This window comes from Hypomesus nipponensis, chromosome 25 (genome assembly GCF_054491055.1).
Source record: "Hypomesus nipponensis isolate SF chromosome 25, ASM5449105v1, whole genome shotgun sequence".
Classification (NCBI taxonomy): domain Eukaryota; kingdom Metazoa; phylum Chordata; class Actinopteri; order Osmeriformes; family Osmeridae; genus Hypomesus; species Hypomesus nipponensis.
The window spans coordinates 3,879,983-3,950,368 of record NC_140385.1 but is presented as its reverse complement, the minus strand read 5'-3'; the positions used below and the strand labels follow the sequence as shown (position 1 = coordinate 3,950,368).

The window sequence follows — 70,386 nt, the reverse complement described above, 5'->3', positions numbered from 1 at the left end:
TCTCCTCATCAACTGACCCATTGTTCTGTTGTCACCAACTCCCTCCGTCCCGTTCTCTCTCCTTCTCTCGTGCCCACTCTCCCTCCCCTTCCCGTGTGTGCTGTCGTCCAGCTGCACACGGTTCGAGGGACCGGGGTCCTGCAGCAGTACGTAGACAAGCAGCAGCTGACCAATCAGATGGACGGAGATTTCCAGCACTGTCACTCTGACTGGCTGTCCTTCCGGCTGGTGAGACACCAGGGGAGGGAGGGAGGGGGGGGGAGGGAGGGAGACGCACAGCGGTAAGTCCTGGCACTGGGAGCACTCTTTCACCTCCCCTCTCATCCTGCCCTCTGCCTCTTCCCCTCCCACCAGAGCCTGGAGAGTCTGACTGAATGCTGCGAGAGCGCCCTCTCTCTGTTGGGAGACGCACTGCAGACCATGGAAGCGGAACCCCTGCCCGACTGCATCAAGGTAGGTCTCGCTTCATCACATCACGGCCAGTCTGAAAACAGCAGACTGGCCCTTTAGCTGTCCCGCCTCTCCTCCAGGCTGTGCCCGCGAGCGTGGACAAACACAAGCAGCTCATGACGAGCGTCCTGGCCGACCAACGGCTGACTGAGCTGCAGCAGAGGGGCGGGGCTTGGCTGGCGGGACTGACCAATGGAACGTCAGGATTGGCTCGGAAGTCTCCAGACTGCAGGTACATAATTAAATACGTGGGTAAAATAGTGATCGTGCACACCGATAGACATGCAGATCAAAGTGCTTGTAATAAGCCTCATGTTTGACCTTTAAACTCTGCTTTAAACTCCCAGGGCTGCACTGGCAGCGACCTCTGACCTTTACGACAGCGTGGACGACGCCCTCCATCGCCTGGTCCGCCTGTCCAATCAGAGAGGTCGTGACCTGGAAGCCCTCGGTCGCCTGGCAGCCATGGTGGACACACTGGAGAGGGTGAGCGGAGGAAGACGAAAGATTTTTTTCAAGCAAAACAAAGACAGAAACAAATGCCTTCACTGATTCCTTCCTCTCTCTCTCTCTCTCTCTCTCTCTCTCTCTCTCTCTCTCTCTCTCTCTCTCTCCCTATCTCTCTCTCTCCCTATCTCTCTCTCTCCCTCCCTCTCTCTCGCCCTCCCCTCCTCAGTGTGAGAGAGAGATAGAGCAGGTCCAGGAGCAGCTGGAGGACTATAAGGACCCTCCTCTGTCTCTCAGCAGACTCTCTCTCAAACAGCAGCGCTTCAAGACCTTCAGAGAGGGGGCCAACGTGAGTGTGTGTGTCCGGGATCTTGCTTAATAACTATCCTTGTAGGGACAAAACTAGGGCTCCACAACTTCCAAGTTATATTTTAGGGTTAACGTTTTACGGTCAGGGCAGAGGTTAGGCCTAACACTGTTCTGAATGGGAGTGATATGTCGGTCCTCACTAGGATAGTAAAACAAACCTGTGTCTGTGTGTGTGTGTGCTGTAGGAGCTGCAGAGCGAGGCGCTGGCGGTGCTGGGAGGGCTGGAGGCCTGGGGGGAGCTGGACTGGGGGGGTCTGGGGGAGGTGCAGCTCAGACTGCCCCCGGTCAGGGAGAAGCTCAGAGACATGGTCCACTGTCTGTCCGACTGCTGGAGCACCCTGGACAACACTCAGAGACTGCTGTCCACACTGACCGAGGTGACGCATGCTCTGCATGCATGGACACACACAAAGGCATAGGGACACACAAGATGCACTGTAACAAAGGCTAACATCTCTCCTTTTCTCCTGTTTTCCCTCCCCTCCCTCCCCCTCCCTTCTCCCTCCATCCTCCTCTTCTACATTCTCCCCCTCTTTCCTCCCTCCATCCTCCACTCCTCCTCCATTCCCCCTCTCTCCTTCCCCTTCCTTTCTCCCTCCCTCCCTCCTCCTCTCCGCCTCCCAGGCCGCCCAGTGGTGCGACGCCGTCTCCTCCACCTCCCCCTCCTCCTTCCCCTCCTCCCCGCTGTCCTCCCTGCCCCCCATCCCCCCGTCCCGCTTCCAGGACGCCCGGGCCCTGGCCATGGAGCTGGGCGGAGGGGCCCTGCTGGAGCTCTGGTCCCAGACCGTGGAGCGCTACCAGCGGACCGTGGCCCAGGTGAAGCCCAGGCTCCTCCAGGCCGAGAGGGGCCAGGGCCAGGGCCGGCCCAAGACCCCCTCGTCCTCCAGCCTGTGGGAGCTGATGGGCCCCGAGGGGGAGGGGGACTGGGGGGTGGGGGCGGGCGGCGGCGAGGGGGGGGCGCTGCAGTCCTGGGGGTCGCTGGCCTCGCTGTTCCGACCCCAGACGTGCTCCACGCTGAAGATAGGGGAGGAGAGGGTGAACAGGAAGGACGGAGGCGGGGGAGGAGGGGGGTCGGGCGGAGGAGGAGGGAAGTTCCTGCAGAATCTGTTGAATCCGGCGAAGAAGAGTGTAAGTGAAAGGGGACTGAGGGGTTTGTGTGTGTGTGTGTGTGTGTGTGTGCATGGCTGAGTGTGAGAGAGGTTAACATTGCGTTGGAGTGGCTGTTTAGTAAAGCACTCTTTCTGTGTCTTGGCCTTTGTCAAGTGGTTCTGCAGACTTTGCTTGAACACCACTTCCTGTGGAGGGCTCACAGCCCCGCCTCCCCTCATAGCCCCGCCTCCCCTCATAGCCCCGCCTTCCCCGTTCTCCAGTGTGTCATAGTTAGATATTCAAAGTTATTGAATGTTTGAGACGAGATGTTGGCGTTATGGAACCCCACAGTCCTTGCATCTAATTTCACCTCTTTCTCCTTCTCCCTCCCCCCGTCTCTCATCAGCCCACCGAGGCCCCCCTCCCCCAAGCCCCCCCGGAGGCGCCACCCCAGCTTCGACCTCCAGGCCCTCCTGGCCCCCCGTCGTGGCGGCGGCGGCCCCTCCCCCAGGCCCGTGGAGCCCTCGTCGGGCGCGGCCAGCCGCAGCTCCCCCTCTCCTGGCTGGGTCGGAGACCCCTGGTCGACCCTGTCGTCACCGCGGGCTTGGCGGCCGCTGTCCCCGGCTGGAGGGAGGGAGGAGGAGGAGGAGGGGAAGGAGGGGGAGGAGGGGGGGGTGTCCGCGGGGCAGGGAGAGTGCTCATCAGGGGGGTGGAGGTCAGCAGCAAGGAGGTAGTGGACCACACGGGGTCGCCGCGGCAACACGTGCTGCTGAGCCGGGCCGACAGGGAGACGGGAGGGGAGAGGCCGGGCGCCACCGCGCAAAGGTGAGAGAGAGAGAGAGAGAGAGAGAGAGAGAGAGAGAGAGAGAGAGAGAGAGAGAGAGAGAGAGAGAGAGAGAGAGAGAGAGAGAGAGAGAGAGAGAGAGAGAGAGAGAGAGAGAGAGAGAGAGAGACAGAGAGAGAGATGGATCAAGGGCTGCTCAAACCGATTTCCCGATCGTTTATTCACTACCACTCTCTTTCTTATTCTTCTACCTAATATTCTCTCTCTCTCTCTCTCTCTCTCTCTCTCTCTCTCTCTCTCTCTCTCTCTCTCTCTCTCTCTCTCTCTCTCTCTCTCCCTTCTCTCTCCCTCTCTCCCCCGCTCCTCCCACAGTAAGCTCTACCTGTCCTGGTGCAGGATGCTGAGTACTGAGCGTCAGTACGTGGCCCTGCTGAGGGGCGTGGAGGAGACCTACCTGCCCCTCCTCGACGGCCCAGACACCCCCGCCCCCCTCCGGGGCAAATCCCACGCCCTCTTCCCCAACTGGGCCAGTCTGAGCAGCTTCCACTCGCAGTACCTCCTCCCTGCCATGGAGGGCGCCCTCCTGCACAGTCTGCTGCAGCAGGACTGCTTCAGTAAATACGTGAGTTGGGGTGGGGGGAGTCTTTGAAAGGGAGGATTGATGTGTTCAAGTTGGATGACTTCTATTGGATGTTTGAGAATTGTTTTGATTGTTTCTTCCCTCCGTACCACTCTTATCTCCCCCTTTATTCTTCTTTCTTTCCCTCCATCTGTTTCTTTCTCTCTCCCCCTCTCTCGCTTCCTCCCTTTTCCCACTCTCAATCTACCTCGGTCTCTTCCTCTCTCTATCTGCCTCTCTCTACCCCCTCTCTTTCTTTCTTTCTCTCTCTCTTTGTATCTCCGTCTCTCTCTATCTACCCCCCACCCCACCGCCCCTCACACACACACACACACACACACACACACACACAGAGAGAACAGTTTCTCCAATACTCTCACTACATCCGGACCAAACCCGACCTGGACTGTCCTGTGGTCCTCCAGGCAGCAGACTTCTTCAAGGTGAGACGAGCCCCTCAGCTTCCCTTCATCCATGTGCAGCTATGTAAAACGTTGATAAATATAAGGATGCATCTTATACTCTAAACACACTGAACATAAAAATGTTATGTGACATGAATATGGATTTGTTGCTGAGGTAGCGAGCCTCATAATGATGGTCTATATTGGAACTCACATATATATATATATATATATATATATATATATATATAAAATCCCAACATCATTCCATTGTGAAGCTAATTACAAGCAAGCTGGAGTGGTTTTAAATTGCAGGCAATTAAAATAGTTAATAGTTAAGCCAATTACATGTTGAATGTATATAGACATATAGCTAATTACAGTCTCACCACTAAGTCATTACATTGGCCGAGGTGTAAGTGTTTGCACAAAATAGGACTGTAGCTGGTTATTGAGAAACACATTAAGTAGATGAGATTGTCTCAGATCTCTGACGCCAGGCTGGTTTGGAGCTAGAGCGACAGGGTTAAGATTGGCCACAAGGTGGCAGTGCAAGTTACCAAATCAATGAGCTGGATCCTTCTCCCTGAGGTATTCCTTGAAATCATGAAGATGATTATGACAATAATGATGATGATCGCAGCATACGTCCCTCTATTTTTTTCCTCCTTCTATCATCCTCCTCCCCCGTCCACCTCTCCCTCTCTCCCTTTCTTCCTCTCCCATCCACCTTTGTCTTCTTTTATCCTCCTCCTCCTCCTCCTCCTCTCTCTCTCTCTCTCTCTCTCTCTCTCTCTCTCTCTCTCTCTCTCTCTCTCTCTCTCTCTCTCTCTCTCTCTGTCTCTCTCTCTCTCCCTGCCCCAGGTGACACTCCCCCCCACCTCGCCCCTCTCCCCCTCTCCTTCCCCCACTGCCTCCTGGCCCCTACGCAGAGACTGGAGCAGTACTGCGAGGCCCTGGAGGAGCTGGGGGCCCTCAACCCCGCCTCCGACTCTGCCCTCTCCATCCTCAGACACGCCCAGAGGCACGGCGAGGACCTCCGGGCCAGCGACCTCATCACCGGGTGTCCGGTGAGAACTTGACCACCAACTTGTCCCTCCCTCCCTCCCTCCCTCCCTCCCTCCCTCCCTCCCTCCCTCCCTCCCTCCCTCCCTCCCTCCCTCCCTCCCTCCCTCCCTCCCTCCCTCCCTCCCTCCCTCCCTCCCTCCCTCCCTCCCTCCACCTCCAGCTGAGGACATCAGATCCCTCTCTCACAGTTGGAAAGTGAGGGAGGAGGAAAGATGCAAAGAAGCAAAAAACCCACATGTTCTCAAAAGAACTGGAATCGCTCGAGTTATGTGGGTGCCACACGAGTCCAGCAGTCCGTGTGCAGTTGGCACTGTGGTCATGTCCTGGGGCCTGGTGTAGAAAAGCTGGGGTGTTACAGGCTACACTGTGGCATCCACAGGGCAAGGAGAATTCACAAATGTATAACCAGTTTGTGTCCTACACACAGATGCCTGTTTAGGATTGTAAATCAGGACTAATCCTAAAATCATTCGCACGTGAACGAGCTCGGTGCTCTGCCCCTACCGTCTCCGATAAGCCATAAATGGCGGTAATCAACGCCCTGAACGGTAGTAACCGTTTACTGGCCGCTTACTTTGAACCGGCACTGGCGCGTGTGATACCCCCGGAAAAAATGTAGCGTAGTTCTCAGTAACTGTCGTCTAACGTTGTATTTCAGAACAGTGTAGATCATGTCTTAATTCATCCAACAAATGTTGGTTCATAATATGGACAAAGCGCTTCAGGATGGATGGATGGTTGGATGGAGGGAGGGAGGGGGGAAGGCGGGGAGGGAGGTGTTCCTGTCCCCCATGCACCCTTGGCCCCCCCAGAGCCTGGTGTCCAGTCTCGGTGGGGGCATTTAGTCAGGACAGTTTGTGAATCACATGACCAGTCACATTAATGAACCTAAAGTTCACCGTCATCCGCCTTGTGCCTGTGCAAGGCAGAGCTTTGTAAACGCCAAACCGGGTGTTTGTGTTGCTTGGTAAAAGCCTCCCCTCCTGGTGAGTGCTCCTCCAGCTGAACTGAGGGTCTCTATCAGTCACAGAGACTGCTGACAGGACCCGGAGTCATACACAATGGCAGCAGCATCGCCATCGCACATCCCTCCCTCCCCCCCCCCCCTCCCTCCCCCCCCCCCTCCCTCCCCCCCCCCTCCCTCCCTCCCTCCCTCCGTCCCTCCCTCCCTCCCTCCCTCGTCCCTCCCTCGTCCCTCCCTCCCTCCCTCCCTCCAGCTCCCTTTTCACTCCATCTCTCTGCATCCATCCTCCCTCCAGCTCTCCTCCCTCCCTTCCTCAAACCCTCTCTTCATTCATCCCTCCCTCCCTCCATCCCTCCCTCTATCCATCCATCCTCCCATGTCTCCCTCCCTCCATCCCTCCCTCTATCCATCCATCCTCCCATGTCTCCCTCCCTATCTCTCTCCATCCCTCCCTCCGGTCCTTTCCCACTTAGCCACTTCACTCAGCTCTCCAACATACACAACAGCACTACAGGGACCTGAGTAGTAAAGGTTTGGTGTGTGTGTGTGTGTGTGTGGCGTAACACACTATGGTCCCGACCCTCACATCAGTAGAGGTGTATAAATAGGGAGCCATCCTCGGGAGGCTGGTTAAGTGTGATGGGGGCCTGACTGCAGGTCACCTGCTCCACACAGAGAGGAACTCAGAGGTCCTCCTCACTGGGGCTGCAACCTGCTCTTTACTAACGTGTGTGTGAGTGTGTGTGTGTGTGTGTGTGTGTGACACTACCTGCCTGTGTGTGTGTGTGCTCACTGCTCTTGGTGAAATGTTTATGTTGTGATGTTTCCCTGCTTCTATGTTCTCTGTGTGTGTGTGTGTGTCAGGTTCCGGTGGCGGAGCGTGGAGAGCTGGTGCGCCAGGGGGAGTTGGTGGTGTGTGGGGGGGCTCGCAGGAAGAGGTCAGGGGTGAGGAGTGTGTTCCTCTACCAGCACGTCATTATCTTCACCAAACACAAAACCCCCAGTCCTGGACGCACAGCCTACTGCTACAAACACAGCATCAAGGTACTGCCTCACGCACACACACACACACACACACACACACACACACAGACTGTAGTACTCAGTCTACCTATGCACTCCCCTTTCCCCTTCCCCTCTCCCCTCTCCCCTCTCCCCTCTCCCCTCTCCCCTCTCCCCTCTCCCCTCTCCCTTCTCCCCTCTCCCCTCTCCCCTCTCCCCTCTCCCCTCTCCCCTCTCCCCTCTCCCCTCTCCCCCCTCCCCCCTCCCCTCCAGGCTGGGGAGATGGGTCTGACCCAGAGTGTGGGTGAGGAGGGCGTTCGTTTCGAGCTTTGGGTTCGCCAGGCTCCACGTACCCGGGACTGTCTCACCTTGCAGGCCCACAATGCAGAGGACAAGGTGGCCTGGACCCGAGACATCGCCAAGCTGCTCTGGACCCACGCCATCAACAACACAGGTAACGGCTGCATCGACGCCACCCGCATCATCCACAACATCAACAACACCCACTCCACACATCTCTCATCTGTTTCCTCTCTCCCTTCTTCCCCTTCCCCCTCCTCCTCCTCCTTCCCCCTTACCCCCTAACGCTTCTCCTCCCCCTCAACTCCCCCACCACCGCCCTCCTCTACCCCAAACCTCCTTCTTCTCCTCCCCCTCCCTCCCCCTTACCCCTCCCTCCCTCTCCTCGCCCCTCCTCCACCGTAACCCTCCCTCTCCTCCCCTCTCCCCTCCTCCCCCTCCCTCCCCCTTACCCCTCCCTCTCCTCGCCCCTCCTCCACCGTAACCCTCCCTCTCCTCCCCTCTCCCCTCCTCCCCCTCCCTCCCCCTCCCTCCCCCTTACCCCTCCCTCTCCCCTCCTCTCCCTCTCTCAGAGCTGTGTCTGAAGGAGTCTCTCTGTATGGGCGTGTCCAGTAAGCTGCTGCTGGACGTGACAGGTGCTCAGGGGGCGGAGCTTGACTCCATGTACTCCCTCAATGACAGAGGTGGGTGGATCAATCCTACACACACACACACACACACACACATACACACACACACACACACACACACACACACACACACACACACACACTGACTGGGACAGATGTTCATTCCTATGGGATGTCCAGTGGTGTAATACTGACCTTGTCCACCAAGGGTCTCCCTGGGGCCAGAACGGTTATCAATTTGGAATGAGACTGTTCACAGTTCGAATGAGATTTAAATTAAAAGCCTTTTATTGACCACCCATTGACCCTTATTTCCTCACCCCCATCCCCTTTCTTTCTCTCTTGCTTGCTTCCCCTCTCTCTCTCTCCCTCTCTCTTCCTCTCTCTCTCTCTCTTTATTCATCTCCCTCACTCTTTCTTTCCCTCCCATTTCCACTCTTTCCCATTTCCCCCTACCGCTCCCCCTCTCTCTCTCCCTCTCTCTCTCTCTCTCTCTCTCTCTCTCTCTCTCTCTCTCTCTCTCTCTCTCTCTCTCTCTCTCTCTCTCTCTCTCTCTCTCTCTCTCTCTCTCTCTCTCTCTCTCTCTCTCTCTCTCTCTCTCTCTCTCTCTCTCTCTCTCTCTCTCTCTCTCTCTGTCTCTCCCTCCCTCAGTTCACAGTAGCTGCTCTGACTCCTCCTCCGTGGGCAGTCAGAAGGAGGGGGGTTCCCCTGCTTCCGGACGGGAACCCCAGAAAGGCTCAGGACTTTCTCAGGTGGGTGTACACACACACAACCCCCACACACACACAACCCCCACACACACACAACCCCCACACACACACAACCCCCACACACACACAACCCCCACACACACACTTACACACACACTTACCACTTACACACACCACTTATAACAAAGCAGACTGAAACAGGCTTACATGCTAATTGACTCTATAGTCGAGTAGACCACCATTTGCACACACATACACAGGCAGACGCACTCACACACACACAGTACCACCAGTAGAGATGAGACAGTGTGTGTGTGTGTGTCCGCAGCACCAGTCTCCTTCCACAGCTGTGTAGCCTTCATCTCAGCAACGTGAGTAAGAGACACAAAACACTCCTCTCATCTCTCTCTCTCCATCTCTCTCCATATCTCCATCTCTCTCTCTCTTTCTCTCATCTCTCTCTCTTGATCTCACTCTCATCTCTCTCTCCATCTCTCTCTCTCTCCCTCCATCCTCCTGTCCTGCCTGTGTTTGGAAGATAATGCCTGCTCTCGAGCCCACGTTCATCCTGTCTCCCTCTCCTCCGTCAACGCCCTCTTTCTCTCCCTCTGGGGTTTTTCTCTCTCTCCAGAAACTGGACCAAAGGAACATATCGTCTACTGGATGATCAACTGGACAGCAACTGAAGAAGAACTGAAGATGCAGGACACACGAGACAGAGAGAGAAAGAGAGAGACAAAGAGAGACAGAATTGGAGAGACAGAATTAGAGAGAAAGAAACAGAATTGGAGAGAAAGAGAGAAAGAGACAGAATTGGAGAGAGAGATTTAGAGAGAGAGAGAGGACATATGTAATGACCCTGAGACACTGCCCAACCAGCAGAATGTTGATTACAGCGACGGCCATTTTGGATCTGCTGAACTCAGTTGCGCATGGAGTCATTGACACCAGAGACACTCTGGACGCACAGAGACTCCATTGTCTGCTTTGCATGGCTCCCCTGCTAGACCAAACCACTTGGTCTCAACCACTGACTATCTGGCTGGCTGAAACAATATCTCATAAACACTTGGTTGGAATGAGGACAATTTGCTGTCGGTTACTCAGCAAGAAGTTATTTGGTATTTCTACGGTGTGTTTAACTGGTGTACTTTTCTTATTGTCAGATCGGGAGTGAAAATGATTCAGTTTCTGTCCCTGTGAGTGTGGGGCTTAGGTGTGATTGCATCTATGTAGATGAGTGTGTGTGTGTGTGTGTGTGAGGCAGTGATTGTTTGGCCGTGCATGCATTCACACACACACACACACACACACACACCGTCTCACGTCCACCCAGGCAGATATCAGACGGTCTTATTGTGGCACAGACAGAGCGGCAGTGTTCGTGCCACAGTGAGGTGGATGGAGTAGAGACAGGCACAGGACAGAGCAAACAGCATAATCACCCTCATGCCGCACGCTTCCCCGGAACCGAGGGTGTTGGTTCGCTGGTCAGAGAACGAGCCGTTTGCGCTTGAAAGCCATCGAATGGTAACGACGCATGATGATTGGTTCCGTGCTTCAGAACTGATCACTCCGGACGCGTTTTTTTTTTTTTACGATTGAGTCTTCGTGCTTTTTTATTCCAAAGAGACGGAGACGCGCTACCGTTGTCTTGGATACGGGTGCGCTCAAGGGTGAAGGTTGGGTTCGAACATGGGTGAGGGCAGACAAGGTTTGATCACTCCGTATCCAACCAGGGGCACAGGTTTCACATGGGCCATGTTCCACCCACCTTCTGAAACGGCAATCTCCCCCCCCTCCCCCCATCCCCCCCTCCCCCCATCCCCCCCTCCCCCCCACACTTTTTAGTAAGAAAATGATACCTAACGACCGCATCCTTGGTTATTAAATATGCGCTCCCACCCACATTTAAAAACACCTACTCCCATGATGCTCTCGCTACCCCAGCTAGGCCTCCTGCTATTGGTGGAGATGTTTCAACGTTCTCCTGACATCGGTATGGACACGTCCCTTACCGCCTGCTCTCAAGCCCACACCTTCGCCTGCTCCCTAAAAGAAACCCTATATGCTAACCAACTTATGTACCTTAAAGACGCTACTGTTACGTGTCCATTGCACGCAGTACAGTCACGACCTAAGAGACGAAAGGTTATGCCAGATGTCTTGTTTACAAAAATCGTTTACTAAAATGTCTGTACAGCACAGGAAGCTTGAGCGAACCATGAAATACACAGTACACTACCTGCCATGGAACGGGATCTTGGAAGAGTTTCGTAACAGAACGGAAAAGTACGGAATGTGTAGGCTACTCTGGATGTCGACCGTGCGCTCCATCGTTGGTTTCCTCGCGAATTTACCCGAGATTTCAGAAGCTTTGCTTGTGTTTTCTAACTGATTGGGGACCAACACCATCCGTCGGGTACCTGAATATCTCTATACTAGCTGTAGAAAGTCAGGAGAGGCAGAGACAGGAGAGGCAGAGACAGGAGAGGCAGAGTCGGGAGAGGCAGAGTCAGGAGAGGCAGAGTCGGGAGAGGCAGAGTCGGGAGAGGCAGATTCGGGAGAGGCAGAGTCGGGAGAGGCAGAGTCGGGAGAGGCAGAGTCGGGAGAGGCAGAGTCGGGAGAGGCAGAGTCGGGAGAGGCAGAGTCGGGAGAGGCAGAGTCGGGAGAGGCAGAGTCGGGAGAGGCAGAGTCGGGAGAGGCAGAGTCGGGAGAGGGAGTGTCGGGAGAGAGAGAGACGGGAGAGGGAGAGTCGGGAGAGAGAGAGACGGGAGAGGGAGAGTCGGGAGAGGGAGAGGCAGGAGAGAGAGAGGCAGGAGAGGCAGAGAGGGAGAGGCAGAGAGGGAGAGTCGGGAGAGGCAGAGTCGAGAGAGGCAGAGTCGGGAGAGGCAGGAGAGGGAGACTGCAGTGAGTGAGTTCTGAACAAACCAGTGATGACTTCACACCCAGGGCGTAGCCACAGCTAGGCCTGTTTAGGCACAGGCTTACCCAATGTGTTCCAAGGCCTACCCAAAAACGAAAATATCTCCCAAAAAATATGCACCGGGTGCACATCGCAAAGTAAATAAGTTAAAAAAAAAAACCCTGAAAAGATGCCTATTCATATTTTTCTAGGCCTACCCCAAAATATTTTTCTGGCTACGCCCCTGCTTCACACACCTTACTATGGATCTGAAGTATGTATATGTATCACAGTGAGAGAGCCTACCCAAATTCCCAAAGTGCAAATGGATATTGAACCCAGTGAATCAATATCTAATTTGTGGGTCTGCAGTTGCTGCAACATATCATGGTAGCTTGCATTGCCTTGTGGCTACATACTGTACCATAGCATATCCAAGGATAATGAAATACTTTGTCATCTGTTCACCACCATAGCTGGTGGTGTACTTGTGCCTTTCATTGCACTTCAAAACAGTATTCATGTAAATAGGACTTTTTTTTTTTTTTTTGTGCAGTTTTGTGACTATCTATCCCGAACAGATGTTTATATATTTGTCTTTGAAGGAAGTGTGGAATGTTTAGAGCGGGGCTTCTGACAGGCCTGTGGTCACAATGTACTTTGTATGTTTGTCTTCTATTCTTTTTCATACTTGTTCTTATCAAAATTAAAACTGGACGAAAGCGATTCAAAATCCCAGATTTTGATCAGTCTCTGTGTGGTATCTTCCGAAAGGGAGGGGAAGAGAGGGGAGGAGGGAGATTGAAGAGGGAATACATCAATGACCCCCTCCATCTCCTCCTCCTTCAAAATGGCCTTCTGCACTGTTTTGTCAGTGTTAGTCAGGTCTTCTCTGACGGGTTTTGCCATCAAACTCAAGCCAAAGAGAAGCTTGTTCTCTCTAACATAGCTGCGTGGGGAGAGAGAGAGAGATAGAGGAGAGGGAAGGGAGAAGGGAGGGAGACGAGGAATGGAAAGAGAGAGAGATCGCCGGAAGGAGAGAAAAGGAGGGGAAAGGAGGACACGTTCGACCAAGCTTTTACACGAAAGGTCGATTGGTAGGACTGGGTGGCTGAGAGAGAGAGAGAGAGAGAGAGAGAGAGAGAGAGAGAGAGAGAGAGGAATGAGAGATAAAAAAAAAAAGAAAGTGTGGAGGGAGGGAGGGAAACAGGAAGGGGTAGAGAAAGGGAGCGACAGAGAAGCAGGACTGAAGACAGTGGCTGGGAGTGATGGTAAACGGGAGAGGGCGAAGGGGCAGACAGACAGAGAGGCACAGTCAGGGGAGAGAGCGGCAGGCAGGGCGGGCGGGGGGAGAGAGAGGGGGACACGGGAGAATAGAGGGGGCTTATAGAAAGAGCGGGGGGAGAAAAGGATAGGGGGGAGACACAAAAGAAGCAGGGTGGTATGGCGAGCGAGGAAGAAAGTGAAGAGTTAGAGAGAAGTTTTCTTTTTTTTTTCGCTCGATAGAATGGAGAGACTTAGAGAGCGGAGGGGGGGGGGGTGAAGAGAGAGAGAGAGGTAAAGGGAGTTACAGAATGAACAGTGGGGAGAGTGAAAAAAAATGAGGGGCTAAAGAGAGAGGAAGGGAGAGCAGAGAAAAGTAAAGGGAGAGAGAGAGAAAAGAGAGAGAGAGGGGTAAAGGGGGATGTTGACAAAGCAGAGAGACTGTGGTGAACAAAGAGAACGTGAAGAGAATGAGCCGGGTGAAACATCAAAGGGATTTTTCGGGCCTGGTTACCGGGACAACAGACATTTGCATGCGATTAGCTTTTTACATCATATTAAGAAGGGTTAGGGGAAGGGAGGGGGTGAGCAGAGCGCTATAGATCATACACACACACTCATAGTGTACCAGACAGTAGTTTAGTGGCAGAGTGTGTATGTTTGTGTGTTTGTGTGTATATTAGAGAGAATATGTATGTGTGTGTGTGTGTGTAATAGAGAGAGAGAGAGAGAGAGAGAGAGAGAGAGAGAGAGAGAGAGGTAGACATTGGTCATCCCACATGGACCTGACTTATGGGCAAGCAGCCAAGCGCTGCCATCCTAAATGAATATGCATGTTAGAGTCGAGACAGTACACACATACACACACACACACACAGATATCTAAAAGATGTGGGCCAGTGCAGTGATAGTTAGGATACCTTCTCAGACTCAAATTCCCTGTCTGTAAGACGATTAAAATCTCCCAATTATGAGAAGTGAGACAGTTGACGGTGAATAATATGACGTTAGAAGGTCTGGCCAACGTGAACTGAACGCGGTGCAAATATCTGACCCTGGCAAGTGGCATACTGTTTATTCCCTTCCCATACGCATGACCACATACTGCATGTAACATGGGCATTAGAAACCCGTCAACCCTGTATAACCCGTCATCACACCCATCCAGACAGAGTACATCATGTGCTACACACCCCCCCCCCGGTATCCACACACTGGAGCGTCAGGCTGACAGAGATGGCACGTAATCCTTCTTCATCCATCTCTCCTTCTCCCTCCTTTTCCCTCCTTCTCCCTCCCTCCATCTCTGCCTCTCTGTTTCCCACGTGTCCCCTCCCTTGTTCTCTCATCTCACCTCTCCATCATCTCTCTCTCTCTCTCTCTCTCTCTCTCTCTCTCTCTCTCCATCATCTCTCTCTCTCTCTCTCTCTCTCTCTCTGTCTCTCTCTCTCTCTCTCTCTCTCTCTCTCTCTGTCTCTCTCTCTCTCTCTCTCCCTTCCACATCTCTCCCCACCCCTTTATCACTTGTTTTCCCCAATCTCCTTCCTTCTGTCTCCCTCCTCCTCTCTCTCTCTCTCTCTCTCGCTCTCTCTCTCTCTCTCTCTCTCTCTGTCTTTACCTCCTTTCATCTTTCTCCCTTCATCCTCCCTCCTTCTCTCTCTACCTCTGTTTCCTCTCGACCCCCTTCTCTCTGTCTTTACCTCCTTGCATCTTCCTCCCTCCTTCTCTCCTTCCCTTCCGCCATCCCTCCCATGCCCTGCAGTGGTCTGTGTGATATGCTTCAGTGCCCTCAGTATTGTGGCTGCATAGTGCCAGTAGGCGTCGCCGCGACGGCCGTTGTCACGGCAGCATTGTGATGGGGTGTGTGTGTGCGTGTGGGGAGAGAGGGGTGGCGGTGTTACAGTATCAATACCCTGACACTGCGACAAAAGGACAGCAGCCGTAGCCACATATCACTCCACCTCTACACTCCTCCTTCCCTCATCCCTCGTTCCGTCTGCCTCCCCTGCCCTCCCCACTCGCGCCTCTCCTCTCCCCCCCCCCATTCTCTCTCACCCCCTGTGTTCTCTACACCCCTTCCCCTCCCCTTCTCAATTGATTTCCCTCCATCTCTCACTAAATATGTACATATTGATCCCCCGACCCCTCTCGCCCATCTTTTTCGCCTTCTCTCTCTTCTTGCTTTTTTTTTTTCCCCCTCCAACATCTATCAGATTTCCTTCTCTCCATCCCAAAGCTGAAACAGCCCCCTCCTCTCCCTCTCTCACCCCCTCCCTTCTTATCTCACTTCATCTCCCTGTCTTTCTCTCTCCCTCTCTCACCCTCTCTCTCCCTTGTCCCCCCCACCCCTTTTTCCTCATCTTTCATTTTATCTCCTCCATTCTCTCCCACTCTCTGTGCCACCCCCCCCCCCACCCTCCAAACCCCTCTCACCCCTCCCTCCTCTGCCTGTTTTTTTGTTTGTCTCTGTCTCACTCACTCTCTGCATATTAATTGGTGCATTTCTGCTGCGGCGCAGAAAACAATCAAAGCGTCAGAGGCGGGTGATGATGCCATTGTGGCAGACACAAACACGTACACATATGCCACGGAACGTACACACACACACACACACACCCACAGACACACACCCACAGACACACACGCACGCACAGCGGCTTATAGCCTTCAAGTACACAGACAGACAAATGTATGCACACATGGGTGCCCTCCCCCCCTCCCCCACCACACACACACACACACACACACACACACTCACAGTGAATACATCAATACATTCAGTATGCATACACAGATGCAGGCGTGTACTGTGCATATGCCTCTGTGGCACAATAGGTGGGTTAATGACTGATCCTGTTGATATCGTCTTCACCACCCCTGCAAGAGCCCTTTTAATTCCGTATTAATGTACATCACATTTAAATTCACCACAGGCCCCTTGAAGTAGAGTAGCATGGTGACTAATGGAAAGCTTTCATATGATAACCTTATGTGACACAAGATAGGCTTGCCGGTAGTGGTAATGAGTCTATATATTATTATATGACATTATTGTATTATGGTTAATGACAGTGTCATACTTCATGTGTAGTAGGCTACAGAAAATATAGCTTTCTTTCCATCTTGTGTGTAGGTGCGCGTGTGTGTTGGAACCCCCTTGGATTAGCAGGATAAAAATAACCTCACGCGGACCAGCAATCAGCACTTAATGGTTTTCTGTTTTGGAGATCTATTGCATCATATCAAACAAACGGGCAAAAGTTTTTTTTTTTGTTATTCACCTTGTGCGGGCAGCCCCCCGAAAGAGAAGCGTAGGGGTGGAGGAGAGGAGCGTGGGCTGGTTAAAAGCAGTACACCTGCGCTTGTACGCACGCGGGCCCACGTGGGGATGAATCGCTTGGCCAGGTTTGTGCGCGCGGCGGGTATGCAAATGCTTTCTAAGAGGAGCCGATAGAGAGAATTGTGCTTTGAACTTGAAACTTCCGATCTAAAAGCAAGTGTATACAAATATAGTATTACTAACCGCAAACCAGGAACAAACATTTTTTTCCCTGTTGTCACATTTTTGAAGGCTTCACTAACTTGTTACACTCAAGATGGATGGCTAAGATATGGCTATAAACAGAAACAGCAGCAATGACAAGATATTCAAACGACTTTAAATCGTCCATTATCAGCTGCAGGTTACAGTATGTCATCATGCCCTTCCGGGGTGGATAATCAAAGTAACATTTCGACACCTTCCCTTAAACTGGTAGTCTACTTGAGTCACTTTTTAAACAGTTCGACGGACCAAAACTTTTTCTATACGAGATCCAATATGAATATCAGAGTGAGACTACTGAGCGGTTTGTATTTTGGGATTCGGCTGTTCGGAGGACGCCCGTGCGAAGAGTTGTTGCCCCGCGTGTCAGTGTTCTAAAATGGTGCTCGTGAGATTATAATTACATTTGCAACCTACATCAGTCTCCCTCCCACTCTCATCGCTCTCTCTCTCTCTCTTTTCCCCCTTATTCGCTCACTCAATGCTGCACAATAAATGGATCTTTGAAAAAATGCAAGAGGAGGGAGAGAGAGAGAGACGTTCGGAAGAAAAAGGGAGGAGGAGAAGAAGAGAGTGAGCAGGGGAGGGGAAACGGCGTATGCTTGTATACAACAACGCCTGTTTTCCATTTTTTTCCCCAACTCGTAATGTATTTAATTCAAGTGAAACGTAATGATGACGTGGTGTGTCATTAATCTCTTCGCCGCCTCTCCCGTAAGTACATTGAGTCTTACTTTCACAATACATATCTAGTTAATTTGAAATAATGTACCAATACGTTTGCATATGCACTTTTACATAGGACGGTATGGAACGGCGGCGCGTGGCTATCCGGTAAAAACATCTAAATTTTTTAAACATTTATTAGGATTGTTGTTGCGTTCATGGACAACAAATATCTGACGACGACTTTTTCTCTCTCTACAAATCCGCCTGATAGTCTAGTTGTAGTGATTGATAAAGTGTTCATTTTAAATCTGTCAATCTTTACACCTTGCAGTTTTGATGTGTTGTAGGTTATCTTTGGCCGAATGATTGGCGGGTCTCGCTACAGTGGCGTGTGTGAGGGTAACAGGAGAGGGGGGGGGGGGGGTGCATGTAGACTATGCAGCGCATGTATGTAGCTTGTGTGTGTGGATACTTCAACACTTTCGTGTGTGTCATGTATGGAACAGCCGGTGTATGTGCGCGCGCGGCCGACGGATGTGCATGCTAGGACTGTAGGATGACACGGAGAAAAGTGCACGCATCAATTTTAACGTATAGTTTATGTTGTTGAGGGCTGTTAAGGCCTTAACAAATACTTGCAAAGCCTCATAACAAACGTTGGTATTGGTTTGTAGTCTCCGCTGTATCGTGATTGTGAAAGTGCAAAAGAAGTCCTTTGAAGTTAACGTATAGGCCTATTGCATTTGTACCTTGCATAACTTTATTCAAGTTTTGTGATGTAGCTAACTATAGGCCCGTGGCTGGTAATCGTTATCACTATTTACAATCATCGTGTAAACGAAGTGCTGATACTGGCATGTAGACGAGCCAATTATTGTATTTCAGTTATAGTTATATTTATATATTAAAAGTTGTAATATTTGCATTAAAAGCTACGTTTGTTCTGCTGGAGACCTGTGATTTGGTACTACAGATGTATTACACTCGCCTACTATGAGGTTTCCAAATCAGCCATGCCAGGTAGATGCGATTAGCTCGACTAATTCTTTTGTTGGAGACGCATTTGGCTCGGTACAGCATTGTTTTCGAGATTAGCCTACCACTTTCACTAGACGTGCGCGCAAAAGCCAATCCAACTGAAACGTGGTTTTATTTTTTTATTTTTAAACACACATTTGTTACTATTATCAGGGCTACTACTTCACCCGATATAGTTGTCCTAACATCACCTCCAACGAAATGCCTAACACCGTGCTCTTTTCAGGCAACAGTGATTTCGCAACAAAGTACTAAGTGTGCATCCAGCATAGCATCTGTAACTGTAAACGTTAACTTGTTTCACACGGTTTGGCGTTTAAGTTGTAGTTTTCTTTCTGCTTGTCTACGTGTGCAGGACAATGCGATACGGTCTGTTATATATGTCGCTTTTTAGATGATGGAGGAGAGATTGGCAGCGGATTCAAGATGAAATCCATGATGGCACTTTCCTCGTCCTTCCTCCTCGCACTCTCGTCTTTCCCCTCCCTTAATCTTTTGTATAGAAAATTTAGGAACAAAATGGAGAAGCGGAGACCGATAGATACATGACACACAGACCACCGTGTCTCCTCTGGATTTCTGGAACTCTAACCTTTCCTATCTGTATTCTCATAGTTTTTAAGCGTATTTAACAAGCTTAATGTTCAACGGAAGCAGCGGCGAAGAGTGCTAATCTAATTTTTTGATGTGTGATGCGCGCCCTAGCATTGTTTGTTGGTCGTTATTTATTTCATTAATGTGGCTTTTTAATTGAGATGGCCGCGAGAGAGAAAGGGGGAAAGAGCGACTGCAAATGGTTGCACGTTATTGACGCACATCATACGAGTAGGGAGGAAATTCCTCACTAGATAAGGCGCAGACGTGTCATCCGAGTGACCATGGAACAGACACTCCCGTGGCGTTCTAGAACCCTGTAAAAAATGTTTCGACATTCTAATAAACGACAAATCGCCTTTTTTCCCACGGACCACCCGGTGCAGTTTCAACAGCCCACGTTTAACTTTAAATATGCCCCGAAGCAGTTGCGATGATGGGTCATTTGTAGCGTTACATTAGCCGAACCTGTGAAAATGGGTGCTATAGTTGACAACATTAAGAACCAAGTTTGAGATTTTTATCTGAGGCTAACATATCAAAGTATGCCTCAAAGCGTTTCTCCCTACACTTACAAAGTGCATTAATTCCTCTTAATCTTACAGTTGATTAACTTGATATATGTCAGTCATTTTAAATGAACAGGAAAAGTTATTTAATAAATAAACACATTTAGGTTGGTTTGAGGTGTAGTTTAAACTGGGGGACTGTGGCTTTCCCAAAACATGTCTATTGCCTGTCATCTCTGGTCTAAGGTCATATACTAAACATTGTGCATATGTTTGTGCACCATGTCTATGCGTGTAAGTGCATTACGTGTGCTTATGTGTGTGTGTGTGTGTGTGTGTGTGTATACGTGCATGCTTAGACAGCACTTCAAGGTTACACATCCAGGTGGCTCTTGACGGAGTGATGGAGAGAGGTAGAGGAGCAGCAAAGAAGAGAGAGAGAGAAAGAGAGTAAAAAGCATACTTCTAATCAAGGCACTGATTGATTTAATTGGGTCATTAGTGCTCAGTAGGAGAGACACCTGCCTGGCTCTCTTGGAGCTGGGGAGAGGGACTGCCTGAAGCTGCCTGCCGGAGGTATCTCTGTCCTTTGTGGGCCAACGCAAGTGTAGGTGTGTGCCGGCTTGTGTTTCCCTCAGTACTGTAGGTGTGAAGCGTCGGGAGAGGAACTTGTAGAACACACGTCCAGAACGTTCTAGTCCGACCAAGACGTTTTTGGGTCGAACCGTTTCTGTTGAAGCGATACGAGCATTGTTTTTATTTTATTTATTTTTTTATCACAGCTCTGGCTTTCTGTATAAAGGCTTCTAAATGGCTCTCCGTTCTTTCACATATCTGAACCTTAGAGTGGAGCCTTGCACCTGTTGTAGTTACTTGTGAAACGCGCAGATATCGATTCCTTCAGGTGAGAGAACAGAATCTTCTTTGCAGTTCCCAATTATCACTTCTGCCGCTGCAACTCTTACGCCTTGGTGAAGTGTAAAACACAGTCCATCTAGAACCCTCTTCTGGTTTGTAAGGTTCCATATCCAAACCTTTCTCAGGTCTCCAAAGTTCCAAATATAACCCTCTTCAAGTCAATAAGATTCCATGTTGAACCTTATTCATGATTGGACTTTATATAGAACCCTATTTAGGTCTATAAGGTTCCATACAGAACCATCTTCCGGTTTATTCTTTCATATAGAACCCTCTTAATTTCCATAAGGTTACGTACAGAACTCTTTTCAGGGCAGAAAGGTTCCATTTAGAACCTGTTCTCGGTAAGCAAGAACCATGTGGGTGTTTCAGACAGCACCTCGCAGAACTTAACAAACGGTTCTGTCCACAAACTCACGTGGTTCTTCCACTGTTACAACTGGTTCTATAAAGCGATTCTTTATTGTCTTTACATTGAGTCATTTTAGCAGATGCTCTTATCCAGAGCGACTTACAGTAAGTACAGCAACATTCCCCACCGAGGCAAGTAGGGTGAAGTGCCTTGCCCAACGACACAACGTCATTTGGCACGGCTGGGAATGGAACCTGCAATCTTCTGATTAATAGCCCGATTCCCTAACCGCTCAGCCACCTGACCCCTTAGATTGGAGATAGACGGGTGACACAGACGTTGGATGGTGAGGCCTCTCCTTCTTCTGTCCCCTCAGGTCACCAGGTGAGGTGTGGTTGGAGGTCAGTCAGGTGTAAAAGCCTTTCATCATGACTGTATCTTGACAAGCATTTCTTTATTTAACAGAGATTTTTTACCCTAGGACATGAATAGCTGTAGGTAACCTAGTTCTTATGACCTGGGCTTTATTCTAAGTTCTGTGTGTGTGTGTGTGTGTGAGTGTGTGTTCTGTTTAAAAATGTCATCAGATCTTGACATCCCATGTCCTTATTACTAACATTAGTTTAACGACTTAATGAGAGGAGGGGGTCTTAAAATTAGGCCAGACTGGTAGCAGTGGAGAGGAGGATGATTGACAGTCAGAACAACCACTTGTATTATGACTGACCAATTGCCATGGACAAGTATTCCTGTCTTTTAACCAATGGGGTCAAAGGTATCAAAGGTCTTCGACCCCCAAACCAGAACTACCTAACCTGTGTACTGTTGCACTTCAGAGAGGGATTACTGTACGTGTGGATTGTTATACTGTACGTCTGGAGAGAGAGACTCACATCTCTGGAATGCATCTGTGAAGGATTATGTTTCCAACGTGCACATAAACAGTAAACATCTGGCAGCATCACGCTCACTCCAGCCGAACTATGGAGTTACAGTCCTGGATTCAGAACAGGGTGCTCCAGCACAAAGAAAATACTGTGCTATACTCCGGAATAATCCAGATATAGCACACATTGTAGATACTCTAGACCAGGGGTGTCAAACTCATTTTCACCGAGGGCCACATCCGCATTATGTTTGCCCTCAAAGGGCCAGTTGTAACTACGATGTAACAATGTTTACGATGTAAAAACATTGTTTTTAGCTGTAGCTTTTGTGAACATATTCTGCTGCGATTGCAGTCCGCCTTTTAATTCTTAGACAATCAGATGTTTTTCTTGAAGGCTAAATGTGGCATATTTATCTCTGTGTTTGGTGTCAAAATGCCGACGGAGATTCCACTCTTTAACGACCGACATCGCCTCATAACAAAATACATACAGTTTTTTCTCCTTGAAGCACAAACATGTATTCGCTTTCCCCATCTTTCTTGAAACTGCCTTCCTTCCAGGGCCGAATGCAGCCTACGTTTGACTGGAGGTGCAGTGAACATTTCTGGGGGGGTATCATGATTACGGAAAGGGATCGTATCATTTTTTATATTGATAACATTTTTGAGACTGCCTATCGATCCGAGTGTTAATCAGGCGCGGAGTCAGATGTTGTAAACATTCGGGTATTAGCCCCAACCTCAGACTTATTCTGGGTTTGATGTGATGCTAGATAGGGACTTCCACATAAATCTTTTGGCCTTCGTTTGAGCGCAAGATAGCTTTTTGAGCTTTATGCAAAAATAAACATTGCCGTTTTCCAATTGGTAGAACCTTGTCTAGTGAAGGTGATGTCTTTAGCATTTCTGGCTCCAAATTGTCGACAGGGGAAGCAGAAACATGCATGTAGCTTGGCTGAGTCCTCAAACCAAGTTCGAGAGCGATACCAACTTGGGTTGAAGGCCCCCAGGTCCTCATGCCTTGAGTTTGACACGTGCTCTACCCTGTGCAATATACAGGACTATGTCCTTTCCTTCACTCAACACCATCTCTGTGCTCAGGAGAGTGATAGGAGGGGAGGGGAGAACAGAGGCGATAAAAGCACATGATTGGGATGGTAAGAAGAGAGGATGAGAGGTGAGACCGCGGGAGGAGGTAGGGAGAGGGGAGGAGAGAGGAGTGGACGGGAGGGGAGGTTGGACAAGGTAAGGTTAGATGAGGTGAGAGCCCGCTATAGACCCGTGGAGGGAAACATCCCGCTTTCACTACCACTAAGGAAGACGGGGAGAGCGAGGGAGGGAGGGAGGGAGCAAAAGAGTGTGCCAGATAAAGTGGGAGTGAAGGAGGGAGGGGGGTTCAGGGAAAGGTGAAGTGAAGGAAATGAAACCCTTCTGTGGGGAAGTTTGCCGCGTGACCATGCGATAAAAACCACAGGCCCTGAATTATGCTTTAACCACACAGGGAGAACACACTCACCGCACGCACACTCAAAAAGGCCCGCATGTACACACACACACACGGCCCGCACGCACACACGTACAATATAGACACACACACATACATACTGTCCATACACATGCAGACACACACACACACACATACAGTACATATACACACACGCACACAGCGAACACACATACACACACGCCTGTATCCCTCCCTCTCGCACAATTTTTAGCCCTCTTTCTCGCACTCGCTCTCACACGTTTGTGCCGTAGCAGACCCTTAAGAACACACCGACAGATGTCTCAACCCACACCTAAAGTATACAGATCATCACGCAAACACACAAACACACTCAAACACACACAAACACACACAAACACACTAAAATACACAAAATCACAGGCAAACACACAAACACCTTCGCGCCTCAACGTTTAACTCCAACCGCTTTTACGAGCAGGCATTAGACGCACTAAACTCCGCTAGGTGCACCAACCTCAAACCCATCCCTTGGGGTCGTAACGTCCTACAATCGCCAATTAAGAAAAACACATGTGCTCACACACACACACACACTTCCCTCCACGTGCCCGAGACCTACAGAAAAGGACCTTGACAGAAGCTGGCTCCATGTAAAGACGCTACACTGTCATCGTCGCCGGCAGTCACACCGGTCTTCAGCTTTGCCCCCCACGCCGACGGTTGTCAAGTCACATGACCTAGCAACCCCCTGAGAGAGTGAAGGGCCAGGGTGACGGGTTATGAACCTGCCATGAGCTAGGCTCCTGGATTGATCAGAGGGATAAGCCATCGTAGCTACAACGTGCCTAGAATGTGCACTAAACGGGTTCAGATCCCGCTCGGTCCAGTAACATGATGTGTTTGATCTCTGATTGAATGGAAACACCTCCGTCTTCCCTCCGTACCCCAAATCAACGCCGCCACATCTGATATCGTGCCTCGCGGATCACTGTGCTAACGCTACGCTGCGTTACGGTTAGCTTCCTCTGTCTGTTCGCGTTACAGCGCTGCGCTTGAGTGTGTTTTCAGGTGACCGGAGTGTCACTTTCTGTCACCTTTAAGAAGAACTGAGATTACTTGCGGGAATGGCCAATACCTAGGCAAGAGCTAAACTTGATTTGACTTGGTTGATAAGGTTTAAACATGTCCTTATGCTATGTATGGTATAGTAACCATAGGCTACTCATCAGAGCTGACGTTTCCTGTGTGCGTGCGGGGGGGGGGATGTGTGTGATGTCTACCTCACAGTTGCATGTAGTGCGAATCCCAAAATGGAAGTGTTGGTTCATAGCTAGCTAATCATGACATGCGTGTAGGAGTGGGCTGTGATTATGTTCTGTGTGGCTCCCTTCCCAACATATTGTTTTTGTGCAAGAAACTATTTGTACTATTTCCCTGTGTTGGTTTATTGCCCTGTCTTCCTCTTCTATCCCTTCATCTCCCCTCCCCCTCTCTGTCTAGCACCTTATCTCCCTCTCCATCTATCCAAATTTGGAAAAGCTTTATTGGCATGACAGGGCCGGTCGCTCGCGACGGCCGCTGTCACACGGGAACAATGCGGTGTGATGGTGATATTCATATGATAATGCCATCAGACACACACCACAGCCAGAACATCCAGCTACAACAAAACCTCAGAGGCAATCACTGTGTGTGTGTGTGTGTGTGTCATATGTGCCTTTTTGCATTCGAAAATTGCGAATCGCATTCAAATCATTTTAATTTCACATATGTAATGTCGCTCTTCTTCGCCCCACAGTGCAGCTTACCCGTGTTCACCTCTTCCTGTCTTTCTCTCTTCCCCCTCCTCCTCTCTCTTCCACTCTCTTTCACCCTGTCTGTCTCTCTTCCCCCTCCTCCTCTCTCTTCCACTCTCTTTCACCCTGTCTGTCTCTCTTCCTTCTTTCTCTCTCCTCTGCTCTCGCCATGTTGGCAGGGGCCTATCCACCAGCTGATATCAGCATTCCCTGGCATCCTGCCAACTGGCAACACTGCAGGAGAGAGGGAGAGAGAGAATGAAAGAAAATTAGTGAATAATAGAGGGAGGGAGGGAGGGAAAGAATGAGAGAGATGGGGGATGGGAGGAGTATGAACCAGTGAGGGAGAGAAAGAAAGAAAGAGGGGAGAGGAGAAAAACAGGGTGGGGGGAAGAAACCATGATGGTGGGTGAAGAAAGGAAAGAAAGAGAGGGAGATAGAAAAGAAGGAGAGAGCGAGTGTGTGTGATTGATATGGTGTGATATGCTTGTGAGTCATAGCTGAACTAAAATGTCAACTGGCTACATGTGAATCTCTTTGTGATACAGCCTCGTTGAAACACACACAACATACACACTCCCACACACACGTGAACAGACTGTTTGCACATACACAAATATGCATACACACCTGCACGCACAGATGGAGCCATTGTCTCTCCAGAGTGATTGATGACCTTTTGTTTTGGTAAGGGTGCCTTCTTCTCTCGTCTCTGGCAGTGCGCAGACAACCTCTCTGAAATAGGTTCACGTCTCCTACTGTCCTACCGACGCCACTGTACGAAAGCTGTCAGTGTGTCGAGGTGTACTGAATGTTCCCTGTCCTTGGATGTTTCGTTGTGTGTGTGCGACATGTTTGCATGCGGCCGCGAATCGGTCTCGACGTGTGTGCGCACTTGATTAAGCTAAAAGCCTGCTACTGTATGTATGCACAGGAAGGGTGTGTGAGGAAGTCAAAACATCTCGCTCCCATCCTGTTTGGGACAGGCTGTGTCCTGTGTTGCCCTTAGCTCTCTGTTTCTCTCTCACACACACACACACACACACACACAGACCTATGGCCCATATGTTTAAGGAAACATTACAGACATGCAGAGTCACAAACAGGTGCGCACCTGTTACACGGTGAAACACAGATTGAAAAGCAAGTGTAGATTACCGTCCATCAGGATCCTAACACACACACACACCCAGGCATTCCATACGGTATGCTTTTGAAGCTGTATTACGTGCAGCTAACTAGGATATCAAGGGACTGTATTCACATGTAGGCTAAAGGTCTTTCAATTTAGAGTTTCTCTCGTGTGCATGTAGGGCCAGGATTTCCGAACGCAGAGCCCCCCCCCCCCCCATCCCACTCCACCCCTTGCAAAACGATAATACCCACAATTAAGAGACGAGTACCTAAAAAAAAGGTGTGATTAAAATAAAATACATCTCTTCACGATTTCACCGAAGAGGAGATAATCTGTTTGTGTAAACAAGGAAATGAAGTCAAGCTAAAAAATGTGTCACTGATATATTAAACCTGGTAGGGGGGGAGGGGGTGCGGGGAGGGGGGGGTTGTTGTTGGTCTGTTCTCCGTTCTGTGACCAGGTCAAACACCTGTGATATCTGGCATGGGGAGGATCATGTGGTAACCAGGTTCAGGTGCTAAAAGGTGCTCTGTGTGTTTTGATGTTCCAGAGCATTGAAGGAGGCTGCCATCAGAGAAGTGTGTCTCCCCTCAGCCAGGACAGCCAAGCATGGCTCACCAGCACACACACTACTGGTGAGTCGTCCCTGCTGCACACACACACACACACAGCCACACACACAGCCACACACACAGCCACACACACAGCCACACACACATGCATGCACACAGCCACACACACAGCCACACACACAGCCACACACACAGCCACACACACAGCCACACACACACACACATGCATGACCGGACTTCCACAGTGATGGTTCTACTCCTCTTAATGTTCTTTACTTGGCTCCTTGTCTCCCCCCCCCCCCCCCCCTCTCTCTCTCTCTCTCTCTCTCTCTCTCTCTCCCTCTCTCCCTCTCTCTCTCTCTCTGTCTCTCTCCCCTCTCCCTCTCTCTCTCTCCCCCTCTCCCTCTCTCTCTCTCTCTCTCTCTGCTCTTACAGAGAATAATGGATTCCCCTCCAGAGTGTCTGTTGGCCCTCACCTGTGAGCCCCCCCAGTCTCCGCCCACCCTGCCCTCTCTGGACCACAGCCCCCAGGCTTCTCCCTTTCCCCACACCCAGCTCTCCCCCCCGCACAGCCCCCTGGCCCCCAGCCCCCTGGCCCTGCTCTCCAGCCCCCTGGCCCCCAGCGCCCTGGCCCCCAGCCCCCTGGTCTCCACCCACAGCCCCGACGCAGCCCCTTACTTCCACCTGTCCCCCTTCCCCCCCTTCCCCCTCCGAGGCGAGGATGAGGACGACGAGGAAGAGGACGAGCTGGACGGGGCCCCTCCGTCGCCCACCCCGGCCGTGGCCCTCTTCCCAGGAGGGGGACCTGCGGAGGTGTGCAGCCCCACGTCCGAGAGCTCTCCCCCGGCCACGCCGTCCGGCCCTCTCCCCAGCTTCGGAGCCCTGGAGCTGGCCCTCTCATCGGGCCAGAGCGCTGCCACGTGCAGCGATGAGCTGGACCTGCAGCTCTTCCAGCAGAAGGACGCCGTGGCCGGGGCGACAGCTGGGGTGGGAGGAGCCCCGGGAGGCCCCGCCCTCAGGTTCTCGTGTCACGTGTGCGGGAAGCGGTTCAGGTTCCAGAGCATTCTGTCGCTCCACGCCCGCGCTCACACTTTGGACCGGGACAGGCGGGCTTCGGCTCTGTATCGGACAGGAAGTGGACCAGCCCTGGGCAGAATCAAACCCCATCAGAACCACGTAGACTTTCCTACTCAGAACCACAGCCTCCTAAACTCACTGTCGACCGCACTCACACAGCACCGCAGAGAGGAAGACCGCGACGAGGAGGAAGCGGACGAAGAGGACCACGTTCTTGAAGAGGCGCTACGGACCAATCAGAACCAGCCATTCCTGATGATGGATGAAGCCACGCCCCTGACTCCGCCCCTAACCGAGGACACGTCACTCACCTCCCCCTACTCGTCATCGGGTGGCCCCTCCCACACGGAAGAGTCCACCCCGGTGACAGCTCCGACTCCCTCGTTCCGTTGCCACGCCTGCAAGGGAAAGTTCCGGACCGCGTCGGAACTGGCTCGCCACGTCCGAATCCTCCACAACCCCTACAAGTGCACCCTGTGCCTCTTCTCCGCCAGCCAGGAGGAAAGCCTTGCTTCCCACCTGCTTGAAAGCCACCCCCACCCCTCCCTGTCCCTGCCAGACTCCCCTCTACCCCCCTACACCCCCCCTCTACCCCCCTACACCCCCCGGCCCACCATCCTAGCCACCTCCGACACCCCCGTGCCCACGCCCGCCCTCACTCCCAACCCCCCGCCCGGTCCTCCGGCGGCGGCTCCGGCGGCGGCTCCAGTTGCCGCGGCTGCGCCCCCCCTGCCCGCGTTTCGGTGCGAGACGTGCGGCCAGCGCTTCACCCAGTCCTGGTTCCTCAAGGGTCACATGAGGAAGCACAAGGACTCCCTCGACCACAAGTGTCAGGTGTGCGGCCGAGGCTTCAAGGAGCCCTGGTTCCTCAAGAACCACATGAAGGTCCACCTCAACAAGCTGGGTCTCAAGGCAGGCCTCGGGGGCCTCGGGGGCCTGGGAAGCCTGGGGCTCGCGGCGGCGGCAGACCAGCCCAAGGGTTCAGTGTCCAACCAGGGGCTGAACGCCCTTTACTCCAGCCTCCTGCTGGCCCAGCGTGGCAATGCAGGAGGAGGGGGCGGAGGAGGGAGGGGAGGGCGGGGGAAAGCGGAGCGTGACGGAGGCCGGGGCGGCTCCAGTAAGTCGGCCATATTGGGCTACCTGGGGTTGCCCGGCGACGGGGGCGGGGCCAGCTGCATGGAACGCCTCCAGGCGGTGGCCCAGGTGGCGGAGATGGGGAACGGGGGAATGGGGGGAGGGAGCGGAGGAGGAAGAGGAGGAGGAGATCCGACGGGGATGGATGGAGGAGAGCAGGCGGCCATGTGGCAACTGGTGGCTCGTAGTCTCATGGCCGCCCAGCAAGCGCAGCAGTCCCAGCAGCAGCAACGCTCTCGGGGGCAGCAGCACCGCGGCTCCCCCAGGACACCCTCCTCCCTCCTGGGGGAGGCCGACCAGGTCAGGGCCTACCTCGGAAGTCTGGAGACCAGGGAGGAGACGGGGTCCGGGGCCGCGGCCGGAGCTGGGGGGGCGGGGATGGGAGGGCCCTGGGAGTGCCCGGACTGTGGGAAGCTGTTCCGGAGCCTCCAGCAGGTCGTCGTCCACGCTCGCGTCCACACCCAGAGGCCCCAGAAGGGTCATCCTTCGCCCCAGCAGCGAGGAGGGGGCGGGGAGGAGGAGGGAGGAGGTGGACGGAGAGCAGGGAGAGGGAGAGGGAGCGGTGGAGAGGTGAAGCACCACGGTGGAGGGTCGCAGCATCAGACGGCGGCTGCAGGGTTCCACTCTGTTATCTCCTCCTTACAAGGTACTGAGATCGATGTTCCACACAGAAATAGATTAGAATCATCTGTATGCCAGTCATTCTTTTCAATTTTTTTCTTCTTCTTCTGTTTATGAGAGGAGGCTGTAGTTCAGTTGTAGAGCATTTGACTGCAAGTAGCAGATTCAAAATCCCAACTTGTACTGAATGTCGTGTCAGATAGAAGCATCTGCTACATGGATCCATTACATTATTGAATACATGAACACCCGTCTACTATATTTAAATCTTGTCAAATCAATCTTTCTCTCTCTCTTCATCTTTCCCTCTCTCTGTCACGATCTCTTGTTCCTCTCTCCTCCCTCCTTATCCCACCCTCTCTCTCCCTCCCTCCCCCCTCCCTCCCTCCTCATCCCACCCTCCCTCTCTCCCCTCCCTCTCTCCCCTCCCTCTCTCCCCTCCCTCTCTCCCCTCCCTCCCTCCCTCCCTCCCCCCCTCCTCGTCTCCAGGAGAGAACGGGCTGACAGGTGTGTCGTCAGGATCTTCCGGCCCGTCCAGGGAGCGAGTGCGCGGCACAGGGGTGAAAGACTGCCCCTACTGCGGTAAAGCCTTCCGCTCCTCACACCACCTCAAAGTGCACTTGAGAGTTCACACAGGTGAGCCCACACACACACACACACATACTTATTACACAATCTCATAATGAAAATAGAGAAAAAAAAACTGTGCCGTTATAGAAACCCACTGTAAATTAAGTTTCAAGTAGAACTATTTTGGGGTCAGACAAAAGCGTGTTGAGTTACAATATACAATACAATAACACCGTATTCTTCTGAAGAATTTCAAATATTGTTTAGTATCTTTTGGGCAACATTTTTGTATCTTTTTCATACAGTATGCTTCCATCTACCAAACTAAGTGATTATACTAATGCACAGGATAATCTGAGTTAAATATCAAGTTTAGCTTTTACTCAGATAAGCTGGTTAAACTGAACTAATGTATGCGCTTTTATGAGTCACATAGCCATTAGCTGTGATCAATTTCAGGAGGGTGACTTAACACGGTTGGAAGTCTGAAGCTAATGCCTCTTCGCAGGCCTAACTGTGCCAATCACTTATCCCATCTGTGGAGGAATACTGCCATCTGTTCCTTAAGACGTGTAACTACAGTAGTGCCTGACAATCAGAGAATAGCCTCATATGAAATATGTTCAGTATGAAATCATGGGCGACCATTTAGAAGTCAACATTTAACTAGAGACCACCTCCCATGATAACTTAAACATAGAGTACCCAATATTCTGTCCTGGTGTTTCTGGTAAACAATTATACTGTGATTCAGCTGAGAGGCGGTGATGCTGGTATGCTGACCTGACCGTCACCCTCGTCTTTCTCTACCAGGCGAGAGACCGTACAAGTGCCCCCACTGTGACTACGCCGGCACCCAGTCAGGCTCCCTGAAGTACCACCTCCAGAGACACCACCGGGAGCAGCGCAACGCCCTGGCCGCCTCCTCCGCCTCGTCCTCCTCCTCGCCCGGCCTCACCACCACCACCACCACCACCACCACCTCCTCTGGAGCCTCCTCCTCCTCCGGAGCTCAGAGGGCCGAGGCGACGGGCGCTGCCAAGCCACGCAGGCCGCAGGCCCTCTCGAGCCAGGGTGTGGCGTCGCGAGGCCCAGCGGAGGCCCCTTCCTCCAGGCACGGCCAGCCCTGGATCCTGGGTCTGCCCGAGCAGAGGGACCACAAGTCCCAGGGAACCCTGAGGGAAGCTGACCTGGAGAGCCAGTATCGGTACTTGTCCGGGGTGATGGGTGCGTTGTACCAGGGAGGTTTGGGGCTGGGGCTGGGCGTGGGGGTGGAAGGCGGGTGGACCAGGGACTCGCCCTCGTCCCCTCCCCTGCAGCCGGCGTCCAAGGTGTCCAAGGTGTCCAGGCGCAAGCCTCTCACCACCAGCCGGATGGTGCCGTCCAACGGGCGCAGCGGCAAGGGAGGGTCCACCTCGCGCGGAGGCTCCCATGAGGGGGGGTTTGAGCCTCTGGATCTGTCCCGCCGCCCGTCCCCTGGGCTGGGAGGACCGGAGGAGGAGGGAGGAGGCGCGGGTGGAGGAGGTGCAGCTGGGGTGACCCTGACCCAGTGCCTGTTCTGCCCGTTCCGCACGTCGTCGGCCGAGCTGATGGCCATGCATCTCCAGGTCAACCACACCAGCAAGTCCCGCCGCAAGAGGGGAGCCCCGCCCACACCCGCCAACGCCGTGGACGAGGACAGCCCCCGGAGACCCCCCCAGCCCCAGGCCCACCCACAGCCCGACCCCCTGGCCCTCTGGAGGTACCTGAATGAGGCCGGGGCGGGGGAGCGGGCCACTCTGGAAGAGTGGGCCTCGACCCGGACAACTTCCACTCTCAACGGGGTCCCCTCGGTGGAGCGAGACCAGGCGGGGAGCCACTACAACCACAACCACCAGCCTTTGTCTGATCTCCTCCTCCAATCCTCCGCCAAGAGGACGAGCCGAGGAAGGATGGAGGAAGAGAGAAAGACGGAACGGGAGGAGGAGATGGAGGAGGAAGAGGAGGAGATGGAGGAGGAAGAGGAGGAGGAGGAGATGGAGGAGGAAGGTTTGGAGCCTGAGAGCAGCAGTGCTGGTGAATCACCCAGAGATGGGAGACAGAGAGGAGGGCTATCCCTCTCCCTGTCCCCCCCTCCCTTGGGGCCAGACCACATGCCTAGAGAGGAGGGGGGAGTGATGGGGGACTAAGACACGACATTTCAACCACCACCCTGTAGAGAGAGGAGAAGAGTTTCAACTGGACTGTCGAAAATATAAAGGTTAAGTTGATCATGATTGGGTTTGGTTTGGCCTCGCAGTTTCAGGTCATTGCCAAGATCCCAGTCGCTTGACCTCTAGGGCCTTGGAGAGCAAGATATCCAATAAAAGGATCAAATTATCAGTTGACCTTTAAAAAGAGGAGCCCTCCATATCGACCATTTTGGTTCCTCACCCAGGCTGCCATTTGGGGGTCCGGTCTCCAGTTTCTTCATCACCAGCCCACAGTTACAAACGGAATGGATCTCTCTCTCTCTCTCTACAGTATTTCTCGTTGATGCCTTCTCTAGCCAGTATACCCCTTCCTCCCCTTCCTCCCCTTTCATCCCACTACTCAACAAGAGGGCTAGAGCGACGACTGGAGATTGTGGAAGCTGCCAGGCGTAGACTTCACAACCGACTTCAGTCGGCACTTCACAGAGCAGGCATTTACGAGAGGTTCAAACTTTGTAAACGGTGTACACGTGAAAACGGTTACCGCGGGAGAGATAAAGTCAATAGCTTATAGCGTAAACGCAAAGTGAATAAGTGGAGGAATGACACATTTCCTAAGATGATGCTTTGTTGACCCACGTGACTCTGCGATGCCGAGTAAACGTCATAATAACGTGGTCATCGTGGGTTCTAAACCAGCACTGATTTGAAAGCATGGTTCCACAGTTGTTGTTGTGGACCCGGCTGAGCTACCCAGTGATGTTCAAGCGCGACAGGGACCACTAGTGTAGAAGGTGCACTTGACAATGACTTTTAACGATCTCAATATTATATCACTGCCTCGTTGGTCTTTGAGATGTAGGCCTTCCTAGATTGTCTGAAGGAATGCTGGAGCTGTTTTCATTCTGTTCAGTTAGCGCTTTAGCGTTAGCGTTTCTGTATGTTGTCAAGGGATACGTTGTCTGTGGGCTTGGTTTACCCACACCTGTGGGCTCAATAGGACATTGTGATATCTGAATATACAGTATAAAAGAGATAATGAGTATATTTGTTGAAACTTTTTGGAACTAGGTTTTTGTGAATAGCTAACCGGCTAAAGTGATAGGCATACAAGGGTATTGTGTGTAGACTCTGACGCCAATAACAGATTATTCTCTGTTTATGGCTTGTTGTGGAAAAGCAGTTAGGAAAGAAATATGATCGCGATGGTTTGCCTACCTTTTAAAACGTCAAGGAAGGTCTAGTGAAAAGGGATGTGAAACGGTTAAAGGTCAGTGTTTACAGCAGAAATGCCAGCACGTTAAGACGTGGGGTTCGGACTCCGCCCGCGAGCGCCCTATAGAACACAGACTTCCTTTTAACAAAGCGGGAACTGTGTCAGTGCAGGAATCTAGCGCGCAACCTAACCACAATCAAGGACACATCTGCCGTCAGGATTCTGAAACTCTGCGACTGTGTCACAAACGCATTAATTTCACTCCTCTCCTCGGCCAGTGAATAAGAAACTCAATAACTGGAGGAACGAAATTGGAAAGGAATGTTTCCCTGAGGACCTAGCGGGACTAAACGCTGAAACAACTGTAGCCTATACTCATGAGTATGGCATCTTTTAGATGAATAGATTTCTTTCTCTTTTTTTTAAGGAAAAAAAGAATGGTAAAAGTAATGATTAAAAACACTAACAAATCCCTAGACATCCCAGTAGAGTATGTGTAGCTTTTTATAAAAGAGAAAGAGGGCGAAAAAAGAATGAAAAAGTACTTTTATGTTTATTTTCATTTTCAAAAAGTCAAAAAGCTTACAGAAAAAAAAAGGTTTTGAGTATTTGGTAATAATTATTATAATGGCTGTGAGATATCAGACTAGTTGGAATGTCTACTAAGAGCACTGTGCAAGGTTTTATGAGTTTCCAAAGTAGTCGTTTTCTTTTGACTTTATTGATAGACCAAACGTTTTTTAAATGAGTCACTTTCTGTTTTTCTGAATGTGAAGCTGTGGTATCAATCTTTTCATCCCTTATCAAGAAATCAATCAAGTAATCAATCAATCTAAAATCAAATCAAAGGCATCAATCTTTTACAAAAGCACTTGGAGAAGACTCAAGTCTTCTTGAACATATTTTTTTTATTTTGGTCAAAATATTGATAGAAATCTTTCACAAACGATCAAACAGTAGTGCAGCAATGGTAAGACTGTGGTAGGCTAAAACACTATTTGCATGTTGTGCTTACAATGGAATCATGGGAGTGATCTCCAATTCCTCCACTCAAGGTAAATCCCTCCTTATGACAGGAACCGCTGCAGGTCGATCTGCTGATTGGTCATGCCTTGAATCGGCCTCGCCTATTGGTGGATATGAGGAGCCAATGATTGGGACCACAGCCTTGCCTTGGTTGTTAATGTTTCTGTTCCTCATAGAGCACCTTACTAAGACCAGTCCCCTAAGTGGTGTTTCCTCATAGAAACGGAATTACTAGAACAAAAACAAATGGCCAGATTGATATCAGTATATTTTAACGGAACATACAGTACGACTCTTTTGAACCATGGTCATTAGCTTGACTTGGGAATTTGTGGCTAGCCCACATTTCAATATGGCTGTGTAGCTCAATCCAGTGCTGTATGTCACCCATTGACCAAGTGGCTGGTGTCCTTTCTGTGTGTTCAAATTCTACAGTGTTTCATTAACAACTACTGTCAAAGCCACTGTGCCTTCTGTTTCAAGCACTTCCTTCCTTCCCAGAGTATTTTGTAAGCTCACCAAAAGCACTTAGCCCACATCACACACCTCTCTGTCCCTCTCCCTCCACTTTTTATCTGTGTAACCATATCGCTATCTTCCTCTTTGTATCTCTTTCACAACTCTCCTTTTCTAGCTCTCTTCCACTCTGAGAGAGCACTCTAATGTGTACCAACATTTTTTCATCATTTTTGGTGCATTGTCAGAATAAGTTCTATTTTTTGTTTATTGTTTGTTTTCCAGGCTCCTAGCCTTAAAACCAGGTCTCTAGGCCTGACTGGAACTTAGCATAGCTAGCTAGAGAAGTTAAACTTCTTATTTCTGATCCATTGGCTTATAAAGTCCTTAAGTCTTAACTTTGCTATAGCTCTACGCTAGAAAACATTGATTTAAATGAACTATTTGGCAAACCAAAGCCCAAGTTCAAGGGAAACAAAAATATGTATATTGAGGTGCCAAAATATGTCCTTTGGGACACTAAAAAGTATGTAATTCAATCCATAGCACAGTATTGTAGTAAATGAGTCACTGGCGTTGTCATAGTGCTTTTCTGCACATAGTGTTTTTCAAAGTTGTCCTTTGTGTCCTCTCAGTAACATGCTTTGTTCCTTTTTTCAATTTCATTTCACATCCTCCAGAGCGTATCTCTGTCTCCCCTCTATAAAATCTGCCACACACTATCTCTCTCTCTCTCTCTCTCTCTCTCTCTCTCTCTCTCCCTGGCACCACGAGAAGGTGATCTATCTATCTGGTATTGAGGCCTTTTTATTCAAGTTTTACTTCAGTTTGTGTGTGACGTTCATTTGATGCCTATAAAGATGGAATAATGCTCTTCTTACATATGATATTATTGTTATTATTATTATTGCTTTGGCATTATGGAGAAGAACACAAAAAAAAAGAGAAATGTGTCGTTGAATGTTGTACAGATAGATAATAGAGATGTCGTGTTTTTATGAGAGAGCGCCAACTCAAGCTACAGTCCCGCCCCCTCCTCCTCCTCCATTGGCTGGTTGGACAAAACAGCCAATGAAGTCAATCAAACCTCAAGATGAATGAGGAAGCTGCTCCCTTGACACCTAATTGGTGGCCACTTTTTAGTTTGCATCTCCTGATTGGTCACATGGGATGTGATGAACAACACTACTGCTGATACTACATTGATATGTTATTCATTTCCTTTTATGGATTGTGGTAATGGTTGACGTAACGGCAATTAATCTGAACTGGGATCCACAGTTTGTGGCCTTTGGGCTTTGTGTTGGCCTGGGCTGCATTTCCTGATAACGATGGATCTTACCCTTCTACGAGCAAAATAATGAACTATCGTTATCTCTTACGTGCGTTTCCAGAACATGCTCGTAAGGAGTAATCTACGAGCATCTTCAAGAGCCTTTTAAGCTACGATGGCTTTGGGAAACGCAGCCCTGGTCAGAAAGACGGAAGGATGGATGGAGAGGTAGAAGGAAGGAGGAGAGGAAGGCACTGTTGGGTTTGGGCTCTTGTGTAGTTGACTGCCATTGCAGTGAGGGACAACTGATCTAACATAGTAGTGACTAATATGACTTTGTGGACAGATAAAAAAATTAAAAAAAACATTAGAGATGAATAAATAAACGCAAAAAAAAACCAAGGAAGTTGGTTGATTTCTTTCTTTGTGCGTCTTTCTTTCGTTTCTTGTGTGTTTTGATTTGGTGACATGGGCACAGCAGAAGGGCCCGTCACCATGGTGACCGCAAGCATGGATAAGTAGGCCATCTCACTCGATTCACCTCATCAAACTTTTAATCCTCAAATCAAACTTCATTTCCTCACAGTCAGTCTCACATCTGACACAGAAGCACACAGATCACTTGAAACTGAAGAAGAACTGCAGCATAAACCGAGGTGTAGGGATGGACGATAAGGACAACTCCCCCTCCAATGTCAGGAGACCATTAGAACTTCCTTCTGATTAGCATCAGGGCAGGGGTAGTGTATGTACCCACCAACGTTCGAACCTCTGTCCTTGCTCCCTGTCAGTGCAGACAGTGTGGGACAGCTGACACAGCTAGTAGACAGATTCTGAGATATAGCTGCTGAAGAGAGTAGCACACCGCTGACTAGAGATTTCTGCAAAACAGCGAGGATGTGGTTTGCCTTCCCCTCTTCCTCTGTGCCCCGTCCCCACTCCATACCATACACACACACACACACACCACACACACACACACACCACAAACACACCACACACACACAAACACACCACAAACACACTACACCCACCAAAAAGCTACATATAACTACATAGACGCACAAGAGGGGAGGGGGAGGTGCAAACACACGTAAAAACTCTATGTAGCTACACTACGTGTAACTGTGTCTTGCCCATTACTGTTTCTTAGTCAGCAGAACTACTTGCTTGGCATGGTCACACCCACCACACACACCCCACACCTCACTGATGTATATGAGCCCGGCCAAATCAGTTGTGGTACATCTCTCTCTGCCATTCCTACAGGTAAGGTGCTGGCAGATGTAGTCACTTTTACAGTGTGTTATTGTAACATATCGATTAATACCTAAAAAATACCTATATTGCTGCTAGCTAAACTGTTCAAATTAGATACAGTCAAAAGAGGTACTGTGAAGAGCTGTTTATTCTTAATTAGAAAATGTTTGAGAAATCGGAAAACAGATATAGCCTATTTGTTGTTGGTAAATTCATTTTACAATGTTATGTGTGTAGGGGGGTAAATATTGTCCAAACAACCAAAACTAATTCCCCTATGGTTTGAAGGAAGATGGGAAACTGAACAGTGTATTAGCATGAAGCAAATAATGCCAATACCAATAGAATTCCAGGTATTTGACTCTATGAGTTAAATCAGAGCAAGAATGGTCAAAGTATGGTTAAATGAAATACGCATTTAATAACTTTGCAAATGAATGAAATCAATTACAAGGCAAACATGTTACAATATGAAAGTTTTCAATCTTACCTACTCTACCATGATCATTGTAAATCAGAGAGAAAACAAGAGGTGAGGAAGGAGTAGGACAGTAGGACAAGGCAGAACTGAGGAGAAGGTCTCAGGAGATGAAGAATCCAAAGAACAATGCATTACAATTCCCTTTATACACAAGAACAACCAATCAGACCACATCTTGAATGGGGTGTGAGAGCCATCAAGTTGAGACCGTCCAGAAACTCCAGACTTTAGCATATGAGAGGTGGGGGCAGGTTTGACACCCAGCCTTACATGTGGTTGAATTATATGTCTATTACTAATTGTTTTTGTAGGCCTACTTCTTATCCACAACAATCTGTGAATCTAGTTTTATGTGTCCCAGATCCTGTACAAATGAGTTTTTTCAAAGTTAATCACGTTGTTGTGTCGCTGGAAGGGCTGTTGACAATTTTTAATTACGATTATTTGCACGATATTCCATAGTTAATAACAAATGAATTGCAGGTTAAATCTGTAACACCAAAATGAAATAGGCCCTATCTGCTTTTGCCATGTGCTGGTATTTGAAGTAAGGCCTACATTAGGTCCTATTTTTAAAACAAAAAACTTAAGGTTTTGTCAACATGTTATGTCAGCTAATGAGGCCATCTGAGAGTAAACAGTTTAGAGGAAAAGCATATTTCACATTTTTGGAGAGGCCGCTACTTTCCAGGCAATTACGTTCCAGAAATCTGATTTTAGAATTTATTTTATAAAGTTTTTATTCCTTTTGCAATTTTAATGCGCCAAAATCATTGCTGTTGTTGAAACTATTTTGCCTTAACGCGTTATCACTCCGTTAACACTGACAGCTCGTAGATGCCAGAAAAAAAATATGACAACGAATAAATATAGGCCCATTTAAAAAGTTGTTGTGTCCAGGTTAATCCAAATTAATGTATTTGTGCCTTGTTCTTTTGTTTTGTTTTATCAATTTGAAACATTGTGAAGGAACTACATGATGTGGAGCCAGGCGCTACTTGGTTTTATTATTATCAGAAGCTCCATGTATGGGGGCATTGGCATGGCTGCAGGTGTAGCTGCTCTGTCATTGGCCATCAGATCTCTACTGAGGAAGAGGAATGGGAGAAGATACGACGCCAGCATCTTCCTCATCTCCCTCCTCCTGTGTGACGTCATTCAACTGGCCTCATCTTTTTTCAGTATTCTGAAACTGAAATATAAAAAATATATATATATATATATATATTTTAAATCTAAATTTGTTAATTTCTCTTCCTAAAACCCACTAAAGGACACTATTTAAAAGGATATTTTCACAAATTTCTTTTGGGGGAACATGCCCCCAGACCCCCCCCTAGTTTTGCTAGGTCACAGGAAAAATGATAGGTTTTATCTAGGGGCTTACCCCCCCCCCCCCCCCCCCCCAAAAGTGGGAACCTAGATTCGCCCCTGGATACAGTTTCTATGTATGGTCACAAAAAATCTATATTTGCCTCAAGGACAAGATTCACAGTTTTGTTAACGGTTGTTCTACAGTAAAGGTTTTTCTACTGCATCTTTTAATTATTTTATTTAATGACATCGATGGGAGAATTACAACCCATTTCCGCCAAGTGACACTCGACTTTTCACCCACAAATAATTCCATCGTCAACAGAACTCTAAAGATCTCTGTCGCCATCTAGTTGACACTTTTAGCATCTATCACTTCATAGTAGAGGAAGAGGATGTGTGAAAACATAATTTGACTGCAGCAAAAACTGCTTTGGTCTACAGCCAACACTTAAAGACACTGAAAAGACTTTACGTGTTTGCGTAACGGTGTTAAGCTGACACCGTCTCCAGACGAGACGAACAAAAAATCTAAAATGTAAGAAAACATTTGGTGTCACAGAAAAGTGTTGAACTCGTTCAATGAGAATTTTGCTACTCCCAAACAACAGTACGTCCCTTAATTGAGTTTTCCGTCATTACTCTGCATATATGCCATTTATTCGATTCTAATCAATGTATTCACAGACGTGAATACTGGATGTCCTCGAGCTGTCAGTGTATTACAGTTCACCACAGTTCACATGGGCACGGGGGCAAGGCTGCGTGTGAGAGCACTTGTGAGTGGGCGAGCAAGAAAGGAGAGAAGAGAAGCGAAGAGGGAGGAGAGTGTGAGGGGAGGATGGGGGGGGGGGGAGAAGAGGTATAGAGGAGGATCCTGACGTTCAGTTGCACACAACCGCACTGCACTATCCGTACCAAACCGACTGTGACGTGAGTCTCATCTTTCATTTACCGAAATACGGTACCGCACTCTTGAATCGTCTTTCACAGAGCATCCGTCGAGTTTCCTTTCAAAGCTTCCCGACGTTTATGTAGACATTCCAAAGCGGTTAAGACCGAAAGAGAGCCATCAGAAGATCTTGTTGATTCGGCGAGAAGAGAAAGTATTTGAATCTGCAGAACTCTCCCTGCACGTTCTCAAGATGAGCGAGGTGAGTGTGCGGACCTGATAAGTGTCGTTCAGGTGGGTGTCCCTGTAGGCTAATTAAAGCCTGCTGCTTGTTCTGCGGTGATAATAGGCGATACATCCTCTTATTCCCGAGCTGAAAATGTTTGTTCGTTTATGGACGGTTTATCCCCCTTGGCATTAAGTGATTTATTTTCTAGAATGTACCCTACATCCGTAAACTCCAATGGCTTCAACACGGAAATCGTTGTTTTTAAGTGATAAGATGCCATGGCACACCCCACCCCCACCCCTTCCTCACAACCATGCAAGGTGCGGTAAAAAAAATATAAAAAAAGAGAAAGAGGGGGGAAATATCTCGCTTTCAGAGAGCAGCTGTCTCCATCTCCTTGCGACTTGCGTTTGGCTTCGAGCCCAAGTCAGAGCGCCACTGCGCCGGCAGACGAGGAAACACCGGCCGCACACGAATACTTGTCGCCAACACTCCGTTTTACCGGGGCCTGCAGCCCCGGAGGGCACTCGCGAAAGCCGTTGAGGCGCGTTGACGGGTGGCAAAAGTATCTTGTAGATCTGAACGAATGTCATTTCCACCTGTTTCTCCGCATTGAATGTTGGAAACTATAATCTTGGTTAAACTGCAGTTTACAGGCAGCACTCGTTCGTAGGGTCTTAACCCTTTCACACGTAGGTTCTAAATTTCTTGACTGGTCCCCCAGAGTAAGTTTTTTATGCGCGTGAGTTTTGATTAATGTCAATGTTCCAGAAATTGATTATGACGCATTGAAATCGAATTGCTATACAATTTCAGCATTTCTCGCTTCGCATTTTCCATTGACCTAGTTTGCACCCCGTATTAGTGACGACTACTCCATTCATTGGTTGTTTTGTTTATCCCGCCTTCTCGTTACGTATTACTTCCGCTTCAGGGGACTGGCGGAAACCTTCAAAGTAGATATTTTTGCTATGATTCTGGTGACCAAAGTATTTTTACAACTCAAATTATACCACCCATATATATTTTGCATGCTACGGGTATGAAAGCATGAACTGTTGTATTTCACAATGTGATGTTTTTGCCAAACTAGCTAGCTCGTAGTGTCAAATCAACAAGTTAGCTGATGCTAATTTACGAGGCTATGTTACGTTGTATGTGTGGTCGGATTATAACGAATACACAATAATTCAGATACATCCAGTCAGTCTAACTATCGTTTTGTTTTCTCTACTTGGCTTCCATCTCGTAAGCCTACTGAGCTGGCAACACAGCCCGTGTTCACAAAATAAGTAAGGAAAATAAAACGATGCATTACAATCCTAGCACGTTAGTCTGTCTGGATGCACCTGCATTATTTTTGTACTCGTTTTAATCTGACCACACAAACAACGTAACAGAGTAAATTATCAACAATGTCAATCAAGTTGAGCCATAAAGGCGAGACTGGACAATGACCAATGACTCCCGGACCCCTTGATCAAAAGCGATCAAGTAAGCTCATGCTGCTTGGATACTTCCAAACCTTTCTGGTTGGCTTCTACTTTTCTGGGAAAACTTTTCCGGTGAGTAGATTATTTATACAAATTATACACATACCTGTGGCATGATATTGAGATGACAGCATGACCTGTTGTTGATTTCCACGATCTGATGTTTTTGCTAGCTAGCTCGTAACTTATGTTTAGTCTAATTAGAGCAAACACAATAATGCAGACATCCATTCTAAATTGATGGCTATGTTTTGTGATCTCTTGCTACCATCTACTGCCATTCATTTCCGTGTTGATGGAACTTTTATTATTCCTCATTTATTGTCAGGCCACAGTTCAAGTATTGCAAAAATGTGAAAGTGTAATTTGTTTGGAAAATCTAGGCTTGAGCTACTTGGAAGACATAGAATAAACCATACTTTATGCTTATTCAAAATAACAACTTATTGAATTGACAAGACACTTATGTATGACTGTAATGTTTCATAGGGTTATGAACACACCTCTTGTCATACCACTTGACTGCCTGCTGTTGACCGTTTTCTATATATTGAACATCTCCCTTTCTAATTTTACAGGTGAATGTGAATGTTGGCCTGCACAGACCCCGTTCCAAGAGACAGAAAAGGTTGAAAGAGGGTTGCACTGCTGTACAAATTGTCCATGTATAGTACTACATTGCCATCTCTCAGGTGTGCAGAGCAAGTCAGGTCAGCACAAAGCAACCCATCCCTGCTGAACATCAACTAAACCGTTGAACACCTTATTTCTTGGTATACCTGCAGTGGCTAAAAGCCCATTTCCCATCCCACATCTTCACCACATTGTAAGAGGGACTATAGAGAGCATCCCGAGGAGCTGCATCACAGCCTGGTTTGGGAACTGCACCGCTTCGAACCGCAACTCAGCAGAAGATAGTCAGGACAGCCAAGAAGAAAGTCAGGATCTCTCGTCCCTCTCTCAAACATCTATACTTAACGCCGCCTCCGCAAAGCCACACGCATTGTGGACAAACCCATGCACCCCACACACACCTGTACATCATCAGACTCCACTCAATACTTTGGCATATGGCTGCTACCTCAAAAACTGATGTCCACATATTATGGTATTAGTATGTTATGTTTACATTCAGTTTCCTATGACCTAGCCCTACTTGTTTACATTCACAATATCCCCACTTTGGTGTCTTGAGGCATTTGTGACAAATTTAATCTTGTCTTTTATTGACCTAATACCACACAGTTGTTGTAGTTGTGTAGGTTCTGTCTAGGTCTTGGAAAACGTTGTTTAGTTTCATTGTATACTGTAAGTATATGATGACCATAAATGCCAGTTGACTTGTCATGACAACAGATCCAGAAATCCTAAACTCATCATGATCCTGGATACCCATAATGGATCCTGTGTAAAGGATCATGTCCTAAATATAGCCAGTACATCACACAACTCAAACATGCTGTACCTTTCTGCCGATATGTTGACAGAAGCCTTGCCTACCTCTACATAGCATCAAGGTTTTAGATTTTGATGTTTTTTATAGCTGTGTACTAATGATATTTCTTGATATGTAACGTGACAATGACGAGATTGTACCCTTTCCTGGACATGTAGCTACCTGAAATGAATGAAATGATACTGTGGTAAAAATTAAGAAACGTGTTGGTGTGGGTTTTTTAACTTATTAAAATATTGATTCAAATAACTTAATTCTATCATTACTGTTCCGATTTTCAAATATTCACTCAAGTGAATCCACAGTGAATGCATATGATATATTATCGTAGTGTAGCTGTCGACAAGCTAACTCGGCTAATACCGATAATATAGGCTGCCATGTTTTTTGGTCAGTACTCAATGCATTGTGGGTGTGAAAAGGTCAACGAGATAACCTACTCTTCTCACGAGAAAATACTGAGGTGTACGGGGTCAAGTGGTACATCATCAAGGGTCATATTTGTTGCCGGAAGAAAAAAAAATCTAAGATGGCCTCTAGTAGCTCAAAACGAGACGAAAGAAAAACTATTGTCGGATGTTTTAGATGCATATTAGTGAATGTATATTTATTATTTCGATCTTTAGTTGGTTGTACAAAAGTAACATGTGTTGGAAGTGATAGCCAAGTTAAGGAAAACTGATAATTTTACGGTTTACTAGGTGACGTGAGTAAAGCGTGAGTTATTTTTGGTTAGCTATTAGCTAACATTAGCTAAACTAATTTGTTTGAACGTTTTCATATGGATAATAAAGGTAAACTTTCTCAAAATATACAGTACATCAAGACTTATGTTTATAATGTACACGTAGTCTAATTTTGAAGAGTTTATTGTTACGTAATAAGCCAAACTGGACATTCTAAGGACGCGTTCTAAACATACGGGTATGTCCGTACGCTCCAGGGACCAGCCAGGACTGGACATACCGGTATGTTCGTACGTGTCAAAGGGTTAAATATATTCCACTTATCTTTTCTCTTAGCTACAGTAGGCAAAACAAAAGTTTGTAGTTTTTTTTTTATGGCAATTGCATCCCACTAGTCCAGGTAGGCTATAGGCAACATTTGAAGGGAACGAACGTGCAGATAGTAAACATGCAATAGCCTACAAGGGCATTTACCCTCAGGCAAGTGGTGAAGAGTATGCATTTAACATGTCGTAATTATGGCTAAACTATAAGATAGACTTACGTACTTTCTCAGACTATGAAAAGTAGTGCATAAGGGGTTAATAGGTCGTTGTCCTATTTCACCTATTGTTGATGTCCCGTTCAGCAGACTCTTGGTCAGATGCCAGTTTAACTGCAGAGGTGTTGCTGAGCACTGTTTGTTGGCTAGCTTTCATTCCCCCCTCCTCGACCACAGTTTAACACGCTTGATTTATTTTTCATAATAGTTGTCTTTCTTTTCTTGTTTGTCATGGGATTTCTGTTCATTATGCTTTTCGAAACCTCCGATATTCTCCTTAGCAACAGCGGGAGAACATACAAAGCGGGGTATTAGCCTAACACTCGCGCGCATATCCGGGAGCGAACATCTGCGCAGCGAGTGGCGCGCACGCACACTAAAACTCAGACACCAACACTCACACAGGAAACCATGAAGGAGAAAAAAAAAAGTATTTAATTTGTAATAAGTGCTGGAATGAAGGGAGCTGCATTATGTAAGCCGTGTTCATCAGTGCTGCCAAAATTGACAGCTGTCTGGTTTTCTTTTAATCTGAGCACAAACACACACACACACACACAAACACACAAACACAAACACACACACACACACACATATATATACACGTCTCAGAGAAACATGATTTTGCCGAGCACAAGTGCCCTCAGGTAGGCAACAAACAAACAAAAGAGAGAGAGACAGCTGAGAAGAGAAAGAAGGAATCAGTGGAAAGCATAAGAGAAGGTTCTGTAAGGACACTTGTGTGTTCTTGTTATGTTGTTAATGATGAGTTAGGAGATCTCTCCCTCACTAAACGCGTTCTATTTAAGGCGGACTGGGGTTAATTAGTGGCTCCTAAAGGAGCAGTGATACTGGGCCCAGCTAGTGAGGTATAACAGGAAATGTGCCAATTACCTTACTCCTCTCTCTTTCTCTTCATCTGTCTCATTCTCTCTCTCTCTCTCTCTCTCTCTCTCTCTCTCTCTCTCTCTCTCTCTCTCTCTCTCTCTCTCTCTCTCTCTCTCTCTCTCTCTCTCTCTCTCTCTCTCTCTCTCTCTCTCTCCCTCTCTGTCTCTCTCCCTCTCTGTCTCTCTCTCTCTCTCTCTCTCTCTCTCTCTCTCTCTCTCTCTCTCTCCCTCTCTGTCTCTCTCCCTCTCTCTCTCTCTCTCTCTCTCTCTCTCTCTCTCTCTCTCTCTCTCTCTCTCTCTCTCTCCCTCTCTGTCTCTCTCCCTCATGCCCCCCTCCCCCCCCTCTTGCGTGTGTGTCTTTCCTAGTCCTGGATTAGAGTGAAACAGCCAACTGGCATGTTGGAAAATTATTGCCAGTTTTTTTCCTTCTCCATGGAGGTAATCCTTTTATTGCAGGCTATAAATACTTTCTGCTGAGCATTGAGTGGGGTTGGTTTCTCTCTGTCTCCTTTTCATTCTTTTTCTATATATGTGTACTGTACCTGTGTGTGTTGGGGGAATCTGCAAGTGTGTGTGTGTGTGTGTGTGTGTGCGCAGGATGGGATGGGATCTGTTCAGAGGATCAGTCAAGATTGACACTTCAGGTTAGGTGGGTCCTCTATCTGCAGAGGAAACATATGGTAAATACTGCTCAGTATTGAATCTCCACCGGATTCAAAAGTAAATATCGTGGAAGGGAGACACAGGCGTGTCCTTGACTTGACTGAGTCAGAGAGACCTTTCAGAGTCGAGCAAAGTCTTAGGCCTCATGCTGGGTGTGCGATGAAAATAATAAGGTTCTCCCACCATCTCTCCTCCTCCCTGCTCTCTCCTTTGTTTTCCTCTGCTGGTCCTGCTTTCCTGCTCCTTCTTACTTCCCGGGAGTCGCAGTCAGTGCTGTTCCACACTGGAGGCTGACTGAGGTGATTGACAGGCTCTCGCCCAGTCACAATGTGGGCGGTTCTATTTGCGGCCGACACATTGGACAATATGTAACCCTATATTGTATAAGAGAGCCTCACTCTGCCTTGTTCTTGCTCTCTCTGTCCAGCTGTCGATCTGCTTCTCTCTCCTATTTCTCTTCCCCCTCTCTCTTGCTCTCCCACTCTCGTTGTCTCACACTCACCCTCTCCTCCCTTCTTTCCTTCTTTCCTTCTTTCCTTCTTTCCTCTCTCTCTCTCTCTCTCTCTCTCTCTCTCTCTCTCTCTCTCTCTCTCTCTTTCTCTCTGTCTCTCTGTCTCTCTCTCTCTCCCTCCCTTTCTCTCCCCCTCCCTCTTCCCCCTCTCTCTTCCTCCCCTCTCCCTCCCTCTTTTTCTCTCCTTGTCATCCATACCCTACCACACCATCAGAGGCACCATAACAGTCCTCCATCTCCAGTTGTCCGTCGGTCTATTTTAGCAGCAGCAACCATCCACCTACGTGCAGTCAGTACTTACGTAAAACCATTAACGGGGAATTGTGTAATTTTTACGGGTTTATTTCTGGGTTGTGGAGTGGCAGTTGAAATTGTCGGTTGGACTGTGCTGTTTGAAACCTGAAGTGTAGGAGTACTTAAAGGGAATAGCTGGAAGAGAGGAAGCTCACACGGCGAGCTATGTGACAGCAGAGGTGCCCACACATTACCAAGTCCATAGAGGCAGCGGTTCGAATCCCACTTCCTGCTCTCTCATCTCCTCTGCTCAGTGGATGAGTGAGGAAGAGGATCAGACAATCTTTGGTGTCGTGACATTCCCACCATATGGGGTGGATAGAAACAGCTGCTTTGTGGTAGTATTATGGTCTGGATTGTTGGTGATCATGTAGGCCACAGCTTGGTTAACGAGGCCCCAGTACAGAGATGATGAACAGCTGTCGGCATGGGTTACGTACTGTAGGAACAGCTTGCTGGAGATACTAAGCAATAACACACACACACACATGTGCAAACGCATGCAACGCACACACACACACGCGTGTGCACACGCAGTCAAGGCTCATGCACATTTGTGCAAGCACACACACACACATACAGACACACAGACACTTAAGACACATACACACCAAAACATGAAACACACACAGAAACATGAAACACACACAGAAACATGAAACACACACAGAAACATGAAACACACACAGAAACATGAAACACACACAGAAACATGAAACACACACACACACCAAGCTTGGGGAGTAAAGTCTGCATCGTCCCTGATATGAACAGCTGTCTGTTGGCTAAACAGGACAGAGCAGGAGAGGACATCTGGATGTTCACATCACACGGCAGAACACCAACATCCACTTTTATTATATACATCCTACATTATTCAGAAGAATACTAGTTCGCCTAAGATTTATTCACGTAGACATAGGATTTAGAACCTTCCAGGACAAGTTCTTGCACTGTAGGCATGAGCTATATAAACAGGATGAGGTTAGGTTGGTGGTGTTGTATGACGTGTCATGTGTGTTACTGGACAGCATGTGAAAGACGCTCAGTGGTCCAGGCAGCAACACACCGCTTGCAGTATCGTCGAGAGACGGAGCTGTCTGTGTTTGGGAGAAAGCATGAGTGGCAAAGCAGTCGTAAACTTGAGTTTAGCTACTGTATGCATGCAGAGAACAGGGCTGTTGAAGGAGGGTGGAGAAGGGGAGGGGAGATGCAAGGAGAGGATGGCAGAGTATTTGTTGTGTTACACACACACACACACACACACGCACACACACACACACACGCACACACACACACACACGCACACACACACACACACACACACGCACGCACACACATGAGAGTCTGTGCGAGGTAGAGGACACTTGACAGTCCAGGGATTAGGAAATACAGCCACAACACGAGTGTTAGAGAGCAAGGGCTCACTATAGGCTATTCCTGGTTGGAAGTAAGCTTCTTGAGCCAAAGCACATTAGCCAAGTGTGTGTGTTGGTGTGTGGGGGTGGGTGTTTGTCTGATCATAGTATAATATATTCCATAAACAGTTTGTCGAAATAAGAAAGAGTGTTTTCCATTTATTTCACATCACTGTCTTCTCTCTCTCTCTCCCTCTCTCTTGTTCTGTTTCCCTCTCTCTCCCTCCCTCCCTCTCTTTCTCTCTCTGTCTCTCTCTCTATCACCTACAGCAGCTCCCCTAGGGCAGACTCTTAAATGCTGCAATCTGTCTCTGTCTCTGTCTCTGTCTCTGTCTCGCATCCCTCCCTCCCTCCCTCCCTCCCTCCCTCCCTCCCTCCCTCCCTCCCTCCCTCCCTCCCTCCCTCCCTCCCTCCCTCCCTCCCTCCCTCCCTCCCTCCCTCCCTCCCTCCCTCCCTCCCTCCCTCCCTCCCTCCCTCCCTCCCTCCCTCGCTTCCTCTCTCTGGCTGTCTCTAAGGCCCCATGCTCATGAATTACAGTATTAACCAGTGCAAATAAGTAAGACGACTGACAAGCATGTATCTGGAAGAGGAGAGGAAGAGAGAGGAGGGTAGAAGAGAGGAAAATAAATAAAAGCAAGGAGAAGAGGGCAGAGAAGATGAGGGGAGAGGAGAGGAAAGGAGAGCTTTGGAGGAGAGAGGAGGGGAGAGCAGAGGAAAGGAGAGCTTTGGAGGAGAGAGGAGGGGAGAGGAGAGGAAAGGAGAGCTTTGGAGGAGAGAGGAGGGGAGAGGAGAGGAAAGGAGAGCTTTGGAGGAGAAAGGAGGGGAGAGGAGAGGAAAGAGAGGAGGAAAAAAGCAGAGGAAAAAGGAGACAGAAACAGCATGCCGTATGGAGGTAAAAGATCAATGGAGCGGGCTGCGTTTCCTTCAGTCCTCAGCCTTTCCACCCTCTCTCTTTCTCTTTTTCTCTCTCTCTCTCTCTCTCTCTCTCTCTCTCTCTCTCTCTCTCTCTCTCTCTCTCAAATCTCTCTCCTTTGCTTTGTAGTCGTTCAGCTCATCATTCAAATCCCCGGCACCCCAAGTGTCGGCTTGTCTTCGTCATCTCTCTCTTTCTCTCTCTTTCTTTCTCTCTTTTTCTCTTTTTTTCTTCTTATCCCTCATCTCTCAAGCCTCTCTCCACATTCATTTCCATGTGTCAGTCAGTAATCTCAATAATGACACACGCACACTTTGGCGGCATCTTTGTAAGAAGAGAGAGAAAGAGAGATAGACTGGGAATGGCAGGGGGGCAAGACTGGGAATGATAGAGAGATAGATTAATGATGTTTTGACAGATATTGAGCAAATTCTATTATTAGAGACACTGATAGCGCAGATAGGTGTGCCAGGCAGGCTGGATTGATCTCTCTTTCTGATCTCTCGCACTCTCTCTCTTTCTACAACCCTCTCTCTCACCTCCTTACACTCTCTCTCTCTTCCTCTGTCTACAATCCCCCTCTCTCACACCTACTGTCTCTCTCACTCACCATCACTCACCCCTCTCTTTCTCTCTTCCTCTCTCTCATTCTTCTTCTCTCTCTCTTCTCTATCTACAATCTCCTTCTCTCTCACACCTCCTGTCTCTCACTTACCATCACTCCCCCCTCCTTCCCTCCCTCTCTCTCTCTCTCTCTCTCTCTCTCTCTCTCTCTCTCTCTCTCTCTTACTCTCTGTCATTCTTCTTCTCTCTCTTCTCTATCTACAATCTCCCTCTCTCTCACACCTCCTGTCTCTCTCTCATTCACCTCCAACCACCCTCCATCTCTCTCTCTCTTTCCCTCTCACTCTCCCTCTCTCTAGACTACAATGTCTCTCTCTCACTTTCCCTCTCACTCTCCCTCTCTCTAGACTACAAACAGAGGGTGCTATTTACACCTCGGGCGGCCATCCTTTGAGCGAGTGTGTGTGTGTGTGTGTGTGTCTTTCACACTCCCACTCCTGCTCCCTCCCTCTCTCCGTCCGCCCCAGTGGTGACAGTGATTGGATGAGTGTCTGTGTGTGGAGAGGTGGGGGGGGAAGAAAGACAGAAAGAGAGAGACAGAGAGAGAGAGAGAGACAGGATTATGACAGAAGGGTGGAGATGAGAGGTGCTTCTTCTCTCTAAGAGGATGTTTTAATGTACCTCGCTGAAAGCACTCACAATTCTCACCATCACACACACACACACACACACACACACACACACGTACACTCTCTCCCTTCCACACACTCTCTGGCGTTCGCCCTCACACGTACTTGCCAGCCGAGGCTCACATCTCGTTCTTACTCTCCATGTTTCACCCTCGTTCTCCATAGTCATCCTCTACGCCGGGGACCCCTAGACCAACACGTTCTTTGTCACACACACACCTACACACACACACACACGCACACACACACACACACAGTTTTCCCAGTGTCAGGCCAGAAGAGGCACTGTGGTGACTCACGCTCAGATAGAGATTGCTTTATGCATGGGCCATTTCTTGCCTAGATCATAAAGCGCAATGAGGACAGGGTTAGGCAGGGATACATACAGAGAGATACACACACACACACACACATAAAGAGATACACATGGACAGATACACACACACACACACACATACAAAGACAGATGCACAGTGTCTTTCTGTGTCCTCCCCCACCTCCCTCTCTCCCCCACCTCTCTCCCTCCCCCACCTCTCTCCCTCCCCCACCTCCCTCCCTTCCCCACCTCCCTTCCCCACCTCCCTCCCTTCCCCACCTCTCTCCCCCACCTCTCTCCCTCCCCCACCTCCCTCTCTCCCCCACCTCTCTCCCTCCCCCACCTCCCTCTCTCCCCCACCTCTCTCCCTCCCCCACCTCTCTCCCTCCCCCACCTCTCTCCCTTCCCCACCTCTCTCTCCCTTCCCCACCTCTGTCTCCCTCCCCCACCTCCCTCCCTTCCCCACCTCGCTCCCCCACCTCCCTCCCTCCCTCCCCCATCTCCCTCCCTTCCTCCCTCTTTCCCTCCCCCTCCTCCCTCCACCACCTCCCTCTCTCTCTCCCTCCCCCACCTCCCTCCCTCCCTCTCTCCTTCTCTCCCTCCCCCACCTCCCTCCCTCCCTCTCTCCTTCTCTCCCTCCCCCACCTCCCTCCCCAACCTATCTCCCCCACCTCCCTCTCTCCCTCTCTCCCTCCCCCACCTCCCTCCCTCTCTCCCCCCTCCACCTCCCTCCCACTCTGTCTGTGTGTCACAGATACTCAGGCACTGAAGTGAAGCTGTAACAGTGGTGTGCAGACAGTCTTGTACACAGATAGAGACCCAAGAGGATAGAGCCAGAGAGAAGTAGAGAGAAGCAGAGACAGGCAGAGAGAGAGAGCGAGAGAGAGAGAGAGAGTGAGGTTGACAAAGTGTGCGGAGAGAGGGCGAGGAATGAGAGAAAGGGAGAGAGACAGATGAGAGAGAATAGAGACAGAGAGATGAGAAAGAGAGAGATGAGAAAATTAGGTCACTTGTCACACAGGGACGGGGTCAGCTCTAGATGGTTGAGACTGTTCACTGTGTTTCTCTCCTTGGTTAGAGACAAGGGAAAAACACTCTAACACATACACACACACACACACACACACACACACGCACACGCATAAACAAAAGCAGAATATCTGTCCTTCATTCATATCAAGTACATAGACACACTGTGTTGTGCATTCGGAAGCTACTTTTCTGTGCCCAATCAAATGATTGATATCAAACGGGTCTGTGTGTAGCTTGTGCCAGTAGATTCCTGTGGCAAGGTTGTGGCCCATCTGTGTCTGGAGAGCTGTCTTAATGTCTTAATGTGTTGTTTATGTCATCGTGCCGTCTGCCATGGTGTGAACATGAGGTCTTCTCTTAGAGTGGATTGTTTATATTATTGACACTCTTACATCTCCTTCTCTCTCTCTCTCTCTTTGTCTCTCTCTCTCTCTCTCTCTCTCTTTGTCTCTCTCCCTCTTTCTCTCTGTTCTCTCTGTTTTCTCTCCATTAGCTCACCTCCACTGGGACCCCCAACAGCAGCCAAATGCCTGCATCAGACAACAAAGGTTAGTGTGACTGGCTGACATACTATCTGCCTACAGGATTGGTAGTCTTTTTGTCCTTCTGTCTGTATGTTTCTCTGTCTCTCTGTCTCTGTCTGCCTGCCTGCCTGTCTGTCTGTCTGTCTGTCTGTCTGTCTGTCTGTCTGTCTGTCTGTCTGTCTCTCTCTCTCTCTCTCTCTCTCTCTCTCTCTCTCTCTCTCTCTCTCTCTCTCTCTCTCTCTCTCTCTCTCTCTCTCTGCGTCTCTCTCTCTCTTACACCTCTGCCTTTATGTTTCTCATCCATCTCTCTTCTCTGTCAAGTCTCTATGCGTCCTCGGTATCTCTCTCCCACGATTACTCTCTCTGGCATGGCTTTCACACTCACACATAGCGCTTAGCCAGCGGCTAGGCTACGCTAACTCACAGATGCAACCAGCAAGCCAGCTGCTTCAGTTACAGCATACAGCAAGAGCTAGCAAGCCAGCTGCTTCAGTTACAGCATACAGCAGGAGCTAGCAAGCCAGCTGCTTCAGTTACAGCATACAGCAGGAGCTAGCAAGCCCTTTAGTCTTCAGGACCTTGGAGGAACTTACTCCATGGGGGAAAAACCTTGGGCTAAACAGCATAGTTGTGGATGACAAGGGCTATGCTATGCGTTCTTAGCCCTTGACATCCACAACTATGCTGTTCAGCCCAAGGTTTTACCCCCTGGAGTAAGTGCCTCCAAGGTCCTGAAGACTAATCTAATTAGTGTTCAGGTCTCATTTCTGTCGACTCAGATAACTTTGTTTGGAGAGATGAGAGTGAATGACAGTGGTCTAAAATACCAGTCATTCTTTGCATTTGTTCTTTGCCCGTTGCCTGGCTATAATAGGATTGATGTGTCTGTTTAGGCCTGGGACATCAACATCTTCACTCACGCACTTAGAACTGTCAGAGACCCAACCTTCCTCCGCCCCCACCCTCTCTGTTTGTCTCTCTTTTCACTCTCTTTCCCTCGCTTGTACCCTATCTGCGTGTCTCTCCTCCCCCCCTCCCTTCTCCTCCTCCCTCCTCCCTCCTCCCTTCTCCTCCTCCCTCCTCCCTCCTCCCTTCTCCTCCTCCCTCCTCCCTTCTCCTCCTCCCTCCTCCCTCCTCCCTTCTCCTCCTCCCTCCTCCTCCCTCCTCCCTCCTCCCCCTCCCTTCTCCTCCTCCCTCCTCCCCCCTCCCTCCTCCCTTCTCCTCCTCCCTCCTCCCTCCTCCCTTCTCCTCCTCCCTCCTCCCTTCTCCTCCTCCCTCCTCCCTCCTCCCTTCTCCTCCTCCCTTCTCCTCCTCCCTCCTCCCTCCTCCCTTCTCCTCCTCCCTCCTCCCTTCTCCTCCTCCCTTCTCCTCCTCCCTCCTCCCCCCTCCCTTCTCCTCCTCCCTCCTCCCTTCTCCTCCCCCCTCCCTTCTCCTCCCCCCCTCCCTTCTCCTCCTCCCTCCTCCCTCTTCCCTTCTCCTCCTCCCTCCCCCCTCCCTCCTCCCTCCTCCATCCTCTCTTTCTCTTTCTGTAGTTAGTTTTCCATCTCAGCTTGATTGAGACTCTTCACACAGTGTAAACTAGCTCCTACCGCTCCTAGCCACAGAGACACCACTGTAACTCAGCCTCACACACATACACACACACACACACACACGTCATTGGTGTAGACTTGGCCAAACTTGGTAAGGTTGAACTTGTGAGAGGTCTGGCGTTTCTGTGTGTTGAAGAGGGGTTTAAGTGTGTTTGTGTGTGAGTGTGTGTGCGTTTGTGTGTGACAGTGTGTGTGTTTGTGTGTGAGTCTGTGTGAGTGTTCATTGTCTTTTGAAATCCGTTTCCTGCTAAAGCTTAAAGTTACATTGAGCATGATGCTTTACCAGGAAACTAGAATCCAGGAATACTTCATGTATTGGTTAACTGTCTAATTGGTTGATTTATTGATTGATTTGACCTCTGGCCTATCAGGAAAGATGCCCGACTCTGCAGTGAAACCCCCAGCAGAGGAACAGGAAGAGGAAGTTGACATTGACCTGGAGGCGCCCGAGACAGAGAAGGCCGCTCTCGCCATCCAGAACCAGTTCAGACGCTTCCAGAAGAAAAAGAAGTAGAACGACAGAACGAGAGAGAAAAAAGAAATATTTGAGAAAAAAAAAAAAAAAAACTTCCGCAGAAAATAAATGATGTAAAAAGATTGAGAGAATGGAGGAAGGAGAGGGGAGCAGGAATTGAATCATCACAAACTTAGAGAACCAACAGATATCCTTGATGTGAAAGGGAAAGGGAGGCAGGAAAGGAGGGAGGAAGAGAGAGTCGGAGGAGAAGAGTGAAGAAGCGGAATTTATAATCTAGCATGAGAAATATCCCCCCCCGCCACCAAATCACCCAACATCCCTCCACACTCTCACCCACCAAAACCCCCTCCGCCGACAATAAAATAGCACAAAAATAGTACAAAAAGGGAGAAAAACAATTTTGTTTACATGTTGTAACAAGCACATTCTCCATTCCCCACTCCGTCGTTATCAACAAATCTCCCTCCTCCTTCCCTCCCTCCCTCCCTCCCTCCCTCCCTCCCTCCCTCCCTCCCTCCCTCCCTCCCTCCCTCCCTCCCTCCCTCCCTCCCTCCCTCCCTCCCTCCCTCCCTCCCTCCCTCCCTCCCTCCCTCCCTCTCTCTCTCTCCCTCTCTCTCTCTCCCTCCCCCATGGCTCTCTCCCTCTCCCCTTTCGTGTTCCCTCTCTCCATCCATGATGACCGAGACTGAATTTCAGGTCATGTTCTGTCCTTTGCTTCCTCCCTTCCTCTCCTTCCTTCTCTCCTCTCTCCCCTCCTCTCCTTCCTTCTCTCCTCTCTCCCCTCCTCTCCTCTCTCCCCTCCTCTCCTCTCTCCCCTCCTCTCCTTCCTTCTCTCCTCTCTCCCCTCCACACCCCACGTCGACCAGACATCCGATGACTCGGGAGGATGTGACCTCACGAGGATGCTGGTGGTCATGGTAACTGTGGTTTTCGTGGTTGGGGTGGAGGTCAGAGCGCAGCGGGCTGCAGGATAATTGATTGGCAGGTGAAAACCAAGGGGCGGGGCTTTAAAACATCCCCAATCAGGCACACTCCATCGACGGCACTTAATTCACAATCTTTCCTCCTTTAGCAGAATCAGGGATAATCGCAGGACTAGACCCCTAGGTCAGAGACACAGCGAGTAAAAACTCATCCCATTTGCCCATCGTCAGGTGAATGGCTTGTAAAAACAGATCCTATTGGCTGACAGTTGGGAGTAAAGTTTTTTTTTGGGGGAGGCCGGGGAATATAACATAATGGTAAGGTTTCAGCGTCTGAATACAAACAGACAACAATACTGCCATGGTTCCTTTTGCGAAAGGGTGTGATGGCAGATAGGGGAGTGTCAGTCACGTTGTCCTCTTCCATCAGCAACTGCCAGGGATCCAGAGAGGCAGGTAGAAATGTTCCATTGGACCACGTCAGCGCTGGTTTGGGGTTACTGACTGGTGCAATCACACTGGTAACCGGACACCCCTTCGTCTTTAAATAAACACTCGATAATGATTCTGATCGAGTGCCAGCCTGGAAACAAGATCGTCACCTTTGGTCTAGAGGGAGATACAAAGAGAGAGAGAGAGAGAGAGAGAGAGCGACACAGAGAGAGACAGAGAGAGAGTGAGAGAGTGTAAGAGATTTGGGGGTGGAAGGAGAAAAAGAGAGAGGAATACGAAGAGAATGAAACCGTGGCTTAGAGAACGACAAGATTGTGTTGACAGAGAGAAAGTGAGAGAGCGAGAGGGAGAGAGAGAGAGACAGTGAGAGAGCGAACGAGAGAGAGGTGGGAGAATGGAAAAGGGACAAGAGAAGGAATGAGGACAGAGGGAGACAAAGAGAGTCGAAACGAACGCCCCCGTATCAGTCACCCGGTGCCCATGAACAATGAAACAGCCTATCTGAAGCACAGAACTATCGCATAGCACAACCCACTACACACACACACATATCCACCCACAGAACCCTCAATCGATCTGGATTAAGTCGCAAACCCAATGCTACCCCTTCCTCCCACTCTCCCCCCCCCCCCTCCCCTCCACCTGTATGTAGCACAGCGACCTGCTCCTGCAAGCCAGACCAGCCTGATGTCTGTCCCTCCCTTGACTAATTAGTATTGTATTATTATTGGACTGTAACCTCTTTTTTTTCTATTTAAAGGACAAAAGCAGACCCAAGAGGCACATCTAGCACACGCATGTCATCCCCTCCTCCTCCTGCTCCCCCTCCTCCTCCTGCTCCCCCTCCTCCTCCTGCTCCCCCTCCTCCTCCTGCTCCCCCTCCGCCTCCCTCCTCCCCCTCCTCCTCCTGCTCCCCCTCCTCCTCCTGCTCCCCCTCCTCCTCCTGCTCCCCCTCCTCCTCCTGCTCCCCCTCCTCCTCCTGCTTCCCCTCCCCCTCTTGGCTTTCTCCGACTGAAGTCATTTAGCACGGCAATTATGGGGGCGGTGTTGGTGGGGGGAGGGAGCGAAAGAAGCAAGGTAGAGGGGGTGGTTTGACTCATTTTGATGACATCACTGCGGTACAGGGTGTGTGATTTGAGTTGCCATCTGAGTGGCCATATCTGTACCCCCCCCCCCCCCCCCCATCATTCTGAGGATCTGACTGGATTGGACAGATGAGTGAGTGAAAATTGTTTTTCATCCACTTAGCCAATCAGAGGCCACCGTGACAAGGTCTGCTCCCATAGGGTTGCTGGACAGCACCAGCTATTGGCTCCAATCAGACATCCAATACAAGCACACAGACGTCCAATAGAAGCAAACAACTCAGTGGTCAGACGATGTTGGACCAACTTTTTCAACTGTGAAAATGTATGCTTGGAAGCTAGAGAAAGTGAGAAGAGTGCGATGAATCCTAGAATGTATTAGCAGTCTGTACGAATACAAGTGCTCAGGGTTTAGGGGTGTAGGGTTGGAACTCAGCCAGTAACTCTCAGCCCCCATAACAACCCTGCCACGAAGCCCCGTTGTTTATACTTGGAAGTAACCCGCCCCCCACCACAGACAAGCGCCAGTCCATCTCTCTCACTCTCGGTTATCCATCAAGTTTTGTTGTTGGAAGAGAATCTCCCTGAGATTCTCCCTTTCCCCATCGTCACCCGCGCCATTCGTTTCGAGCTCTCTGTTAGCCTGACTCCTGGGTTGAGTTGATTCCGACGCGATGTTCCTTTTGAAGCCATACTCGCCGCCACAACCCACTCTACATCCCCTATCCAGCCCTTTGATCCCGTGAGATGTCCCTTAACGTCCTGCATGATGTGTCTGTCGAGACGGGAATCCGTTAGTTCACCCTGTTAGTTTGGTTTGGTCGTATGCTTCGCTCCCGCGCTCCGTCCACACAGAGAGATACTGTCGGTCTTCACAGGGTTCGTCACTGTCCGGCCATCCTGATGACGATATGGCTGTGTTTAGACCGACACACTGGGGGGGGGGGGGGGGGAGCGACTTTCAGGATTCTTGTGCTTTCGGGCAAGTTGTTCGTAGTTTAGGGTTGAGCGACGCTATTTCCTTAAGTGGTTTGAAGGACTAAGAGTTTCTTTTGTCCGTTGGCCTACTTTGGACTTTTAGAAATTCTGCAACGCGATTGACAGAACGCCTAGTTTGATGTAAAAGGGTTTGAGGGGAAATTAGATCATAATGGTGTCTGGTCGGTTGGTTTCTAGGTTTAACCTCGCACGTCCTCTGCGGCAAGGTCAAATGGTGACTTTTTGACCTTTCAGGGAGGCAGCAGCCAATCAGGAAGCCCCATCGAATATCCCCCAACAACCTCTTTGCGGCGAGAACTCATCATAAACACACTCACTGAACTGCCTCTTTATTTACATTTCATTTATGATCGATATCTTATTATTTATTGGTGCTTTAATCATGTCTGTGATGTTATGTATGTGGATGTTTCTACCTTCCAACCCACTGGTGGTCTGTAACTTTTTTTTTGTTGTTTGTTTTGGAGTGTTTCCTCTGTTGGTCGTATGTGACGAATCCTGCCGTATGTTTATGAAAGCTGTAATGATTATTCCTCTTTGTGATTTATGAATACAGAGTTCTGGTGTGGGGGGATGGGAGTGGGGGGGGGGTGGCTGTTAGACAGAGAACACACATGAACACTCCCTGTACTGTCTTTTCTGCACTAATAAAAAAGAATCGCTGCATTATCGCTTCTAAAGGAACGTGGCGTGTGTGGTTTCCTTCTTTGTCGTTTGCACAGTTTATGCCTTGCACCTCTCGCCCGAGGGCTAGAACACCATTCGGGGGTTGTAAACACGCGAAAATTCACAGTTTTCACAGTTCGACAGGTTTCATAAATCTGAGGAATTAGAATTAGAATCATTATTATGGCGTTCAGCGTAATTACATGGGAGTGGTTTAAAAATACCGTACAACCTTGAAAACGTACCCAGATCACACCCTGTACCATACTGTACCACACTGTACCATGGAAACCATAGAGGGACAAACAACACTGGTGTATAAGCTGCTTCTAATCACGGTCCTGTCTGGCGTAGAACCTTCTGGTGTCCTTTCTCTCCACACCCCTCTAGGTTCCACTGTCGTGTGGGACTTCTCTCTGGAACCTTGGTCTTTATGGCGTTCCCTCAGGGTTCTAATTCCGCCTCAGCGTCATTCTCCTTGGAGGTTCCACATTCCGTCACTGCGTTTCCCGCTCCCAGTCCTCTCCTCGATCCAGCTTTAGCCTCTCCCTCAGGGCCCCCTATGGCTCCATCCACTTCTTTTTGGACTTCCTGGTGTTGGGAGAAAAGCCCCCTGGGTATTGCGGTTTAATGCGGATCCCTCCAGAGTGCTGCTCCATTAAGGCAGGCAGGCCATCTGAAGACATGGCACTGCAGCTTCATTAGTTCTGTTGTACCCGCAGCTGCCCCCTAGGGGCCTGGAAAGCTCAGCTGCATGATTCCTGTCTGTCTGCCAGTCCAGCCAGCCTCTATCTGTCTGTCTGCCAGCCTGCTTGTCCGTCCCCCTATCTCATGTTTGTCAAGTCTACTGCACTCCAGTGAAGAACAACTAAAATAACGTGGATCTCTCTCCAGGAACCACGCAGTGTCACATGCATAGGCTTCTGTAGAGGGTCTAAGAGGGGAGGAATAAGAATCCTAATAATGAAAGGAATAAGATGAAATGATTCCAGTAACTACACTGAGCCGTGTCCGTACCACATGACATGGATCATTACTCTAGGGTTCTGTGACTGTGAACCTCAATGTGAGGGCTCTGGAGGACGTTGCTGGGAAAGAGAGATAGACAGAGAGAGAGAGAGAGAGAGAGAGAGAGAGAGAGAGAGAGAGAGAGACACAGAGAGAGACACAGAGAGAGAGAGAGAGAGAGAGAGAGAGAGAGACACAGAGAGAGAGAGAGAGAGAGAGAGAGAGAGAGAAAGAGAGAGAGAGAGAGAGAGAGAGAGACAGAGACAGAGAGAGAGAGAGAGAGAGAGAGAGAGAGAGAGAGAGAGAGAGAGAGAGAGAGAGAGAGAGAGGAGCGCTCCGACAGGAAGTGATGTGAAGGTGACGAGGGTAAAAACCACAAGGGAGTTCACATCAGTGAAGGGAACAACGCACAAGTCCTCAAGAATTCCAAGAACTGCAGCCCCCAAAGAATTTAAAGGGGGAGGGGGTTGTGTTTAGTTAATGATTGATTTGGGTGTAACATATGATGTTCTTCTCATGACACGATCTTTCCAAGCAACCACCAAGGGTTGTTACGTAAAATGCACTTCAACCAGAAACAAACCTCTAAGGAAAGCTAAAACACATCCCTGGGTCTGAATCCTTTTGGGCTTTGTCATGTTTAAACTACTTCCAGAGGTTATCTGTCACACCAGGAGTGAGAGACAGGGAAGTGGTGGCGTCAATATCTATGACAAGCACTGTTGCATCTCCAGACTGGAGGGGACGTTTGTGTGTGTGTTTTGGGGTTTGTGCGTGTGTGTGGTGAGTGTGAGAGAAAGAGAGCGTGTGTGTGTGGTGTGTAAGTGAGTGTGCGTCAGTGGTGTGTGTGTGTCTGACAGAGAGAGCGTGTGTGTGGTGTGTGAGGTGTGTAAGTGGTGTGTGTGTGCCTGAGAAAGACAGAATGTGTGTGTGTGGTGTGTGTGAGGGTGTGTAAATGAGTATGTGTCAGTGGTGTGTGTGTGTCTAAGAAAGAGAGTGTGTGTGTGTGTGGTGTGTGTAAGTGAGTGTGTGTCTGTGGTGTGTGTGTGAGAAAGAGAGTGTGTGTGTGTGTTATGCAGGGTGGATGACTCCTTTCACTGCATTCTGACGGGCAGAACGGGCACAGACCGACAGGTAATACCAAAACCAGGGAGGTTCGTGTCTGGTTAATGCACTGTTGGTACTTGGTACTAGCTTGGGGAAAACCATGTCCTTTCTGTACGTACAGTACAGACATGATGGTGGACGTGCAGGGAAAAAAAAGAGGTCAAAAGATAGAGAGATACGTGTCGCTGGCGGGCGTTACAGAGGGATCAACTGTGTCGTGGTTCTTTCACACATGGCCTTTCAGCAGCGAGGACTGTGCATGAAAGACATGGGGGGGGGGTAGGGAAGGAGGGGGGGCAGCGAACAAGACGAGAGGGGGAGAGAGAGAAAGGGAGAAAAGAGAGCGGGGATATAGACAGGAAAAACACAGTGCAGCGTCGCTTCCTGCAGCGCCACGGCTAAGTGCTGGATTTGCGGGGGAGGAGAGACCGGAGCAGGAAAGGAAGGGGGAGAGAGAGAGAGCGAGGGGGAAAAAAGAAAGAGAAAGAAAGAGAGGAGGGCATAGAAGGCTATTTATAACCCTGAGAGGGAACACTCTGATAGGGTTATGGAATGGAGCGGAGAGGAGACAGAGAACAGGGATGGAGGAGAGATGGATGGATGAAAAGATCGAATGATTCAAAGAAAACAGTGAGGTGGAAAAACGTGACTCCGAAAACGAAAAGGGGATGAAAGAGAGAGAGAGGAAATTGAAGGGCAGAGGGAGAGAAAGCAAGAGAGAGAGAGAGAGAGAGAGAGAGAGAGAGAGAGAGAGAGAGAGAGAGAGAGAGAGAGAGAGAGAGAGAGAGAGAGGTTGTGAGAGAGAGGGAGGTTGTGAGAGAGAAGTTGTGAGAGAGAGAGAGAGAGAGAGAGAGAGAGAGAGAGAGAGAGAGAGAGAGAGAGAGAGAGAGAGAGAGAGAGAGAGAGAGAGAGAGGAAGAGGGGAATACATTTACCTTGACTGACACTGCGACACTAAGCTAGCGCAGGAGAGAGAGAGAGCAGGATGTCAGGATTCCAAGAGTTTCCCGTTTTGTATCACTGTGTGCTTCTCTTCACCACTGCAGTGGCTTGACAGTCAGGTGTCTCACAAAGTATCATAGAGACTCACAAACCAAAAAACACCACAATGGTATCCTCATCACACACACACAAACACACACACACACCAATTAAAACCGTATTACTCAGGAGAAGTAATTGCCATTAGATGACATGCATGGAGGCTGCTGTTAGGAAACCCATGAGGAAGGCTCTGATGAACAGGTCTGTAGTATGTTTGTTGTGTTTCGTTTGTTTCTAAGTATATAGAGACACTGTGCCGATGCAGTCAACGTCCCACACAAGTTTCTGTGTCAAATGTGTTGTGAGGCAGAACACAAACAACATAATGTTGTGCTTTTAGATATTGAGTCCAGAAATCAAAAGGTAAGATCAAACACAAGACTGTGTTTCACTTACAACCCCCAATTTTGTGGAAGGAATTTTCATGAAGGACATTAAATGTGATTTGCTCTGTGCAGATCTCCGCCAAGAAAATAAGTATGGAGACACAACAGATGATCCAGAACAAGCTACAAAAAATGGAGGAGATCAATCCATCAGTTGACATGACTAGGGTGAGTCCGATCTTTTTGACACTCATATTTACAGGTTACATTTTATTCATTTAAAGGTTGCTTTTATCCAAATCGACATACAAATAGTGCATGAAGAAAACAGAAAGTGATGGAAAATCAAGTCAAAATCATGGAAGAGATGTGCATAGATGGATCCAAAAAACCCCTATATCTACTTCTAATTCATGCATTCGAAGATAACCTTGAGTCCTTGAGTAACAAAATTAATCTTACTTCCCAATATTTGTCAGATGAATGCAAAGAAAGAGTTGGAGACATGTGACCAGGTCTACACTCACTGGGGAGATAATGGAGAAGCAGATAGCAGCAGAGACCAGAGCTGAAAGCCTCATCCAAGATCTGGAGAAGGAGATAGCAGCAGAGACCAGAGCTGAAAGCCTCATCCAAGATAATGGAGAAGCAGATAGCAGCAGAGACCAGAGCTGAAAGCCTCATCCAAGATAATGGAGAAGCAGATAGCAGCAGAGACTAGAGCTGAAAGCCTCATCCAAGATAATGGAGAAGCAGATAGCAGCAGAGACCAGAGCTGAAAGCCTCATCCAAGATAATGGAGAAGCAGATAGCAGCAGAGACCAGAGCTGAAAGCCTCATCCAAGATAATGGAGAAGCAGATAGCAGCAGAGACCAGAGCTGAAAGCCTCATCCAAGATCTGGAGAAGGAGATAGCAGCAGAGACCAGAGCTGAAAGCCTCATCCAAGATAATGGAGAAGCAGATAGCAGCAGAGACCAGAGCTGAAAGCCTCATCCAAGATCTGGAGAAGGAGATAGCAGCAGAGACCAGAGCTGAAAGCCTCATCCAAGATAATGGAGAAGCAGATAGCAGCAGAGACCAGAGCTGAAAGCCTCATCCAAGATAATGGAGAAGCAGATAGCAGCAGAGACCAGAGCTGAAAGCCTCATCCAAGATAATGGAGAAGCAGATAGCAGCAGAGACCAGAGCTGAAAGCCTCATCCAAGATAATGGAGAAGCAGATAGCAGCAGAGACCAGAGCTGAAAGCCTCATCCAAGATAATGGAGAAGCAGATAGCAGCAGAGACCAGAGCTGAAAGCCTCATCCAAGATAATGGAGAAGCAGATAGCAGCAGAGACCAGAGCTGAAAGCCTCATCCAAGATAATGGAGAAGCAGATAGCAGCAGAGACCAGAGCTGAAAGCCTCATCCAAGATCTGGAGAAGGAGATAGCAGCAGAGACCAGAGCTGAAAGCCTCATCCAAGATCTGGAGAAGGAGATTGCGGAGCTACAGAGGAGAAGCACAGAGCTGGATCACATCTTACACACTGAGGGACCACTTTCTTGTCCTAACGGTGGGGAAGTATAGTTTTTTCCATTTCATTCATTTATCAGATGCGTTCTTCCGAAGCTATATACTATTGGTGCTTAGAGAAAGTATAGGAGATTATCAAGGGCCAGAAGGTCATTGTTCAAGCAGTTTTTAGGAGGCTGGATTTGGGTGGTCTACTTAAAAATATTGAGGAATCACAAACATGCAGTCACTTGTAAGGAATACCAGAAGTTCTACATCAAATGATCTCATTCAACAGAGATGCAGTCAAAGTTGTCACCAGCCACTACCAATTAAATATTGGACGAACATCCATGTTGGCCAAGAGGATTTCTTGAGCTGTGTCAGAAATGCTATGTGTGAGGTGGAGGGTTTGGTCAGGAGTCAAGCTAATCAGCTTTCAGCCACTGGTAAGTCTGTCGACCTTCATAGCTTTACAAGGTTTTGACTTTCATTTACATATCATAAAAAAAAAAAAATACAATGACTATCATCATTACCTTTCACCACTTCAGTAAAATGATCAAAACTTGTTTTATCTTCTCTAGAATTGAAAAGGATGCAGGATTTTGCAGGTATTCAGACATCCTTTCCAGTTAATCATTCAAGGTTCACGTTCAGTCATTTAAATCTTTTTGTGTTGTGCTTCCTGTATAGTGGACGTAACGCTAGATCCCAACACTGCAGGACCCTGGGTCATCATCTCTGAAGATGGAAAGGAAGTCAGGAAGTTACCAAGGGCACGCAAGGTTCCAAACAACCCAGAGAGATTCACAGAGGATGTGTGTGTCCTGGCCAAACAGGGGTTCACCTCAGGGAGGCATTACTGGGAAGTAGAGGTGGGGGGGAAAACAGATTGGAATGTAGGAGTTGCAACTGTGTCTGTGAATAGAAAGGAGTTCATTTTTATCACACCTGACGAGGGTTTCTTCACTATTGGTCTTAGAGGTGGCAATGAGTATTCTGCCAACACACAACCTGCAGTCCCATTAATCATTTCTGATCCTCTCCAAATAGTGGGAGTCTTCTTGGATAATGATGTCGGTCAGGTGTCCTTCTTCAATGTAAAGGCTAAGACCCATCTGTTAACCTACAGAGTGGGTAAAATCACAGAGAAGATCTTGCCCATATTTGATCCATGTTGTCGTAATGACACTAAAGATACCTTCCCGCTTGTAATAAGATGATGTACCTGTGCAGGTAAACCATGAATCAGAGTCTTCTTGGGTCTTCTTCTCTCAAGCCTAACATGGCAAACATATGATGTGATTTAGAAGTTTTGTAAAATTGTTTTTAACAAAAAATGATGTTGATTATGATTGTGAAAGAAGAACAAGGTTAGTACTCAATACTTGCAACAATAATATTTTTTTTTTATCGATCTCTTTTTATGTATTTGTGTCTCTACGTTAAGTTTTATGTCATGGAACAATAGATGGCCCTGGAGGGAACTAAAAAAGAGGGTGTCTTTAACAGGGAGTTACTTCCTCTGTGCCCAATGGACAATCTTCTGTCATTATTTTTCCGCTCCAATTTGATAATTCAGTAATTCATTCAGGTTGTGTCGGCATGATATGATTTTTGATATGTATTTCCCTCCATAATGGTATGGTTTCTTGGTCTCTTTTGAAAAAAATCTTGAAACATTGATTTTGCAGTGATGCACTGTGTATATCACGTTGGTGTCCATTTGCGTCTGTTAAATAAATAACGTGTCAAATGAAAATATTTTTTTGTTGAAAATTGTAAACTTTTTAATCAATTGAATGGAATGATTATAATATTGGTGGTTTTGGACTGTAGTTTTAAGTGAATATCTTTATCTTCACTTTTATTATTTGAATTTCTTTTGATCTCTTCCACACACCAACATTAATTGTCAATCATCCAAGCAGTAGTTCACTATACAGTTTTATTGACTGGTGAAATGGGTATTCAAACTGTTGACTCACAGACTCTTAACATGAATTAAGAAAATGTGTGACCATATACATGTGGTATTGTACTTTTAAGTTCAAACAAGTTTTTTTTTTTGTGATTGTGCGTGTGTGTTTGTGGGTATGTGTGTTTGTTTGCACTGGGAGGGACGTTATGATTGGGTGTGTCCTTGTTGAAAGAGGGAGGGGCTTAGAGTTCCAGGAAGAGAACCTGTCAGAGGACTCACACCCAGAGAGTTCCTGGGTAAAGTGCTTTTTCTCACAAGACAAGAATTAAGGGGAAAACAACATGCAAAGTGAGTAGTATCTTAAGTCTACGACTATAAAATGTATCCACTGGTACAGGTGGTGTGTTTGTGAACATGTGGCGCTAGGTTCTTTCTCAAAATATTTTTTGGGGAAATAAACAGGCTCACCCTTACCTGCGACTAAAGCAAATATTAGTTCTCAGTGCTGTTCATTAATGCAGGAAGGAGACAGAAAAGTAAAGTGTTTCTAGTTGTTAGTTCAACTGTAGCCTAGCCTTCCTACTGATACAATTGAATCTGGTTCACAATTTAGACCAAACTTTCATGAGAAAATCATACTCTTTTTTGGCCACTGAGACAAATCATCACAGCAACACATTGTGGTTTGTCAAAGTTACAAAACGGCAAACATTCTCGATATTTAAAATGTAGCACTGAACGAACTAAATGGAAAGAAGGGAGATGTTGTTTTTTAAATGACACATATTTGGCAGGTGTGAGTGGTCTGTTGGGAACATGAGATCTGCAAAAGAACTCTGTGGTTTAATCCCGTCCTTCTGCATTCCTGAGATTACAGCAACACAACTAACAGTCCCATGGATGACGTAGCAAGTGTTTTCGTTTGTTTGATGGTTCGATTTTCGCAAAAATTGTATAAGTGATATTTTGTCGTTGTGCTCAAAATCTACATATAGCAACCATCGTTTGAGGAATTAACTCTCTCTCTAATCCTGTGCGGTCTGATCCTGTTTTATGTGTTGCCCTCTCTCTCGTCCTTTTGATTTGTCTCTTGCTCTCTCTCCCTCTCTATTTGCCTCTCTCTCTTGCACTCCAATGCTAATTATCTCTCTTCCCCCCCTCTCTCTCCTTCGTTCTCCTGTCTCTCACACTCTCTCTGTGTCCCTCTATCCGCCCCTCTCCTCTCCCATCTGTCTCACCCACACAGTCTCTCAGTGGGAGGTTGGGGGGGTAGCATGTCCTCCCTCTCTTCACCAGCCATCTTAGCCCCCCCCCTCTTCCTCTTTTCTCACCCGCCCACATGCTCTTACACTACCAGTAATGTCATCTCTCTCTCTCTCACCCCCCCCCCATCACCTCCTCCTCCTCCCCCCCGCCCCCCAGGCATCAGCTCCCCGGGGGGGCGCGTCCTCTGCGAGGAGCAGTTCCAGTGCTCCATCTGCCTGGAGGTGTTCGTGGAGCCCGTCTCCACCCCTTGCGGACACAGCTTCTGCAAGGCCTGCCTGCAGGGCTACTGGAACCACAGCAAGAAGTTCCAGTGCCCCATGTGCAAGAAGAACTACTCCAGACGCCCCGAGCTGAGCGTCAACCGCGTCCTTGCCGAGATCTCTGAGCAGTTCCAGGGGCTGACGGTGGCGGGGGGAGGAGGCGGCGCGGCCTCGCCCGGCTCCACCCTCACGCTGGTCCCGGAGGCGACCCACGGGGAGCCGCCGTCGGAGGGCGGGGAGTTTGCGCGGGCGGGGGAGGTGGCGTGCGACTCGTGCATCGGGAGGAAAATGAGGGCGCTGAAGTCGTGCGTGAACTGCCCCGGGTCGTACTGCGAGGCTCACCTTAGGCAGCACAAGAAGGTGAGCGCCGGAGATCCTGCCAGGGACGCATGCGGACTTCACACGTTTGTCGTCCTTCCTCCGGGATTCTGACTCTACTGAGGGCTGACGTTCTTTTTCGCATCTGTTCCACCGTCCCTCCATTCCTCTGTCCTTCTGTACCTTCCTTATCTCACCCTTTTATATGCTCCACCCCCCCCCCTCCTCCACCCCTTCCCCCCCTCCTCCACCCCTCCAACCCCCCCTCCTCCACCCCTTCCCCCCTCTCCTCCACCCCTTCCCCCTCTCCTCCACCCCTTCCCCCTCTCCTCCACCCCTTCCCCCTCTCCTCCACCCCTTCCCCCTCTCCTCCAACCTTCCCCCCTCTCCTCCACCCCTTACTTCCTCTCCTCCACTCTTCCCCCCTCTCCTCCACCCCTTCCCCCCTCCATCCCTCCATCCTCCCCGTCTCCTCCCCAGGTGAAGTCTCTGATGTCCCACCGGCTGGTGGCCCCCACCCTGCACCTGGAGGACAAGATCTGCAAGAAGCACGAACGTCTCCTGGAGGTGTACTGCCGGCACGACCACGTCTGCCTCTGCACCGTCTGCGCCCAGTCCTGCCGCAAGACCCACGAGGTGGTCTCCACCGAGCGCGAGTGGAAGAAGAAGATGGTGAGCTCCTGTAAACGTGTTTCCTGAAACCCGTGCTTCTCTTCAGGGGTTACAGATGGTTGAGAATTGTTGGAAAAGCATTCGGCCTCTGCGGCTCTGAATTATTGATCGCACCCTGCTCCTTGTTTAATCCATTTTTGATAAGTATTGATTGGCAAATCGGTGAAGAATGATTCCGGGGCTCTTTGAGCGCGGACTAAACGTCCTGCTTGTGCTTACTCTGATCTTACGGATCTTCTCTCTTACTTCCTCTCTCTTTTCTCCTTTTCCTCTCTCTCCTCCCATTCTTCTCTGTCCACCCTCTCCTCTTGTTCATTCCTTCTCTTTCCTCCCTCTCCTCCTCCCTCCCCCCTCTGTCTCCTTCCTCTCCTCCCTCCCTCACACAGAGTCACCTGGGGAAGATGCGAGCGGAGCTGAAACAACTGGTCAAGGAGCGAACCAGGAAACTGGAGGAGGTCACGCAGTCCATCAAAGTCATCAAAGTGAGTGCCGGGCCTGAGGGGGTGATGTCATCAAAACGCGCCATCTTTCCTTTCATCGCTTCGATAGAATCATTTAGCCTTCTCAAGTGTACCGCCACAAAGTGTTTTTTATTTAGTTCGCTGCTTTTTCAAATGGTTCTTTTATGATTACAAAGTGGTTCCAGAAGACACCATTTTGGTCTTCTGGTGAGTCGAGAAAATTCTCCCCTCTGACGCCCCCCACCCCCTCCCCTCCAGAGGAACAACAAGCACATTTGACACCGTCCTCATAGCGTGTTCTCTCAGATGGATGACAAACTCTAGACGTGCTCCGGGTTAGGCTCCGGCTCCGAGGCCGTCCGACCGGTGTGACCGGTACAGAGGCCTGCCTGCTGCCGCCCCACCCCAGGTGCCTTCTGGGAAATACCAGGCTGGTCGTTATGGACCTGGACAATTGAACTCATGGCTGGCAAGGGATAGACAAATACATAGGATAGGATGGAGTTGTTTTTAATGGAAATGCGTGTTTTGAAGCTGACGATGTAAGAAACAGAACAAATACAAGCGGTAATGGATATGAGCATGTAAATGAACGCTTTAGAAGGAATTCAGAGAGCCAGATGACTGTGGTGCCACACCCTGAACACACACGACTCAGAGCGCAGGATCGCATGAACGATACAATACAGGAAAGGTTTCAGTTTTCATCAGGGGTTTTTTTTACACTTTTTTTTGACGTAGAGATTTCCTCAGGTATCAACGACAAGTGGGCTCTAATTTCCTGATAGTGTGTTCCAGTTTCCTGCTCTCCTATTGACTGTAAATAGAGAGGATTGCGACTGTGGTCAGCGAGAGCAGTGATAAAAATACAATAAGGATGAAGTTACAGTGGGGGGTGAAGGGAGGGCTGGATATCTGGAGAGGTGACTTCTGCTGACCTCTGGACTTTCAGGAGGCAGGGAAGGCGAGAGAGAGAGAGTGAGAGATATGAAGAGAGAGAGAAATGAGAAAGGGCAAGAGAGAGCATATTCACAACAATGCAGTCATTGTTGTAGTTGTAGTTACAGTTGCAACATTACATTTACATTTAATCATTTAGCAGACGCTCTTATCCAAAGCGACTTACAGTAAGTACAGGGACATTCCCCCCGAGGCAAGTAGGGTGAAGTGCCTTGCCCAAGGACACAACGTCATTTGGCACATTTCCAACCAACAACCTTCTGATTAATAGCCCGACTCCCTAACCACTCAGCCATCTGACATACTTTTGTACGCTGTGTGTTTTGAAGTCTGGTGTCGTTCTGAAAACGTTTCAAAACACGCAGACATCTCTCCTGAGACACGTAAGCAGACGTTTCCTTGCGGAGGCGTGAGTGAAGTCAGACCGGTTACGGTGGTTCACCTGGTGAAAGGTGACAAACTCCTGGGAGATGCAGTCTGATAAACTTAAACCTCAGATGAGCTCACCGTAGAACACGGTGTCATAAGTACTCCCCCCCCCCCCCCAGAGCATGGTAACTCTGGAAGACGTGTGTTTGTGCATGTCTGTCATGCCATACATAACCCTCCACCTCTCCGCCCCCAGAGCGGCGCCCAGAAAGAGCTGGAGGAGAGCTGGCAGGTGTACGCTGAGCTCCAGCGGCTGGTGGAGCAGAGCCAGGCTGAGCTGGTGGAGGTGATCTCGTCCCGGCAGCGCGAGGCCGAGCGGCACGCCCAGGAGCTGGCCCGCGGCCTGGAGAACGAGCTGGGCCTGCTCCGGAGGAGGGCCGGCGAGCTGGACGCCCTCGCGCACGCACAGGACAAGGTCGTCTTCCTGCAGGTGGGCCGGACAGGGCAGGGCAGGGCTGGCACGTCGACTGGACGCACACACACACAGGCACACACACAGGCACACACACAAGGGCACACACACACAGGCACACACACACACACAGGCACACACACACACACAGGCACACACACACACACACACAAGGGCACACACACAAGGGCACACACACACAGGCACACACACAGGCGCACACACACACACAGGCACACACACAAGGGCACGCACACACACACACACACAAGGTCACACACACACACGCTTGAGAGATGGTTATCTACCAGCGGG

At 49.1% G+C, this 70,386-nt stretch overlaps 3 protein-coding genes and 1 long non-coding RNA gene across 6 annotated transcripts in view; all 4 read left to right on the top strand.

Annotated features, from left to right (window-relative positions):
- Positions 1-10,644, top strand: part of arhgef40 (Rho guanine nucleotide exchange factor (GEF) 40) — a 22,555-nt gene extending 11,911 nt beyond the window's left edge. The window contains 20 exon segments of the mRNA XM_084691274.1: positions 112-228; positions 355-453; positions 531-682; positions 798-936; positions 1,127-1,246; positions 1,452-1,643; positions 1,891-2,394; positions 2,762-2,778; positions 2,780-2,907; positions 2,910-3,180; positions 3,512-3,761; positions 4,112-4,201; positions 5,027-5,051; positions 5,054-5,232; positions 7,059-7,238; positions 7,470-7,650; positions 8,069-8,179; positions 8,777-8,877; positions 9,164-9,206; positions 9,467-10,644. Of these exon segments, the coding sequence (XP_084547400.1) occupies positions 112-228; positions 355-453; positions 531-682; positions 798-936; positions 1,127-1,246; positions 1,452-1,643; positions 1,891-2,394; positions 2,762-2,778; positions 2,780-2,907; positions 2,910-3,180; positions 3,512-3,761; positions 4,112-4,201; positions 5,027-5,051; positions 5,054-5,232; positions 7,059-7,238; positions 7,470-7,650; positions 8,069-8,179; positions 8,777-8,877; positions 9,164-9,190 (2,883 nt within the window). The 3' untranslated portion in view covers positions 9,191-9,206; positions 9,467-10,644.
- A 6,484-nt stretch (positions 10,645-17,128) lies between these two features.
- znf219 (zinc finger protein 219) lies at positions 17,129-36,437 on the top strand. Of its 2 annotated transcripts, XM_084691242.1 has the most exons (6): positions 17,129-17,261; positions 17,350-17,381; positions 26,466-26,550; positions 26,923-29,344; positions 29,809-29,955; positions 30,703-36,437. In XM_084691242.1, the coding sequence occupies exons 1-6, from the start codon at positions 17,220-17,222 to the stop codon at positions 32,055-32,057; spliced, it is 4,083 nt and encodes a 1,360-aa protein (XP_084547368.1). In that variant the 5' UTR covers positions 17,129-17,219; the 3' UTR covers positions 32,058-36,437. The 2 variants fall into 2 exon arrangements, with proteins under 2 accessions (XP_084547368.1, XP_084547369.1); XM_084691243.1 differs by lacking the exon at positions 17,350-17,381.
- Positions 36,438-40,902: 4,465 nt separating this feature from the next.
- Positions 40,903-44,125, top strand: LOC146221852 (uncharacterized). Of its 2 annotated transcripts, XR_014746725.1 has the most exons (3): positions 40,916-41,772; positions 42,279-43,950; positions 44,100-44,125. It is a non-coding gene; the product is annotated as an uncharacterized LOC146221852 (long non-coding RNA). The 2 variants fall into 2 exon arrangements; XR_014746724.1 differs by lacking the exon at positions 44,100-44,125 and having other exon boundaries at positions 40,903-41,772; positions 42,279-43,405.
- Positions 44,126-65,554: 21,429 nt separating this feature from the next.
- Positions 65,555-70,386, top strand: part of LOC146221851 (E3 ubiquitin-protein ligase TRIM39-like) — a 7,392-nt gene continuing 2,560 nt past the window's right edge. Inside the window, exons 1-5 of the mRNA XM_084691529.1 lie at positions 65,555-65,641; positions 66,716-67,179; positions 67,618-67,809; positions 68,196-68,291; positions 69,856-70,089. Of these exons, the coding sequence (XP_084547655.1) occupies positions 65,635-65,641; positions 66,716-67,179; positions 67,618-67,809; positions 68,196-68,291; positions 69,856-70,089 (993 nt within the window). The 5' untranslated portion in view covers positions 65,555-65,634. The remainder of the gene's footprint in view (positions 65,642-66,715; positions 67,180-67,617; positions 67,810-68,195; positions 68,292-69,855; positions 70,090-70,386) is intronic.

What these genes read in the sequence shown, in the direction of transcription:
- znf219 (XM_084691242.1), top strand. Translation starts at nt 17,220, where the DNA reads ATGATGACGTGGTGTGTCATTAATCTCTTCGCCGCCTCTCCC. An exon ending in CGGCGGCGCGTGGCTATCCG is followed by an intron (nt 17,382 to 26,465) that starts GTAAAAACATCT and finishes TTGATGTTCCAG; the next exon opens with AGCATTGAAGGAGGCTGCCA. An exon ending in TGTTATCTCCTCCTTACAAG is followed by an intron (nt 29,345 to 29,808) that starts GTACTGAGATCG and finishes CCTCGTCTCCAG; the next exon opens with GAGAGAACGGGCTGACAGGT.